Raw genomic sequence first — 72,089 nt, forward strand, 5'->3', positions numbered from 1 at the left:
AGGCTGAGCGCTGCACGCTGCGCCTCCCCAATCAGGAGCGGCAAGAGCCGCACCCCCCACTCTTCCTCCGGCCACGCACATGCTCTTGCCGTGGCCGCAAAAATGTCCATAAAGGCATGGGGTTCCTCTTCCTCCCCCATGCGGTGTATGGTGACAGCTGTCGGTATTGGCCGTGCTCCGCCCATCTGGTCCGCCAACGCCCGCAGGACCTCGCACTGTTGGCGGGCTACCTCGAGCTGTTGGCAGCTGCTTGCTGCCACCTTAGCGAGCCCGCGAGAGCCGTCAGGGGGTCGTCCTCCCCCCACCTCCGGTGGTCCAGCCAGGTTGGGCGCCAAATTGTGGAAGTCTTGCTCCCCAGGGTTCCTTGGATCACCACAGACAGCTTCGGTCATATTGGCAAACAATGATTTATTTTGCAATAAATAGTTCTTTATGCTTTTCAGCAAGTGTCCGTCACTCTCAGTGAGCACACAAATGGTTTTTCTGCAGCCTTTCGCTCGTGCTCCGCTGCCAACTCGCCACCTTCAACGACCATTCCCCCCTTCTCCTTCCCGACTGCTCCCTTTAACAGAGCGACAGGTGATCAGACAAACACTCTCAGCTGTGTCATCTACGCACCTGTCGCTAATCTCGAAGCCGGTCCTGGCACATCCCGCCTCGCTGCAGTCCCGCAGGCCACGCCCCTCACAGATACGAATTGCTCTTTTCTGTGAAAGAAATAAAGGCATTATGTTGCTGTGATATGTATTTCCCCATATTTCTGCACAATAATTGAAATAAGGTAGAATATTTGAGCAATATAACATTCTCATTGTATTATACGGGAAACTGTATTTAACCTTGTTCAAAATAAATAAGCTTTTAGATACCTTATTTTTCACATGCAATATATGAGCTTTCCATGTCAACTTTTCATCTAAGATGACCCCAAAAAATCTGATTTCAGACACCTTCTCAATTTTCACATTGTTTTTGGATAAACTAACTTCTATCTTTCTTTTATTACTGAATACCATAAATTTAGTCCTTTCCAAGTTTAAAGATCATTTATTTACATCAAACCACAATTTTAGTTGAACCATTTCCTCTTCAATATTATCGGCTAAGATTTTCAAGTCATCTCCTGAACAGTATAAATTTGTATTGTCTGCGAATAATACGTACTGTAAAATTTTCGAAACCTCACAAATATAATTTATGTATAAAATAAAAACGTTGGGTCCTAAAATCAAACCTTGTGGAATTCCACATTCAATATTCCTACATTCTGACCTATGATCATCGATCTCAACATATTGCTGTCGTAACCAGTTCAGTGCAACTCCTCTAACTCCATAAGTATATCATTTAGAAATGAAAATTTGATGATCTATAGTGTCAAATGCCTTCTTTAAATCAATGAACACTCCTATTGTGTATTTATTTTGATCAATTGCAGTTGTAATATCTTCAATAAAGTTCATGATGGCCGAGCTTGTAGACCTATTTGATCCAAATCCATACTGACTTTCATTTAATAATTTATGTTTTTCAATAAAGCAGTCTAATTTATTATCAAACAGTTTTTCAAGCACTTTTGAAAATTGAGATAGGAGAGATACTGGTCTATAATTACCAAATGTATGTTTATCTCCGGTTTTAAATAAAGGTATGACCTTAGCTGTTTTCATACTGTCTGGGAAAACTCCTACTTTAAAAGAAAAATTAATTATATAATGTAATGGTTTAATGATGCAATCAATTTTGTTTTTTTATTATTTTCATGTCAATACCCTCATTGTCTGTTGAGGTCTTGTTTTTTAGTTAATATGTCATTGTCAGTCACTTCACTAAGAAACATTGACTGCGTAACCCTACTTTCCCTTTTCCAGACACCCCCTAATTGATCATTAGCTCTTGGTATCTTGTTTGCTAAGCTAGGTCCTACATTTACAAAGAATTGATTTAATTCATTGACAATTTCATCTTTGTTTTCAATTAACATATTATCTTTTTTTAAATATCTAGGTAGTGCTGTTCGCCTTGTCCTGGCTTGTCCTGTATATTCCATTATACATGGAATATTTATTCAAAATATTCCATGTAGCCTTTATGTTATTTTTATTTTCATGCAACATTCTTTTGTAATATTCCCTTTTTGCTTGTATCAATATATTGGTCAACTTGTTTTTGTAGTTCTTAAAGCGTTTTTCACCATTCTCTGTTCTTGATTTGATAAACTCCTTATAAAGTCTATTTTTCTTTTTGCATGCATTTTTCAAACTGTTTATCATCCAAGGTGCATTATTTTGCCTTTGTTTAGATGTGCATGGAACCTCAGGACAATGCTTGTTATACAGAGTAATATAATGTTTAAGAAAATAATCATAGGCAGTGTTTATATCGTCTGTGTACACCTCTTTCCACTCTTGTTTTAATAGCTCATTCCTGAAGTTGTTAATATGATTGACACTTATTTTCCTCTTAAGTATTTGATGATACGTTCTTTTAGGGAATTGATAGTCAAATATTGCAAATGTAGGCAGATGATCACTTATGTCATTTATCACTAACCCAGTAGTGATGTTAATCCCTAAAACATTTGTAAAGATATTGTCTATTAAGGTTGCACTAGTTGTGGTTATTCTGCTAGGCTTTGTAATTAATGGGTACAGCCCTTTTTCATATAATATCTCTAAAAAATCTGATGTTTGTTTATGTGAATCTACCTTTAGAAGATCAATATTATAATCTCCACAAATTACTATAGTCCTATTTTTATTTAGACCATTAATCATTTCCTCTAATGTATCCATGAAGGTTTCCACTTTTGATCCTGGTTTTCTATATACACATGCAACAACAATGTTTCTGTTTTGTTCTAATTCTATCTCAACAGCTACACACTCCATTAAATCATTTATGGCCATTGTCATACATTTAACCGGTCTGCATTTTAGTTCATTATAAATATAGAGGGCCACCCCTCCTCCAGTCCTATTGTCTCTGCTAGTGACATACAGATCATAGTCTTTTAATTTCAGATCAACCTCCTTGCCTTTCTTTATCCATGTTTCAGATAAAGCAATTACCTTAAATCTACCTTTAAGTGACTCCAAAACATTTTTGATTTTAGAAAAGTGTTTTGGTAGACTTCTACAATTAAAATGAATCAAAGAAAATGTATTTTCTATGCCTACGTCATCAAGTTTGTTCCTCAGTATAATATTGGCAAGAATCTTTAAAATGCTTAAATATGAGTCTCTGGATCCACTTCATTATCAAAATCAAATGTGCCTCTGGAGTCTCTGGATGAGTCTAGATGAGTCTCTGGATCCACTTCATTCTCAAAATTAAATGTGCCACTTTCTGTATAATCAACACTTGAAAGGGCTTCAGTCTACAGGAGATCCAATAATCAAGCAAAAAAGTAGAAAAATAAAAAAGAAAAATGCACTCACTATTTTCATTTGTACTGATCCAGGTCTTTCAATGTTCTCATCACAATCACTTTGGCTTGTTCTGGTGGTCCGTTTGTCCGGATGAAAACTTTTCCATTCCTGGTCCAGGTCGATTGGATTTGATTTTGCTTTTTGAGTATCCGGCCTGTCCAAGCAATTTCCGCATTCACTATTTTATTTGAGGACTAAATTGCAATAATAAACATATTTTTAATGTACCCTAAGATTTTTTGTTAAAATAAAGCCAATAATGCAATTTTTTTGTGGTCCCCCTTATTTAGAAAAGTACCAAAATACATATACATATACATTCACTGTACAAACACACACATACACATACTACACATACATTCACTGTACAAACACACACATACATATACTGTACATATACATTCACTGTACAAACACACATTTACACATACTGTACATATACATTCACTGTTCAAACACATACTGTATACACATACTGTACATATACATTCGCTGTACACACATATACACATACTGTACATATACATTCACTGTACAAGCACACATACACATACTGTACACATACAAGTACATATGCACACATACACTCATGCACATAATCACGTTTCATCAAACATATATTAACGTTGTTGCCCTAGGGTAAACTGGGTATAACACATGGCACACTGACAAAGCTTAACCTATTGTTACTATAACAATCTACAAGGTTAAGGTTGCTTCTCTTTCTTCCCCTCCATTTTTCTGCATTCTTTCGTATCTCAAGTTATCATTACGTATATGTATTGTTGCATTTGAACAATTGTATTGTTGATAATAAAGGTAAAGTACTGGTATTGTTTATTATCAATAGCACTATTTCTATTGGTATTCATATTGCGCCATTTTTAGTGTAATAATGCTCATTGTCATTTCTGTATTTTTTTTTTTTTAATTTTCGCTAACTGCTTATTTGCTATTACTTTTACCATCATATTTGTACATGTCGTATTTGCTGATGTTGCTCTGTTGTTGTTGTTGTTGTGTTTGCTGTTGTTGTTTTTGTCTCTCTGTCTAATCCCCCTCTTGTCCCCACAATTCCCCCCTCTGTCTTCCTTTTTCTCTCTTTCTATCCCCTCCTGCTCCGGCCCGGCTGCACCAAATGATAATATAAATACATTTAATAAAGTCAAAATACAAGTAAGGCAACAAGAGAAGTATCCTACACTTCTCTTTTGTAAAGTAAATCTGAACAGCCGATATGGGCATCTACATCTGCTATATGATTTGCCCGAGAAGCTGGGCAGGACATTATAAAAAAAATAAAAATAAAAAATAAAAAAAATAAAAAAATAAAAAAAATAAAAAGAAAAGTACCAAAATACATTTTGGTACCGGTACTAAAATATTGGTATTGGGACAACCCCAGTGTGCATCATTATTTGAGCTATATTTCCGTTTAGTTCCACCCTGTCAATGTGCTTGCTTTTTCTCTGTATCTTGTCCTGATCAGAGCTTTTGTTTTGTTTTTAACTCCATTTGTCATGGTTTGTATTTTATAACTATTTCATTTATTAGAATTACATTCAAGATAATTATCTGCTGACAATCTAATGTAATTTTTAAAAATGCAAAACTAAAAGAAAGCTTTTAGACTTCCTTTCCCTACTTGCTTGCTTTAGAATTTGTCCAATAGGTGAGAAAAAAAACCCACAGATAAAAGAGTGACTTTATGTAACACTTCATGGTTCATACACTCCTTTATGTAAGGAATAAAAAGATTTAATTACACGTCTGAAAAATAGACAGGCAGTCTGTCTGTTAGCTGACTGAGGAGTGATCTTTTCTATTAGGTTGTTAATTAACCTGATTTTTGAAAAATTCATTACATGCGTCATCATTAAAACAAAATGATTTTTGTAATCTGTGAGGATGGTGATGGTTCTGTTCCGTTAATTTTACATTTGATGTTACACTGAAGGCTGTAAGATGAATAGAAAAAAGTCATTTATTAAAAAGGCGCTATTATATATCTATATATATATATATATATATATATATATATATATATATATATATATATATATATATATATATATATATATATATATATATATATATATATATATATATAAATATATATATATATATATAGATATATATATATATATATATATATATATATATATATATATATATATATATATATATATATATATATATATATATATATATATATATATGTATATATAAATATAAATATAAATATATACATATTTATATTTAGACATACATATACAGGTATACAGTGGGGCAAAAAAGTATTTAGTCAGCCACCCATTGATTGTCAATGGGTGGCTGACTAAATACTTTTTTGCCCCACTGTATATATATATATATATATATATATATATATATATATATATATATATATATATATATATATATATATATATATATATATATATATATATATATATATATATATATATATATATATGTATATATATATATTTAGACATACATAAACAGGTATATATATATATATATATATATATATATATATATATATATATATATATATATATATATATATATATATATATATATATATATATATATATATATATATATTTATATTTAGACAGACATATACAGGTATATATATATATATATATATATATATATATATATATATATATATATATATATATATATATTATATGTGTGTATGTATGTTTAAAGCAAGTTGACAATCAGGAGCCTGGACCATGCTGTTTTTTTAAAGTAGCGTATATGTTTGTACGTTGTGCTGCTTCGTCTTGTCTTGCCTGCTGCAATAAACCAATATTTCATATACATTAGCAACCCTACATAAACATATTGTGAATTCCGGACTATAAGCCGCTATTTTTTTTTTACACTTTGAGCCCTTTGGCTTACAAAACGGTGCTGCTAATTTATGGATTTTTCTTCGCCGACAGTCATAATGCAAATAATTAAAAAAAACAACCGAAGCAAAGACCCTGAATAGGTGTAACTGTTTGTGCTATGGCGCCATCTATTGGATGAGTTTGCTCACTGCAGGTGCTAGTGCCCTTCTGTTTAGACTGAGCTTTCAAACGGAAGTTGAAGTGCCTTTCCACCTTTTACTCGTCCATAGTGTTTCGACTCGTATGGATTCTTCATCCATCGGCCCAAGCAATGTTTGTAAGTTTTACAATATAACTAAAACAATTCCTAATTACTAAACCATCCCATGTGTGATGTCTGTAGGAATGTTTTCATGCATATTTGTCCGCGCTATCGTAATGTAATGAAGCTAGCGCCGTTAGCATTAGCTAATATGCTAACACGTTTACGAGTGTCTGTGTTAGTATTATTAACTTACAACGGCATCATTTTTGTATTGTTTCATTTTCACAAATTCCTCAGTAAATTCACCAAAACGTCACCGTAGAGTTATTGAGTCTGTTTAGCTGATTGGAGAGCTAGTTTCCGCAGCTAGTGGGTCCATGACGATTAATTCTGTTTTGTTTGATCAGCAATTTTACTGCCGCGTTACAGACACTGTTTGGAAAAAGTTAAGGTATTTGCTTTAAACATTTACAAAATATTTCTGCGTAAATAACTCATTTCACAAAGTATATATATGCGGCTTATAGTCCGGTGCGGCTAATATATGGAACCCCTTTTTTTTTGTCTTCTCAAATTTAGTGGGTGCGGCCGACCTACCTGTGCGGTATATAATCCGGAAAAAAAACAGTATGCACGAGATAGATATTAACAAGCTATTTAAAAACCAAAACATAATGTGATGCTTTCTACTGCCAGACAACTACTTTGGATTTCAGGAGGGTGCAACACAATTTAAACAGGACTTAATACAGTCAAGGGTGAAGTGGAGGTTCAAGAAAAACTTCACTTTATTAACTGGGTGGAACATTTGTGTCTTGTGTCAGAAGATTTAAAATGTGGCTTGAGCAGTAGCAATACATATTTAACTGTTCTCATCACACAATTATATCTTGTGTTCCTCCTTGCTGAGCACATTATATATCAGTCCTGACGAGCCAGGGGGGGAATCTGCCACTTTTTTACATTTATTATGTCGGCCCTGTCGGCGGTGTTGTCCAGCGAGCGCTACGTGCCGCTCGGTGGGTTTGACTCATTCGGACGCGTGTGCAGCTCAGGTGGTTGTTGCTGCAAATAAAGTGCCTCCTGCTGACGCTGGTCAAACCTAATCAGAGGTTGTGGTGTCCTGTGTGACATGCCCTGGCTGATGACCCCCTTCTAGAGCATTTATTGGCGCCTATAAGGGCTAATGCTTAGTCTTTAATTCAAAATGACAGAGTATGTTGTAGCATGAACTAAAATCAAATCAAATCAACTTTATTTATAAAGCACATTTAAAATTTACCACAGGGTAGCCAAAGTGCTGTACAATGGGCAGGTTAAAGGCCTACTGAAATGAGATTTTCTTATTTAAACGGGGATAGCAGGTCCATTCTATGTGTCATACCTGATCATTTTGCGATATTGCCATATTTTTGATGAAAGGATTTAGTAGAGAACATTGACGATAAAGTTCGCAACTTTTGGTCGCTGATAAAAAAGCCTTGCCCGTACCGGAAGTAGCGTGACGTCACAGGTTGTGGAGCTCCTCACACCTGCACATTATTTACAATCATGGCCACCAGCAGCGAGAGCGATTCGGACCGAGAAAGCGACGATTTCCCCATTTATTTGAGAGAGGATGAAAGATTCGTGGAAGAGGAAAGTGAAAGTGAAGGACTAGAGGGCATTGGAAGCGATTCAGATAGGGAAGATGCTGTGAGAGGCGGGTGGGACCTGATATTCAGCTGGGAATTACTAAAACAGTAAATAAACACAAGACATATACTGTATATACTCTATTAGCCACAACACAACCAGGTTTATATTTAATATGCCACAAATTAATCCCGCATAACAAACACCTCCCCCCTCCCGTCCATATAACCCACCAATACAAATCAAACACCCGCACAACACACTCAATCCCACAGCCCAAAGTAGCGTTCACCTCCGCACAGTTCATACAGCACATATATTTCCCCAAAGTCCCCAAAGTTATGTACGTGACATGCACATAGCGGCACACACGTACGGGCAAGCGATCAAATGTTTGGAAGCCGCAGCTGCGTACTCACGGTACCGCGTCTGCTATCCAACTCAAAGTCCTCCTGGTAAGAGTCTCTGTTGTCCCAGTTCTCCACAGCTTTCTAATTTGCTGTCTCCATTGTTCATTAAACAAATTGCAAAAGATTCACCAACACAGATGTCCAGAATACTGTGGAATTTTGCGATGAAAACAGACGACTTAATAGCTGGCCACAATGGTGTCCCAAAATGTCCGCTACAATCCGTGACGTCACACGCAGACGTCATCATACCGAGACGTTTTCAGCAGGATATTTGGCGGGAAATTTAAAATTGCACTTTACTAATCTAACCCGGCCGTATTGGCATGTGTTGCAATGTTAAGATTTCATCATTGATGTATAAACTATCAGACTGCGTGGTCGGTAGTAGTGGGTTTCAGTAGGCCTTTAAAAGATAACACAAGAGAAACGAGCAAGCACAACACAACACAAACAGAGCACGATTAAAAAAATAAAACATAAAAAACAGGTTCGCAGCAGGTGCATTGTGGGACGCCATAGCAGGATGGAGATCACTCTGTGTTAAAAGCCATGGAATAAAAGTATGTTTTTAAGACTGATTTAAAAACAGGAAGAGAGGAGGCCTGTCTAACACTCAGAGGTAAGTCGTTCCAGAAAATCATGATTAAGTAAAGTTGAGTGCAGTCTAACCTCCCCCAAAATGCTGTGCCCTGCTTTTTGTCTGCAGGGGGGATCAAGATGAATGAATGAATGGATGAAGTGAACGTACACAGACATGGTTTGCACACGGAGGCATATTTGACTCAATGTAAATGTTTGTGAATCGAAAAGTTTGCAAATAAAGGGATTCGTAAATCAAGGTTGCACTGTATTTTATTTGATATGTGCTTTTATTCTTTTGCTACTTAAAAAAGTAGTTTGGACTATCTAGCCAGACTTCGAACTGACCGCAACAGTCTAAATCTCACATCAAATACCTATCATTCTTTGTTTGACTAATTTGACTTGGTCAAACCTTTTTACAACATTTCACACTGCAAAATAATGAAAGTGTCAAGTGTTTTGCTTTTATGCTGTGCTTATCCCACACTTGAAAGGATGTACCAATGCTGAATGTGGCTTCTGGATTTCACTCAAAAGACCAGACCGTTGTTATTTCTTTCCTTTTATTTTTCCTTTAGTTTGCAACAGTCTCCCCAAACGGAGAAACTGCTTATTTTTTCTTTTTAGTCTTTTTAGCAATCTTTTTAGTAGTCTTTTTAGCAGTTTTTTTAGTTGAAAAACCGGCTGTCCGTTCAGCTTTTGGTTTTGGTACACTTTTGGCACAACTCTGGGTTCTCTGTAAGGAACTAAACTTTTTTCCACTTTGCGCTGCGGTGGTGTCTTTTGTACTCCTTAATTTGACACAACTGACTAATTACCGGGCTCGCGCACCAGCAGATGAGACGGGAGTGCGCCGCGCTATACCTGCGCGTGAACGTAAATACAAACCCCATTTCCATATGAGTTGGGAAATTGTGTTAGATGTAAATATAAACGGAATACAATGATTTGCAAATCATTTTCAACCCATATTCAGTTGAATATGCTACAAAGACAACATATTTGATGTTCAAACTGATAAACTTTTTTTTTTTTGCAAATAATCATTAACTTTAGAATTTGATGCCAGCAACACGAGACAAAGAAGTTGAGAAAAGTGGCAATAAATACTGATAAAGTTGAGGAATGCTCATCAAACACTTATTTGGAACATCCCACAGGTGTGCAGGCTAATTGGGAACAGGTGGGTGCCATGATTGGGTATAAAACAGCTTCCCAAAAAATGCTCAGTCTTTCACAAGAAAGGATGGGGCGAGGTACACCACTTTGTCCACAACTGCGTGAGCAAATAGTCAAACTTTTTAAGAACGTTTCTCAAAGTGCAATTGCAGGAAATTTAGGGATTTCAACATCTACGGTCCATAATATCATCAAAAGGTTCAGAGAATCTGGAGAAATCACTCCACGTAAGCGGTATGGCCGGAAACCAACATTGAATGACCGTGACCTTTGATCGCTCAGACGGCACTGCATCAAAAACCGACATCAATCTCTAAAGGATATCACCAAATGGGCTCAGGAACACTTCAGAAAACCACTGTCACTAAATACAGTTTGTCGCTACATCTGTAAGTGCAAGTTAAAGCTCTACTATGCAAAGCAAAAGCTATTTATCAACAACATTCAGAAACGCCGCTGGCTTCTCTGGGCCCGAGATCATCTAAGATGGACTCATGCAAAGTGGAAAAGTGTTCTGTGGTCTGTCGAGTCCACATTTCAAATTGTTTTTGGAAATATTCAACATCGTGTCATCCGGACCAAAGGGGAAGCGAACCATCCAGACTGTTATCGACGCAAAGTTCAAAAGCCAGCATCTGTGATGGTATGGGGGTGCATTAGTGCCCAAGGCATGGGTAACTTACACATCTGTGAAGGCACCATTAATGCTGAAAGGTACATACAGGTTTTGGAACAACATATGCTGCCATCTAAGCGCCGTCTTTTTCATGGACGCCCCTGCTTATTTCAGCAAGACAATGCCAAGCCACATTCAGCACGTGTTACAACAGCGTGGCTTCGTAAAAAAAGAGTGTGGGTACTTTCCTGGCCCGCCTGCAGTCCAGACCTGTCTCCCATCGAAAATGTGTGGCGCATTATGAAGCGTAAAATACGACAGCGGAGACTCCGAACTGTTGAACGACTGAAGCATAGGTGGATTAATGACCGGGCCTACCGGGCCCAGGCCCAGGGGGCCAGAGGCCCCAAGGGGCCAGGCCAACTTGGCCCCGCGGCCGCGACCCAAGCAAAACTACTTTTGCAAAAATAATAATCTTAAGCCCCAAGGGGCCAGGCCAACTTGGCCCCAAGGGGCCAGGCCAACTTGGCCCCGCGGCCATGATCCATAGAGGGTAAGAGGCCCCAAGGGGCCAGGTCAACTTGGCCCCGCGGCCGCGACCCACAGAGGGCCAGAGGCCCCAAGGGGCCAGGCCAACATGGCCCCGCGGCCATGATCCATAGACGGTCAGAGGCCCCAAGGGGCCAGGCCAACTTGGCCCCGCGGCCACGATCCATAGAGGGTCAGAGGCCCCAGGGGGCCAGGTCAACTTGGCCCCGCGGCCACGATCCATAGACGGTCAGAGGCCCCAAGGGGCCAGGCCAACTTGGCCCCGCGGCCACGACCCACAGAAGGCCAGAGGCCCCAAAGGGCCAGGCCAACTTGGCCCCGCGGCCGCGAGCCACAGAAGGCCAGAGGCCCCAAGGGGCCAGGTCAACTTGGCCCCGCGGCCACGATCCATAGAGGGTAAGAGGCCCCAAGGGGCCAGGTCAACTTGGCCCCGCGGCCGCGACCCACAGAGGGCCTGAGGTCCTAAGGGGTCAGGCCAACTTGGCCCCGCGGCCATGATCCATAGAGGGCCAGAGGCCCCGAGGGGTCAGGCCAACTTGGCCCCGATCCATAGAGGGTCAGAGGCCCCAAGGGGCCAGGCCAACTTGGCCCCGCGGCCACGACCCACAGAGGCCCCAAGGGGCCAGGCAAAATTGGCCCCGCGGCCATGATCCACAGAGGGCCAGAGGCTCTCAATCATTATTATCAAAGCTAATTCTCAAATTGGATGGATCACACAACCTCACTCACATATTCTTTATCAATTATTAAAGGTTGTTTCTGAATTTTGATCACAGAACTTAATGCAAATATTCTTGATTGATTGACAAAGCTCATTCTCAAATTTTGATTACACAACCTTACTCTGACAAATTATCATTATCAAAAAGCTCTATCTCGAATTTGGATCACAGAATCTCACTCAAGTATTCTTAGCTGTGCCCCTCCCCCATCAAGTCTTTCATAAACCGGTCTGTTCTTTTAGAATCTCCTCATTTGGTATTTTGAACTCGTGAGAGACTGCTCAAAATTTGGTTTCCTTTCCCTCAGTTCAGACTCAGAGATAATTTGAAATCATTCAACAAGAAGTTTAACGCGCGCACACACACACACACACACACTTGAGTTGAGCATTACTTGGAAATTCTTATATTTTCCATTTTGCTGTTATTATCAGCATCTTCCCATTTTGTCCTTTTCTTTCGAGAAAGTTTACAGTCTGACATTTGTCACTGCTGTCAGTTAATAACTTTTTGGTCTTTGACCCATTTTGTCATTTTCTCGATTCGATCGTCACTGACCACTCTCTCCTGTCTGGCAGACATCGTTGCTGCCATCATAGCTAGCAAGCTGCCTGCAGCGGGTCATCCCTATGTTCCCCGTCCCTATGTTACCCGGGTCCTATGTTCCCCTCTACCGGGGAACTAAGGACCCTTTTTAAAAAAAAGGGTTCTATGTTCCCCGCTGCGGGGAACGTACAACACTTTTTCCAGAAAAGGGTTCTATGTTCCCCGCTGCTTCCAATGCGCGACTAAGTAAGACGCACGCAGACACGCATGACAGAGACGCGTTTAAGTTGTCGAAGGAAGGAAGTTCGCGTTTGAGTTGCTCTATCTGCTGCCGCACGCCCTGTGACAGGTTAGGTTTAGGGATGGTTTTGGTCAGGGCACAATTTCGCCAAAAAAGTGCTCCACAACGCCCTGTGACAGGTTAGGTTTAGGGATAGTTTTGGTCAGGGCACAATTTCGCCAAAAAAAAGTGCTCCACAACGCCCTGTGACAGGTTAGGTTTAGGGATGGTTTTGGTCAGGGCACAATTTCGCAATTTCGCCAGATACAATGCAGGGAACATAGGACCCTTTTTTAGAAAAAGGGTCCTAAGTTCCCCGGTCGCATACAAAGACCCAGGAACAACCGGGGAACATAGGACCCGGGGAACATAGGACCCGGGGAACATAGGCACGCTCCCGCCTGCAGATAGCAACATTTTGGTGTCCTTTGGGAAAATATTTAGAAAGAAGACAAAAGTACACACAGTTGTACAACTATTATCTTTATGATCTTTTTTTTGTTAGTTTCTCTGTTACTGTGTGTGGCCAATTAAGCGACTTTTGGCCATACCTGGCTGGTGACATTTAGCGACTTTCTGGTTGATGTTAAGATTAATAATAGCAACAGTTCTCTTCATCTTAATGCAATTTATTGTGTCTGTCTCTCCACATTTTGCCATTAGGTACTTTGAGCTCTTGTTGGTCAGTCACTCTAAGGTACATTGTTGCTGCCATCATAGCTAGCAAGCTGCCTGCAGATAGCGACATTTTGGTGTCCTTTGAGAAATATTAAGAAAGAAGACAAAAGTACAAGACATTGTACGATTACTATCTTTTTAAAATTATTTGTTTCACTGTGTGATTGACCGACTTTGCCGCTAGATTTCGCGTCTTTTGGCCATACCTGGCTAGCGACTAAAAACATCATTTAGCGACTTTTTGGTTGTGAAGATAAGTGGTAAAAGCAGATCTTCCTGTTGGTCTTCCCACATTTTGCCATTTGGTACTTTGCACTCTTCTTGGTCACTCCAAGGCATTTGTCCCTGCCTTCAGCTAGTCACTTGGCTCTTTTGGAATATATTTCACTGTAATTGGCTCTCTCTCTCTCTTTCTCCTCAGTACAAATCAGCCTGTTCCCTTGCCATTCATCACTGACCACTCTGCTCTCCTGTCTGTCAGACATTATTGCTGCTTGCAGATAGCTTGGGGTCCTTAGAGAAAATATCAGAAGAGAAAAGTACACAATTATCTTAATTATCTTTTTTATTCAGTCAGTCCTTCAGTGAGTCCCAGTGTGTTGGCGATTAAGCAACGTTGGCATTCAATTAGCGACTTTTGGCCATACATGGCTGGCGACTCAAAAAACTAGAAAAAAAGTACAAAAAGTTGTACAATTAATATCTTTATTATCCTTAATTCCCCTGAATCCTAGAGTGTGTTGCAATTAAGCAACTTTGCTGCTAGGTTTAGCGACTCTTGTTTTGGGCATACCTGGCTAGCGACTACAAACATTATTCAGCAACTTTTTGGCTGTTAAGATTAACGTTAATAAATTAAATCCTAATACAATTTATTGTGTTGGTCTCGCCATCTTGCTATTAGGTACTTTGAATTCTTGTTGGTCTCTGCTAAGGTATCTGGCTGTTGTCTTTGCCTTCAGTTAGTCACTTGGCTCTGGAATATATTTAACTGTACTTGGCTCTCTCTTTCTCCTCAGTACAAATCAGTCTGTTCCCTTGCCATTTAGACATTTTCTTGATTGGATCATCACTGACCACTCTGCTCTCCTGCTGTCTATCAGACATTGTTGCTCCCATCATAGCTAGCAAGCTGCCTTGGTGTCCTTTGTGAAAATATTTAGATAGAAGACTAAAGTGCACAAAGGTGTACAATTATTATCTTTTCAAAATATTTGTTTCACTGTCAGTGTGATTGACCGACTTTGCCGCTAGATTTCGCGTCTTTTGGCCATACCTGGCTAGCGACTGAAAACATCATTTAGCAACTTTTTGGTTGTGAAGATAAGAGGTAAAAGCAGATCTGCCTGTTGGTCTTTCCACATTTTGCCATTTGGTACTTTGCACTCTTCTTGGTCACTCCAAGGCATTTGTCCCTGCCTTCAGCTAGTCACTTGGCTCTTTTGGAATATATTTCACTGTAATTGGCTCTCTCTCTCTTTCTCCTCAGTACAAATCAGTCTGTTCCCTTGCCATTTAGACATTTTCTTGATTCGATCATCACTGACCACTCTGCTCTCCTGCTGTCTATCAGACGAATCAGTTGATTCTCTGCTCTCAATTGTCTATGCTAGTAAGCTGTTATTCTCTGCTTTGGAGTGTTGATGCTGGGTTGCTAGTTTTCTAAATCACCTCACACACTTGAAGGAAGCAGCACCGATCATAAACACACAAACAAACTCACACACACACACACACACACACACACACACACACACACACACACACACACACACACACACACACACACACACACACACACACATAGTTGGTTTATCTGTTGTGATAGGCAAAGAGCCAATGTGCAAAGAAAGAAGGGAAATATGGATCATAAACGTTTAAGTGGAGGAGCTAGAAAAAAAATTCAGCAAGAAAAGAAAAAAAAGGAATCAGTTTTACTTGAGAGTGTTCCAAATATCTCCAGCTTCTTCAGTACAAAGACATCTGCTGAAAGCAATTCTATAAATGCTACTGCAAATTCAGCTAAGGTTAGCAATGCACCTGAGCTAGCATGTAGCTCCCAAGATCCTGAGACCACTACAAGTGTAGACACTGAACCAAATGCTTCTGATGCTTATGATTCAACCAATTCAGCAGTAGCCAGTTGCTCGGATGAATGTGAGGTCACTGCACCTCTGGACAGCATAGAAAATGAGCTGAATCTTTCTTCAACACCATCTACAGTGACAACTCTACCTAGTGATCCCGCTAAATGGGCTGAGACCCTCACTGAGTCAATGAAGGAAGTTCTTATTCAAAGAGGTGCAAAATCATTTCACAACCGTCACAGCCATTATCCAGCTTCTGTGAGGAACAGTGGGCTAGGAGGCAAAACCCGATGCCTAAACAATGAACATTTTACTTCACACTTGCCCAATGGACAACGAGTACAAAGAGAGTGGCTGATGTACTCTCCCTCTACTGGTAATGTTTACTGCTTTGCATGCAAACTGTTTTCCCCAAAAACGCATTCTTTTGTGACAGGCTATTGTGATTGGAAACACTCAGAAAGATTTGGTGAACATGAGCGAAGTGCTGAGCACATAACCTGCATGCAAGCAGTCTTGAACCGCGCCAAAGGTGCCACAGTTGATGCAGACCTGTTCAAACAGTTTCAGGCAGAGAGCAGCTATTGGAGGCAGGTGTTACAAAGAGTTGTTGCAGTCATTAAATTCCTTGCAGAAAGGGGCCTTGCATTTAGGGGTAAAAATGAATCGTTAGGGTCTCCTCTCAATGGGAACTACCTTGGTATTCTGGAGGTCCTGGCTGAATTTGATCCCTTTCTAAAGGATCACATCAGAAAGTTTGGGCAGATGGGTCGAGGTAATACCTCATATCTGTCCTCCACCATTTGTGAGGAATTCATTGAATTGATGGGTGCAAAAACCAAACAGGCTATAGCAGATGAACTGCAAGCAAGCAAATACTACTCTATCATTGTGGATTCAACCCCAGATTTATCTCATGTGGACCAATTGACATTCATATTCCGTTTTGTTAGCAAAGAGGGCAGTGTTGTTGAACGCTTTGTGGGTTTTGAGCCCATTACTAGCCATACAGGTGAAAGTTTGGCTAACTGTGTCATGTCTGTGTTGGAAAATCTAGGGTTAGAGCTGTCAAATTGCAGGGGGCAGGCTTATGATAATGCCAGCAACATGTCAGGGAGGTATAATGGGTTGCAGGCTCACTTAAAGAAAAGCAACCCATTAATACACTATATTCCATGTGCAGCTCACTCTTTGAATTTGGTGGGACTCAACAGCATTGACAGATGTGGAAATGAAGTCTCTAAGTATTTTGACTTGATTCAGTCTATTTACAACTTCACAACTGCATCCACACACCGATGGGACAGGGTATTTGGCAATTCCAACATAGATCTCACACTTAAAGCTTTATCCAACACGCGTTGGAGTTGCCGTGCAGAATCTACCAAAGCACTGTGGCAGAACTACAGTAAAATAAAAGCAGCACTACAGGTTATTTCCACTGATGACACAGAGAAACGAGACACACGAACTGAAGCTGACAGTCTAGTGCGGAAGCTGGATTCACTTGAGATGGCCTTCATGGCAGGCTTTTGGGACACTGTTCTGTCCAGATTTCAGGCCACAAGTCTGCAACTTCAAAAAGCAGACATGGACCTTGGTACAGCAGTTAGATTGCTGGAATCTCTGCGCACCTTTGTTCTCTCCCAAAGAGATCTATTTGATCATTTTGAGCAGAAAGCCTTAAACATGTTGGGTGGCACCCCATCTTACAGGGCTGAACGGACGAGGAAACGTAAAAAGTTTGCTGATGAATCAGCATCCCCAGATGTTGTGCTTGAGGGAAGGCAACTGTTTCAAATAGAGACATTTATTGCCTCTATTGATCAACTGAGTTCAAGCCTTAATCACCGTCTGGAGGCCTACAAACATCTGAACAATTTGTTCAGTGTCCTTTTCTCTTTGGATACAGAGTCCAATGCTTCAGTCCTTCACAAGGCCAAGATTCTCACTGAATCATACCCATCTGACCTCAATGAAAGTCTTGGACAGGAGCTTATACAGTTCAAATCTTTTATACAGCTCAACAACACTGATGAGGAGAGGACCCCTTCAGGACTGCTCAAAACAATAATACATTTTGGACTACAGCCTACGTTTCCTAATACATACATTGCGCTACAGATTTTTCTCACTCTACCGGTCAGTAACTGTGAGGGAGAACGCTCATTCTCTCTTTTGTCAAGAGTAAAAAATGAGCTGCGCACAAGAATGACTCAGAAAAGATTAAATGCGTTATCTCTAATGGCAATTGAGAGTGAGCTGACAAGAGAGTTGGACTTCAATGATGTGGTGGATGATTTTGCAAAATTGAAAGCACGAAAGAAACCCCTTGCTTAAAGGTGCACTGTGTAAGATTTTTAGGTTATTTCCAGAATTCACCCATTCACTAATGTTAGGCTACCTGTTTTCATGAATACTTACCACCACCATAAAATTCTAAGTATCCATTATGACTTGGAGAATTGCACTTTTGCCATTTCTGGGAAGTGTCACCTGGATTGTGAAGATAGGATTGACTTTAGGCAGAAGCTTGGTGCTTTCTCTGGCAAACTGAACCTCAAGCTTCATTCTCTGCAGCTTTGCATTCTTGTGCAGACTTTCATCCACAAGGAACTTTTCAACTTCCCCACTATCGTGAAGGGGCCATCAAAAGATTTCAGTGTGTCCAGCATGTCTAGTCTCTTACTCTCCTTTCTTTGAGCCATCTCTTGTTTCTCATCTGCCCTACTCTCGAATTTTGCCTTCATGAATTTACTCCCGTTGAGTTCAACCTCCCTTTTTGCTTGTGCTGCTGCCTTGAAACCTCTGAAGCTCCTGGCTCTTCTGTAAAATTATTGACCTATTGACTGCGTTCAGTGTGCCCAACTTCTTCAGTTTGTAGTCCACCTTGCCACATTGTCTCTCCATCCCAATGTTGTGCACAGGGGTGCCATCAATGTTACTAGCCTGTTCACTGACAGGGTCCATTGGGAAGGTCTCCTCATCCATCCTCTGCCTGGCCAGGACAGTCTTCAGATGGGGCAGCATGAGATCTGTCAGCTGCTTCACTTCATCCAAGTATTCGGCAGCCACGTCTGACACTGAGTTCAGGACATGTCCAGTGCCTGTCCAGCCACTATAGCATTCTTGGAAATGGGCTATCTTGACCTGCATGCAGCCCTTGTACCATGAACTGGCCTACACCTTTCTTTGTGGTGCTCTCCGATGCATGTTATCATTTTACCTTTCTCCTTCTCCTCAAGCTTAACCACAAATAGATACAGACTTTGAGCCTCAATTTGCTGCACAGCTGCCGTTATGCCAATGTGTTTTCCTAAGATATTATTTTATTTTTAATGATAGAAGGGAGGAAAAGGGGGCAAAAATCATGTCCGATTTAGTTTTTTGGGTGGGTTGGGGGGTTTATTTCATGATAGCTACCAACTTCCAATACATAATATCTCTCAAATGACCCAATGCACCATCACTGAAGTGGGCGTAATCATTTTCAAAAATGTTTATTTTTAGGCCATTTATCCCCTCCCCCTGTGTCTGTGTGAAACCTGTGCTTGTCAGTGTCTGTGTGGTATACCTAATAGTGTGTGTGCAGTATGTGCACTCTTCTGTACAGTACAGTGTGCATGTCTGTTCACAGTATACAGTATTTCTTGCATAGTGCGTGCGTGTGTGTGCGCCCACACGCGCGGGGGGTTGAGGGACCAAGACCATGTCAGGCCCAGGGGGCCAAAATTTCTTAATCCGCCCCTGGACTGAAGCTGTACATAAAACAAGAATGGGAAATAATTCCACTTTCAAAGCTTCAACAATTAGTTGCCTCAGTTCCCAATCATTTATTGAGTGTTGTTAAAAGAAAAGGTGATGTAAAACAGTGGTGAACATGCCCTTTCCCAACTACTTTGGCACGTGTTGCAGCCATGACATTCTAAGTTAATTATTATTTGCAAAAAAAAAAAAAAGTTTATGAGTTTGAACATCAAATATCTTGTCTTTGTAGTGCATTCAATTGAATATGGGTTGAAAAGGATTTGCAAATCATTGTATTCCGTTTATATTTACATCTAACACAATTTCCCAACTCATATGGAAACGGGGTTTGTAGATCGGCTCTGATCATATAAGCCGACTGACAGAAACTAATGCCGAATTATATACACCTTACCTGGGGTTGCCTAGGTCGCGGCTCTAGAGCCGCATCTTTAGCGCCGCCCTAGTGGCTCTCTGGAGCTTTTTCAAAAATGTATGAAAAATGGAAAAAGATGAGAGGAAAAAAATACATTTCATGTTTTAATATGGTTTCTGTAGGAGGATAAACATGACACAAACCTCCCTAATTGTTATAAAGCACACTATTTATATTAAATATGCTTCACTGATTCGAGTATTTGGCGAGCGCCGTTTTGTCCTACTAATTTTGGCGGTCCTTGAACTCACCGTAGTTTGTTTACGTGTATAACTTTCTCTGACTTTCTAGGACGTGTTTTATGCCGCTTCTTTTTCTGTCTCATTTTGTCCACCAAACTTTTAACGTTGTGCATGAATGCACAAAGGTGAGTTTTGTTGATGTTATTGACTTGTGTGGAGTGCTAATCAGACATATTTGGTCACTGCATGACTGCAAGCTAATCGATGCTAACATGCTATGTAGGCTAGCTATATGTACATATTGCATCATTATGCCTCATTTGTTGGTATATTTGAGGTCATTTAGTTTCCTTTAAGTCCTCTTAATTTAATGTATATCTCATGACACACTATCTGTATGTAATGTGGCTTTTAATTTTTTGCGGCTCCAGACAGACTTGTTTTTGTATTTTTGGTCCAAATGGCCCCTTCAACATTTTGGGTTGCTGACCCCTGGCCTAGGTGAATAGGGGTGCGGATGTGCTCGATGATAAAAATACAATTTTATTAAGTGGGGTTTGGCTGGTTGCCAAGCCGCCGCGGTTGCGAGCTTGCGCATCAGCTGACGAGACAGCTGTTTGACGCTACACCTCCTACTCAAGCTTTCTGAACTTATTCCAAAGGGTTGCAAATTAAACAGGGAAACAACTTCACAAACAATTTTACCACTAGGGGCACTGCTCCTCTACCAGGTAGAAGAACTACAAGCCACCTGACATCTCTGCACAATACCACACCATTAGACCTCTCTTTCCGGTCACCAGAAACTGTGGGGTCGATCACTGGCTGCTGATGGTGGACAGAGGCACAGTTGCCTGGAGTAACAAGAACCTCAACATCTCTGACAATGCCCTTTGAATCGGGAACTACTTTGACAATTCGGCCAAGTCTAAAGTGCCCACGCAAAGCGTTCTGATCACAAAGCCAAACAACATCACCAAGAGAGACATTTCTTTCTGTAGCATGCCATTTTGATCTAACAAAAAGGTTTGGGCCAGCAAGCTGGCAACATGCCTTCCAGAACTCGTTGACTTGGACTTGGATTGGATTGGACTGAGCCGCTTGTAGGGGTAGTTCTGGAACTCGAAGGATTTGAAGTCACCACTGTGAGATGCTCGACCCAGGAGGAGCGAGTTTGGCGTCACATACTCCACATGGTCCTCCCGACTCTGGATTCATGCATCAATAGGATGCTCGTTTGCCAGGTTAGCTGCCATGTGAGGAACTCGCTGAAGGTAAGATTCGTCGACCTATTCAAACTTTGAAGGGCCCTCTTGGCGCCCTTCACGGCAGCTTCAGCATCTCCATTCCGATGTGGTGAGTCGCAGGGAGCACTTTCCATGTCCAGGTTGTCCCATTCGCCCGCTGCATACCCCTCCAGGCCTGCTCTGTCTAGGCTCTCCAGGAAGGCATACAAATCCTCCAACAAGGACTTTTCCCTAATGAAGCTGGTCCCAGGATCTGACCAAAACTTGAGGGGGTGGCCTCTGATGGCAGTGAATCTCTGGTAGAACATTAAGAAGCCCTCTGTGGACATGCTGTTGACCATGTCTATGTGCAGGGCCTGGCTCGCCATGCAGCAGAAGATGACTCCCCAGACCTTCATGGATACTCTCCTTTTGACATTGTCCTTCACCAGGTAAGGTCCAAACAGGTCAACTGACATGAACTGGAATGGTGCAGCAGGTCTTGATCTCTCCACTGGCAGGTCACCCATCACCTGTTGACAGACTCGAGCTCTGGCCTTCCTGCAGTGGACACACTGGTTGACAACTTTCTGGGCCAGCCGTCTGCCTTGCACAACCCAAGCCCTTTTCGCATTTTGAGTAGAGTACCGGCAACGCCTTCATGCCTTTCTTGGTGACTCCGGCATGCAAGCAGAGTCCCCAGCCATGTGTCAAAGGGGATCAGTGGAACAGCCAAGCCATCTTCTTTGAAGTGCTGGATTCTGCCTCCGCATACCTATAGGCCACTTTCCTCATCCCTGTATACGACCAACCAGTCTGTTGTGGTGCTGGGAAAGGTAGCTGCTGCTTGTCCCGCCAGAGGGAGGTCTCGGAAGGCGTCCTCTCTCTCTGCCACGGTGACTGTGCCATCGACCGGGACTGCCTCCCACTTTGGTCTTCCCCTGGCTGTGCAATGAAGAAACTAATTTGCTGCCCTCAAGAGCAGTGCGAGTGACTTCTCCAGTCTGGTCAGGCTGCTGAATCGCTGGATAGCCATCAGGCTTGTGACTGCAGCCCCGCCAGGAGGTCTGTGCAGATCGGCAGGGCTTGAGATTAGTTCCGGTTTAGACTGCGTCTTTCCTCCAGCTCTGGTCAGGGCAGCAACGAAGGCCTTTTTCTGGATGCGAACGAGGTTCTCTCTGGCGTCAACAGTAACATCTTTAGCGGACTTCACCGGCCACTCACTCTCTGGGAGACTTAGGAACTCAGGACCCAACTGACACTTTGTGCCTTCGTTCAGGTCCTTGGGGCTCGCCCCTTTTGAGATAATGTCTGCGATATTGAGTGGCCCGGGGATCCACCACCAGTCTTGGACAATTGTACTGCCTTGGATCTCCCCAATTCTGTTGGCAAAAAATGTCTGGTAGCCATAGCTTTCCCGTTGGATGGCTCCCAAGACTGGCTGTCGTTCAGGTGGTACCATTTTTCCACACAGATGCTGCAGTGCTTCTGGAAGTGCTTTTTCAGACAGGCTGCAAAGACTGCTCCGCAGACCTCAGCCTTGATAGTGTCCCCCTTGTTGTCTAATGGTGTCAGCCTGGCTTAGGCTTCGACCAGTCGTATAGTCACGTCCTCTGGTAACTCCCACCGAAGGTACAATACAGCACCGTAAGAGCGTTCGCTACCATCAGAGAAGGTAATACCACAGGGCTTGACACACTGGCGTCAGGGCTCTGATGATTTTCAACTGGCTGAGCTCAGCGTAGTCTTCAAAGAGACAGATGGCATCTTCACAGAGGCTCTCAGTCAAAGGTGCATCCCATGTATCTGACGGACCGTAGTTGACCTTCGCTTCCTGAAAAGCTCTCCTCACCAATATGGCTCCCTTCTGTTTGACAGGAGTTGCAAGACCGAGGAGATTGTATATCCCAGAAACTTGACTGAGGAGCTCTCTTTGGGTGAGGGGATCTGGCACCTGCGCTCTGACTTCTTTTCTTGACAGGTTTTCTCCAAGTCTCATTTTATTTCTCTTTTTGGGGAAGTTCACAGCTACCATCAAGTGAACCTTGTCACTCTCAGGATTATAACCGAGGCCCAGGGCTTTATTATTCCCCTCAAAGAGTTGGTTTGGGAGGACCATCACTGGGGGTTCTTCCTTCTTTAAGTGGCTTGATTCTGACCTCCCACTTTGGCCGGAGTAGACCCATGCCTTCATGTAGAATCCTCCGGCTTCCAGAATGTGCTCAACATTTGAGGTTATTTGCTTGAGCTGGCTCAGATCATCATGCAAGGTCAAGATGTCATCTACATAGGCGTCTTGCTCCAGCACTCGACGCTCTTCTGCAAGATGGTGGAACATTGGCAGGTTGGCCGTCTCCCGCATGGCGACTTGAGCGATACAGCCGGCCGGTTTATCGCCTATGTTAACCCTGGTGATGGCATATTCCTGGACGTCCTCTTCCTCAGAGTCTCTCCACAGGAAGCGATGTAGGTGTACTTCCTGGTCCTCAAGCCATAAAGAATTATACATTTTTTTGATGTCCCCAAGTGCAGCAAAGACACCTTGGCGAAACCGGATGAGGACAGCACAGATGTCATTGAGGACGTCTGGACCCTTGATGAGCAGGTCGTTCAGGCTCTGGCCTCTGAATTTCTGACTACTGTTCCAGACGAGGCGTACTGGCGTTGTCACTGAGTGGGGATTTGGTGCAAACAAGTGGCTGATGTACCATACGGGTCCAGACCAGCTTGCCAACTCTTCTACGGACAGCTTGACTGCAGCGTTCCGCTCAACCATCTCGTGGACTTGACTTTGTAGGCCGCCTTCCATTTTGGCTCCTTTGCCAACTGCTTCTCAGTCCTCAGGAATGTTACTTCAACTGCTCTCCTGTTGTTTGGCAATATTGCTGGATCCTCCACCCAAGGGTACTTTTCATGCCAGTGTGGTTTCTCGCTGTGGTGATCTTCATTGATGTATGTCAGTCTACTCTTTATTTGCTCCAGTTCCCGCTCCTCAGAGATTGTCATCTCCTTTTCTCTAGGTTGGCAATTCCCACATCTGCAGCCGCCACAATGCTGTCCCACCTCCACCAGTCCATGAAGTCTCGGCTGGCAGAAGACGTGACTGCTTGGGACAGTTGAGGTGGATGAACTGGGTTCTTGCTAGTATGTTCCTTGTACGCAACAGCTGCTGCGCGCATGGAGCGGGCGAAGTGGGTTCTGGATCCATGGGCTGTGACTTTGATATTTTCCATGAGATCTAGATGAGCATCCCACAAGACAAGGTCACCAATGGAGCACACTTTTTGAGGGACGAATTGGCCTTCCTTGTGGCTGAGGAAGAGCTTTATTTTAGTGGGACGGACCAGTTCATGAAGAGGGACATCAGGAAATATCTTGTGCAGTGTTTTGGGTGGTATGTGGCGATTGACCTCGGCGATGCTGTCCAGCCCATAACAAACAAGCTGGCGGGACCTTTTGCAGTTGCGACCTGGATCTTTAGGAGGTAACGCTTGGTCTCCACCGTCACTTGCATCCCCCCGACTCCATGGACTATGAGCGCCACATCCTCACTCCTCAGGTTCAGCTCACCAGCAGCCTCATGAGTGATGTAGTTCGTATCGGAGGCCAAGTCTATCAGTGTTCCGATCCTCTGTCCAACATTTGCAGTAACTTCCAGGATCACCATTATGACAGGGAACTCTTCAAGGCCATTCTCTGCCAGCAAGCTCCTCTCAGGTACAACTGAACTGAATGTCTTTGAGACAGAGTTGCAGAATGCATCCCGGCACTGCTGGGCTAGGTCTGGGGGCAGGCGTGTCAGGAACTCTTCCGTGTTCCGGGTTTCCGTCTACTTTTTTCATCCCCCTCTTGCTGGACTAGGTCTTGGCCTCCTTGGCCTATCTCCTTTACTTGCAGCTTTGGGACACAGGTAGTAGTGATGACTCGGACCTTGAGCATCCTTACACCCCTCGCTTTTGCACAGAAAGTTGGTCTTGCACTCTGCATCACCATTGTGGACCTCCAAGAACCTGCCACAAGCACACATATTTTGAACTGTTTCCTCCTTCTCTTCTGTTTTGAGAGCTTAGAACTTCTTGCATTAGTAGAGTCTCTTTCTGTGGCCCCTTTCTCCACAGACGACACAGGGTGCTTGGGCGCTTGAGGAGTAGGTGCTTTTTGTTCGGGCAGGTTTTTTTGGGACTCTTGTCTCCCTCCTGCTGGGGTCATTGTCCCTGAGCTGGTCCAGCTGCTTATAAATCTTTTCCTGACTTCTCAGAAACTTGAAGAGTATGTCAAACCTGTCTTTAGGTGATGAGGCCTGTGGATACATGGACCAGCCACTCCTTCTTTAAGCCCTCCGGCAGCTTACTCTCCAGGGACTTGGTAACGAGTTTTTCAGGGCGCCAGTGTTTCCCAGTTCACTGAGGTCATACAGGGCCTTTTCCACGATTTGTTTCAAGTCAACAATCTTCCTGGGTTGATGACTTTTTATTGGTGGCAGTGCCAGCAGCTCCTCAATGATTTCCAGAGCAATTACGGTTTTATTTCCGAACCGATTTCCCAGCACACGAAAGATTTCATCTGCCTTCCCATATAATGACAAGCGAAGGTCCCTCACGACAGTCTTCCAGGCTGCCCAACAGCTGGATTTTCTTGACCTCCTTGGAGCTATTTGGTTCACCTCGCTTTTGTAGTGCCTCCCAATCTTTCATCCAGAGGTAGAAGTTCCGCTTGTTGCCGTCAAACCGTGGGAGTGCTGTTGGTTTCAGTTTGATAGCGGGTGAGTAGTGTGGCATTTCCTCAGAGGACTCCTTCTTTTGCAGCTTTGCCTGCAGTAGGGTAGCCTCGTCAGAAATGAACTCTTGCAGTGTACTCTCCCATTCCTGACGCGCTCCCGGAAGTCAGGCTGCTCTCCTTCAGGGACCCACCGAGTCCATTGGCGCATGGTTCCTTTTGCCATTTTCACCAGCCTCTCAAGGTTGCTGAGCATCAGTTTGTATACCTTGAGCTTCAGGCTAGGTTTGCTCGCTGCCAACCGCTTGCACTCTTTTTCAGCTGCCACCAATACAAGAGAGAGTTCGGAGCAGCCAAAGTTTTGCCATAGAACCTCCTGGACAGTATTCTGTACTTCCTCAAGCTTCTGTTCGCAGTCCTCTGCTGTTTTACTCACATCTGCATGGATGTCCTCTTTAGCAGTAGGTTCAAGCTCCGCCTCCTCAGTCAAGGTTTCTACCTCCTCATTTGCCTCCATTACCTTCTCAGCCTGAAGTGTGACTGTTGCGGCGATCTGCCTGGAGGTGCGGCTGAAGGTGTGTGTGTGACAGCGGCTGTGCTGCTGCATGCGCGTCACAGCAGAAGCGCTGCATGCGTGTCACAGCAGAAGCGCTGCATGCGCGTCACAGCAGAAGCGCTGCTCCGCGGCGCGCCTCACCAGGTGCGCTCTCCAGCAGGTGGGCGCAATCAGACTGATGAGCAGCGCAGACAGGACAAAGCAAACAAATGCACCCGTTTCATTCAGTGTGCAGGACGGAGCTGAGAGCAGCAGAGACAGAGACGATCACTAAAACCACGAAAGCACTTCACAAACGCATGGGAAAAAGGACTCAAACCAAACGGACTACCGGTGAGCTCACCTCTTTCCACTGGACTGTTTAATCATGATCCGACTGTTGAAGTTTATGCGCTGTGATTGATGGCAGAGCTCAACTTCAGAAGAATGTTTATTTAGATAATTGAACTGTTAAATAAGGTACAATTGGTGCTTATTTTGTTTCTTTTCTTTATCTTATTCACCACAAATATTTGTTTTACTTGTAGAGACAAGAAATGGGCAATTAGGGCGCTTAAAGCCTTGTAAATGTAATTTGAAGTATATTAATATAGAGAGTGGATTTTGCTTTATTAAAAGGCAAAGTAAAACATTTAATTCATGTATAAAAATAGTATTTCTGTTAAAAGTGTTTATGTTAAAAACTACAGTAATATTGGTTTAAAATGCTTGATTTCATATGAATTAATAGAGAAGTGTCAAGTTAAACTTGTTGTAGAAATTCATGTCTAAAGTCTGTATAAAATAATTTAGGCTAAAACTTAAGGTAAAACACGTTGCTTTAAAAGTAGATGGTTCTAACATGTGAACTATATTTCTGTTTATTTAATGCCTAATTTACCTTATTAATCTAAGTTAATTAAGTTAAGTGAAATGCTGGTTAATGTGTATTAATTAATGTTAAAAATGTACTTACCTTTATAAAATACCTGAGTTAATGTACTTACTTTGTTTGTTGCAAAATGCTGTATTTTATTTAAAAGCTTTTATTCTTGTGTGTTTAAAGGTTTTTCACCTTCCAAGATTCCAGTTAATAAACTGAAATACGAGTGAAATCCTGAGCCTCATCGAGTCCTTCCTTTTCAAGTGTGGGAAGCCATGTCGTTATAAATACACCTGACAGTGAAAAACCGTCTGTGACCAGCAAAAGACTCCACTTGCGGCCACCACCGAGAGGGAGGACACTCCACCTGGGGCCTGGAGGACAAAGACTGCTGTCTGTCAGCCAAAGAGAGCAAGATGGCTGATCCAAAGCCAACAGATGAACTGAAAGTGGAGAGGACCACAGCTAAGAGACAGTTCTCCCGCCTTGCCAACAACATTACGAGAACCTACATAGAGATGTCTAAGGAGGAGTTACAGGAGAACTTCAAGAAGCTGATGCTAGAGAGCTCTCGTGTCTTCGAGGCAAACGAAGAAGTGGAAGCCGCTTACATGGCAGACGCTGAGGAGCTGAGCGACCCCCAGAAAGCCGACATAGCAAAGACGGAGAAAGAATGTGAGCAGAAGACGAAAGAAGTCAAACTCCTAATCCGAGAGACGCTCTGGACCACATATGGAGAAAAGGAACTTTCCCTGGCTCTACAAGTTGCAGAGGCCGAATTCAGGAACGTCTCCTTCCAGCCAGACACAACTCTGGAGGCTTGTGAGTTCATGCTGACCCACCTACAGAAGTTGGTGGACAAGGCAAAGGAAGCGCACCAGAACTGGAACCACTGGGCTCCGCTTGCCGAGAAAAAGGACTTTGATTACCGTTTAAGAGAGCTCGAGGTGGTCCTTCCCAAGCTGGTGTCACAGAAGGCCCCCCTCATCCAAGCAGCAAGTATAAAGAAAGACGCTGGACCCCAGCCCATCTCAGCCCGCAGCTCAGCTCCAGTGGCAGCGATAAAGCTAAAGGCCACAGCCTTACCAAAGTTTGCCGGCAACCAGCGAAACTACTACAGATGGAGGAAGGAATGGGAGGCTCTGCAGAAGCAAGGTGAACCAACCGGATCTTCAGAGGTTAAGAAATTCCAACTACTGGATAGCCTTGATGAAAAGGTGGCCAGGGAACTACGTCTGTCAACGTACAGCTCAGCAGATGAGATCTTCAGAGTCCTGGAAAACCGGTTTGGGAACCAAGCCAGCATTGCTCTTGAGATCATAGAAGAGCTACAAGCAAAACCATCAGCCAGGAGCGGCCATCCAAGGAAAATCGTAGAGCTCATCCAAACTGTGGAAAAGGCCCTTTATGATCTAAACGAACTGGATAATGCAGACGCCTTAAAGAACCCACTGGTGATTAGATCCATCGAGAGCAAACTCCCAGAAACTCTGAAGAAAGACTGGCTCACCTATGCTGCTGACAGAGGAAACACTGTTAACCCCCAGAACCGCTTCGACAAGCTCATCACATTCCTAAAGTCCCAATGTCAAGTTCCACTTATTGACTCCGTAAAGGACACCAGGACAACTCGGATTTCCAATTGATCAACTTTATTTATCCAACTTTTTGGCTTTGTTGGTTTCTTTTCTGTTGATCTTCATTCAATCAGGTTGTTAACCTTCGAACACAAAGAACAATGGAAAAACAATATATGTACAGGTATTTACAAAAAGGTTCAAATTCAACTGACTCAAACAGGTATTATTTTTAAAGTTAAATTTGCAAACTTTTAAATACCATTGTTTAAACTTTTAAATTATCTAACATTACTTTTCAAAAGGACTCTAGACACTTAGATTAAATGCATGTGAATGCACTGTCAAATTAACCAGTTTCAGTAAAATGAAACAAGTAAATCAGAAAAGTAGTTTTAGTCACTTTAAAGAAGTCAAAATTAATTGATCATTTAATTTAATCAATCAATCGTTTAATTACTTAATCGTTCACTCAATTAATCATTTAACTAATCATGCAATTAAGTAATCAATCATGTAAATTCATTACCATGATGGAACTGAGTAAATCCACCAAACGGAGTAAAGGTAAGTAAAAGGTAAGTATAATTAGCTTAATTAATAAGGTAGCTTAATTAGTAAGGTAAGTATAAAGGTAAGTATAATTAGCTTAACTTTAAGCAAAAGTTTTAACATTTTTATCCTTCAACTTTGCTTTTATCTTTATTACTTTTAACTTTGAACCATAATCTTTGACTTTTTATCCCTTTAAATTGAGCTTATTTAACAATTCAATTAACTCAAGCTTTTTAATTATCAAACAGTAAGAAAATACCCAGATGCAATCAATGCTCAAGGTTGGAGTAAATTTGCTGTGGTTCAAACTAAAAACAATTTAAGACAGGTAAGTAAACCAACATGTCAAGGTGAGTTTTAACAAATAAGCATTTCAGCATATTGCAAAGTGGGTATATTCACCGACCATTGGTGTGTTGGAAGTCTTTTAAAGATGGATCTTGTAGATTTTTGCGTCTTGCCGCTCTGCTTGCTTGCATGAAATGAGACAGCACCACCATTCTTTAACAGCTGCCTTGAATCAGCCAATTGGTGGCCATCTTGACCTTGGTGTTCTGGGAAATGTAGTTCTTTCTGGTACTTCACCAAGGAGTAAGATTAAGGAGGAGACAGCTCCTTACTTCCAGGGCAGGGACACTTCATTCACACTGAGTTTCAACTCCACACCTCCCACTTGGCCCTCATGGTTTTCAAAACCCAATGGGGTCACACAGGTCCTTCTTTCCTTTGTTCTTCAATGGGAATTAGAATGATGAGGTGTCTGACATCCCTATGCAGGATTGTTGCTGGGATTTGATGTCTGAGCCTCTTGGTTTTCGTGGTCGGTTTTTCTTTGTCGCTTGTCTTCTTGATGGGGACAGGATAGCTGGGAAAGGTCCTCACAAGCACGTCTCTTACGATGCCTTTGCTGTCCGTATTGGCTCTGACTACTCTGGCCAGCTTGTACTGTCCTCTCAGGGCATTTTGGTCAGCCAACCAGACCACATCTCCGACAGAAACATTTCGCTCTTTGGTGTGCCATTTGTTTCTTATGAAGAGGTTGGGTCCAGCTAGTTGGCTCCATTTCTTCCAGAATTTGGTGACTTCAGCTTGAATTACTTGCAGTCTTTTATAAGGATAGCGATCAAACTGGAAGTCTCCAGGATCTCCCTTAGGGTTGGCACGCCCTAGGAGCAGAGAGTTCGGGGTGATGTATTCCACACAGTCTTCCCTGCTTTGAGTTCTTGCATCGATTGGTCGCTCATTTGCAAGGTTGGCAGCCATGTAGAGGAAGGTTTGAAATTCACCCCAGGTGAAGACACCATCTCCGCCGACATTGGTCAGGGCCCGTTTGACCACTCTGACAGCCGCTTCTGCAGCACCATTTCTGTGGGGAGAATCCGCAGGGTGGATCTTCCAGGACCATTCTGTTCCATGGTTGGCAGCCATGTCTTCGACTTGAGACTTGTCCAGTCGGTCAAGGAATGTGTACAGCTGTTCCAGAGCAGGTTTGGCGCCCACAAAATTTGTGCCGGGGTCTGACCAGAGCTTCCTGGGATGTCCTCTGAGTGACGTGAACCTCTGATAGGCGAGGAGGAAGCCTTGGGATGACCGGTCACTCACTAGTTCAGTGTGTATGGCACGGGAGGCCATGCAACTGAAGACGATTCCCCACACTTTCAGTCTGGTTCTTTTCTTGACTTCATCCTTCACTTCATAAGGGCCGAATAGGTCCATGGTTGTGAATTCAAAAGGAGCAGCTGGGGTGGTTCGCTCTGGAGGTAAGTCTGCCATGATTTGTTGACACTTCTTTGCTCTGTTCTTTCTGCAAACTATGCAGCTGTCAACTACTTTCTTGGCAATTCTCCGGCCCTTTATTATCCACGCTGTCTTCCTCATCCGTAGAAGGGTTCCTGCTACCCCCTCGTGGTTAGCGTCATGGGATTCTTGTGCCAGCAATGTTGACACCCATGCTTCAAATGGCAAGACTGGCACGGCTGTCTCATCTTCGTTAAATATCTGGATCCTCCCTGCACAAACGAGGAGTCCAGTTTTCACATCTTTGAATACTGCCAATCTGCTCAGAGTAGTGACTGGGAATGTTACACCTTCTTGAGCTGCGAGGAAGACGTCTTCACGTGCACCTTCTAGTTCAGTGCCAGCCAATCCAGCCTGCTTGGGTGTTGCCTCCCACTTTGGTTGTCCTGGGTTCGACCTCCTCTTCAGCCACTGCTCGGCAGCTCGTCGTGTCCAGGCAACAACTCTGATCAGTTTTGTCAGGCTACTGAACCTTTTTACATCCACAAGATGTTTCACCCAGCTAGTGGGTTTTCTTCTTGGCATAATAGGTTTCGATTCTTCACAGGGACTTTCCTTTTCCGGAGTGGCCAGTGGGTCTTCTTTTTGCCGACTCATCTTAGCTTGAGCTCTGGTCAGTGCAGCAGAGAATGCCTTTCTTTGAAGCTTGTTTACACTCTCCCTGGCCTGGGCTGCAACTTCTCCAGCTGACTGAATAGGCCACTCCTCCACTGGCCACTTCAGGAACTCTGGTCCGTTTTGCCATGTGGATTCCTCATTTAAGTCTTTGGGATTGCCTCCTCTTGTTATTAAGTCAGCAATGTTCAGATCTCCTCTGATCCACCACCAGTCTTGCACTGGCCCGGACATCTGGATTTCGCCCACTCTGTTGGCGAAGAAGGTTTGGTATCCGTATGATTCTCGTTGGATGGCCCCGAGGACTGTTTGACTGTCCAGTAGGTGGAACCATTTCTCAATCTTCATACGGGCATGTTTCTCCACGTACTTCCGAATTCTGACAGCAAAGACTGCGCCACAGATTTCTGCTTTTACAGCATCTCCCTTTTGGTCCAGGGGTGTCAGTTTGGCCTTTGCTTCCACAAATCGAACTTCAGTTCCGTGACTTGTCTCCCATCTGACGTACATCACAGCACCATAGGTTTTGTCACTTCCGTCAGAAAATGTGATGCCGTAGGGTTTCCCTTTCCAGTCGGGCGGTGTGAGGCTCCTGTGGAATTTCACCTGTCCAAGCTGGGCATATTCCTCGAAGAGCTGTATGGCTTCTTCCCTGAGTCTTTCTGAAAGAGGTTGATCCCAGGTTTCTTGGGTCAGCTTGCCACCCCCTCCTTCTTGGAATGCTTTACGGACGAGAATTGCTCCCTTCTGCTTGACCGGTGCAACTAGGCCAATTGGGTCGTACAGTGCAGCAACTTGGCTTAGGAGAGCTCTGCTCGTCAGTGGGTTAGGCGTTTCAGCTCTCACCTCCTCTTCAAGAAGATCTTTGCCAACTCTCATCTTTTTCTTCCTATTGGAAAAGTTAACCGCCGTCAGCATGTACAGTTTGTCTTTGTCCACCTGGTAGCCGATGCCCAGGGCTTTGTTCTCTCCTTCTCTTATTTGGTTTGGAAGAATCAAGGTGTTTCCTTGCTCTGGCTTTAGGACATCCGCTTCAGTTTCTTTCCTCCCACTTTGCCCTGACCTGACCCATGGTTTGAGGAAGAAGCCTCCAGCCTTTAGGACCTCTTCAACTCCAGCTGTGATTTGGTCAAGTCTGTTCAGGTCATTGTGGGAGGTCAACAGGTCATCCACGTAGCTGTCTTCTTCAATGAACCTGCGTTCATCCTGCAGGTGAGTGAAGTTGGGCAGACTTGCAGTTTCCCTCATGGCCAATTGAGCAATGCAGCCAGCAGGTTTGTCGCCCATATTGACTCTGGTGACGGCATACTCACTGATTTCCTCTTCTGGGCTGTCTCTCCACAGGAACCTGTGCAGATGCATCTCTCGCTCTTCCAACCAGATAGAGTTATACATCTTTCTGATGTCGCCCAGAGCTGCGTTCACTCCTTCTCTGAATCGGAGCAGGACAGCTCTGATGGGGTTGAGAACATCTGGTCCTTTTAGGAGAAGATCATTCATGCTCACTCCGTTGTATTTTTGGCTGCTGTTCCAGACAATACGAACTGGTGTAGTCACTGAATGGGGATTTGGCGCCACCAAGTGGCTGACATACCAAACTGGTCCTTTCCACTTCTCCATGACTTCATTGGTGAGTTTTATGGCTGCGCCTCTTTGGACCATTTCATGGATCTGGGTGGAATATGCAACTTTCCAGTCTGGGTCTTTGCTCAGTTGCTTTTCCATTCTCAAGAAGCAAGCTTGGACTGCTCTTTTGTTGTTGGGGAGAGAGGCTGGATTTTCAGTCCAGGGATATTTGGCATCCCAGTGTGGAGTTGAGGAGTGAGAGTCCTCCATCTTGTAGGTGAGTCCTCCTTTAATGATCTCAAACTCCCTCTCCTCCGCCAGGGTCATGTCCTTTCCTCCTGGAGGACAGTTTCCACACCGGCAGCTTCCACATTTCGGCTCACATGCAGCTCCGATGCTGTCCCAGTGCCACCAATCAAGAAATTCACGGTTACTGGCAGATGTAGTTGCGTGGGCCACATCGTCCTGCTGTAGCCGGCCTGGCTCAGACGCTGGGACTGTGATCTCTTGGTATCGGACAGCAGCGGTTCTCATGGAGCGGGCAAAGTGGGTTCTTGACTCATATGCTGCCACCTCCACTTCTTCGAGCAAGTCAGGGTGTGCTCCACCGACTGTTTTGCCCAGGGGGCTCTCCCATAGGACAAGGTCACCGATGACTTTTAGTCTTTGGGGTGCGAGTCGTCCCTCGCGATGGCTTATGAGGAGCTCGACTTCCTCTGGTCTTTCTAACTCCTCAAGCTGGACATCTGGGAAGAAGCTTTTCAACTTTTCGGGTTCAGTTGCTTGATGGACCTTTGCAATTTGCTCCAGGCCATAGCAGACCAGTTGATGTGCTCGCTCAGTCCCCTTGGGAGTCTTGACTCGGACCTTCAGGAGGTACCTTTTCGTCCTGACTTTCATTGTCATGCCTCCAACTCCATGTACGACCAGCGCTATGTCTTCACTTCTCAGGCCAAGTCTTTCGGCAGCTTTGTGAGTGATGTAATTTGTGTCGGATGCCAGGTCTATAAGTGTGCCAATCTTCTGACCTGCGTTAGCTGTGACCATCATCAACATCATCATCACTGGTAACTCAGCCAGCCCAGTTTCCTTCAGCAGTTCAGACTGGCCCGCTGATTTGAGAGTCATTGAGGCTCGGTTCGAGAATGCCTTTCTGCCCTTCTCTGCCAGTTCTGGGGCAAGTTGTGACAAGAAGGCCTCCTGTTCCTCAGTGAATTTACCTTTTCCTTCTTTTCCCCCTTTTGCACCTTTGCTTCCTTCTCTTCTGGCCTCTGCTGTTGGGCATAGGAAGTAGTGGTGGTCAGGTGTGCCGCTTGCCCTTTTGCAGTCTTGGTTTCCGCATAGGAAGGTGTCTCTGCAGTAGCCACCTGCGTCGTGATACCCAAGACACTTCCTGCACGCTCCCAGCTTCTTCAGGGCCATTTTCTTCTCATGTAGCTTCAAGCCTTTAAACTTCTTGCAAAAGTAGATCTTGTTGGTGTGCCCACCACCACCACAAATGCCACAGACCTCGTCACCATCTTTACTCGTAGCCCTGGTAGATGCAAACTTTCTTTCTGGCTTCTTCCTGTCTGCTTCTTCCGCTTTGTCCACCAGCTTTAGTTGCTCGAGTCGTTCCAGTATTTCCTCCTGGCTCTTTAGGAACTTTAGGAGCATATCAAAATGGTTGTCTGGGGTTACACGGTTGGTGGGCTCAACCATATACATCAGCCAGTCTCTTTTTATGAAATCTGGTAACTTGCTTTCAATCGACCTGATGACGAGGGGGTTTCTGATGGCTCCAGAGTTTCCTAGCTCCGTCAGGTCAGCCAGGGCCTTCTCCACAGCTTGTATTAGGTCAATGACCTTCCTGGGCTGGTTCCCCTTGACTTGTGCCATCTTGTCCAGCGCTTCCAAGATTTCGACTGTGATCGTTGATTTGTTGCCGTACCTGTTTTCGAGGACCCTGAAGATATCTGTTGCTGTGGTGTAGGTGGACAGTCTTAGTTCCTTGGCAATGGAATCACTGACGCTCTCCAACAGCTGGATCTTCTTTACCTCTGGTGATCCAGTCGGCTCCCCTTGTTTCTGGAGGCTCTCCCAATCCTTCTTCCACCTGTGAAAGTCTATTTTGCTCCCATGGAAGACTGGTAGGGATGTAGGCTTTATCCTCACAATGGGATGTGTTGGTTGGCCAGGTCGTCCTCCTGCACCTTGATCAGCCAGCCTCCTGGATGTGGCGAATTCAGCTTTCCTCAACTTGAGCCTGTAGTGAGCTGCTTTCACTTGTGTTAGTTTGTCATCCATCTCGTCCTTTAAGTGCTGAGGGATCCATTTCTCCCAATGGGCCATGGTATGGATGGTAACACTCACCGTCTCATTCAGCAGGGTGAGGTAAACGTCATAGCCTTCCACGTTGTTGCTTTCAACTGCTACATTTCCAGCCCTTTGAATGGCGTCCTCTGCCTCGGAAATCGCTGCCTTCAGCTCAGTCTTCCCGTATCTTCCCCACAGGTTGGTCTGGACAATGTCCTTGATTTCTGCCATCTTATCTTCGGCATCTTTTATAGTTGCTCGGATGTCATCCTCCTGCTGTTTCTCGAGCTCCCCATCTGGGTCATCCTTCTTGACGTCAGCCTCCAGGCCAATCTTGAAGTCCTCGTTGGCATCCAGCAGTGATGTGAAACGGTCGGCAAACTTGGCAAACTCCTCTTTTAGTTCGGATTGCAGCATGGTGCCTGCTCCTCTGGAGATCAGGTTGGCCACTCTGGTCAGGTTCCTCTTGGCTGTCGTCCTCTCCTGCTTGAGGATCACGGCAGTCTTCCCCAATACCTCTTCGGCCATCTTTATCCCGTTTTCTCCGGCGTCCACAGCTCCCCTGGGTCTTGAGGCCTTTGATCTTCACTGTCCAGGGCTGGTCCGTGGTTAACAACTGTCAAGTTCCACTTATTGACTCCGTAAAGGACACCAGGACAACTCGGATTTCCAATTGATCAACTTTATTTATCCAACTTTTTGGCTTTGTTGGTTTCTTTTCTGTTGATCTTCATTCAATCAGGTTGTTAACCTTCGAACACAAAGAACAATGGAAAAACAATATATGTACAGGTATTTACAAAAAGGTTCAAATTCAACTGACTCAAACAGGTATTATTTTTAAAGTTAAATTTGCAAACTTTTAAATACCATTGTTTAAACTTTTAAATTATCTAACATTACTTTTCAAAAGGACTCTAGACACTTAGATTAAATGCATGTGAATGCACTGTCAAATTAACCAGTTTCAGTAAAATGAAACAAGTAAATCAGAAAAGTAGTTTTAGTCACTTTAAAGAAGTCAAAATTAATTGATCATTTAATTTAATCAATCAATCGTTTAATTACTTAATCGTTCACTCAATTAATCATTTAACTAATCATGCAATTAAGTAATCAATCATGTAAATTCATTACCATGATGGAACTGAGTAAATCCACCAAACGGAGTAAAGGTAAGTAAAAGGTAAGTATAATTAGCTTAATTAATAAGGTAGCTTAATTAGTAAGGTAAGTATAAAGGTAAGTATAATTAGCTTAACTTTAAGCAAAAGTTTTAACATTTTTATCCTTCAACTTTGCTTTTATCTTTATTACTTTTAACTTTGAACCATAATCTTTGACTTTTTATCCCTTTAAATTGAGCTTATTTAACAATTCAATTAACTCAAGCTTTTTAATTATCAAACAGTAAGAAAATACCCAGATGCAATCAATGCTCAAGGTTGGAGTAAATTTGCTGTGGTTCAAACTAAAAACAATTTAAGACAGGTAAGTAAACCAACATGTCAAGGTGAGTTTTAACAAATAAGCATTTCAGCATATTGCAAAGTGGGTATATTCACCGACCATTGGTGTGTTGGAAGTCTTTTAAAGATGGATCTTGTAGATTTTTGCGTCTTGCCGCTCTGCTTGCTTGCATGAAATGAGACAGCACCACCATTCTTTAACAGCTGCCTTGAATCAGCCAATTGGTGGCCATCTTGACCTTGGTGTTCTGGGAAATGTAGTTCTTTCTGGTACTTCACCAAGGAGTAAGATTAAGGAGGAGACAGCTCCTTACTTCCAGGGCAGGGACACTTCATTCACACTGAGTTTCAACTCCACACCCAAGAATCTATATATGAGCAACTAGATCAACTGAGCAACGTCTTTGAACCCGCCAAGGAGCAGACTAAGCTCATCAAGTATGCCAGAACAAAGTCAGCCAAGTCCAGCAGTGAAACAGCAGGCTGCATCATTTGTGGTGACCCAAAGCACAGAAGAAGACTCTATTTCTGCAGAAGGTTTAGGATCAACCTAAAGCCATCGGAGAAGAGGGATGCAGCACAACAGCTCGGTGCCTGCAAGAGATGTCTCGAGGTCCACAGCAGCGACCCCTGCAGAAACACCACGTATCTGTGCGGGAACCCAGAGTGCAAAGACCAACACCATTACCTTCTCTGTCCAGTTGCCAGACCCCAGTCCCAAAGAACACCTAAATCCAGTCCAGTGAGAGCTGAGGGGAAAAGATACACCGAAGCTCAAAAAGACTTCCTATCCAGGCTTACCCCTGAGCTGGCGCAGCAGTGTCGAGACACCTTCTGCAACGTCACATCCAGAGCATACAACACCACAGCAGTTGAAAGAGGTCTTCTAGAGGAAAATGGCTTGCATGAGTATCCAGTGATCCTGATGCTCTTTGATGTCACTGCCAACGATGGACAGAGAATTGGGACCCTCATCGACCTGGCATCAGACACGAACTATATAACACATAGAGCTGCCAGCAAGTTGAACCTGAGAGGTGAAGATGTGACACTGGTGGTTTACGGCGTTGGAGGGATGAAGGTGTCTGTTGCAACTAAGCGCTACCTCCTCAAGATTCGGGTCAACACTCCGAGAGGGACCCTCAGGTCACATCAACTAATCTGCTATGGCCTTGATAAGATTGCAGAGTTTCACAGACATGTTCCAGCTATTAAGCTACAGAAAATCTTCCCAGATGTTCCCCTAAGAGACCTTGCTAGACCCAAAGAGGTGCAACTCCTGATCAGCCACAAGGAAGGCCAGCTAGTACCCCAGAAGGTTCGTTCTGTTGGCAACCTTGTGCTCTGGGACGGCCCCCTCGGCAAGACGATCGGAGGCACACACCCGGACCTCTTTGAAGAAGTCACCTTAATGGCCCACACATCAAAGACACACTTCGCAAGATCCATGAGAACTGCAGCAGTCAAATACAGTGAACTCATCTGTAGAGATCCAATCTCCTGCCAGTCTCCCGACAAGCCCCACACCCAGTCCAATACAGCCACTAGCAGCAGAGACTTTCTGAAGTGGTGGAAGTGGGAAAGTATTGGAGCTGCTTGTGAGCCAAGATGTGGAGGATGTCGCTGTGGGAATTGCCAACCCGGGGGAAAAGAAATGACACTGGCTGAAGAAAGAGAGATGGAGATAGTGAAGAACGGGTTGATGTATGTGAATGGAGACCATCACAGCCCTGATCCCCACTGGCATGCCAAGTATCCCTGGACAGAAGATCCAGCATCTCTACCCAACAACAGGAGAGCGGTTGAAGCCACATTCCTCAGGACAGAGAAGCAGCTGGCAAAGGAACCGGAGTTGAAGACAGCCTACATGTCACAAGTCCATGAAATGCTTCATCGCAAAGCTGCAGTGAAGCTATCCAAAGAGGTTCTGCAGAGTTGGACTGGGCCAGTGTGGTACATAAGTCACCTGATTGCACCAAATCCACATTCAGTCTCCACCCCAGGGAGGCTAGTATGGAACAGCAGCCAGAAGTACAGAGGCCTGAGTTTGAACGACATACTAATCAAAGGTCCTGACGTCCTGAACCCAATCAGAGCTGTCCTACTGAGGTTCCGAGCTGGTGTCTTTGCTGCCCTCGGTGACATCCGCAAGATGTACAACTCTGTCTGGTTGGAAGAGAGAGAGGTCCACCTGCACAGGTTCCTGTGGCGTGACACTGAAAAGGCTGAAATAGAAGACTTCGCCATAACAAGGGTCAACATGGGAGACAAACCTGCTGGTTGCATAGCCCAAGTCGCCATGAGAGAGACCGCCAACTTGCCTTCATTCAAACACTTCAAAGAAGAGAAACGTGTGATAGAGGAAGATGCATATGTGGATGATATCCTGACCTCTCACAACAACCTCCAGCACCTCAAACTCCTCACATCCAACATCGAACAGATCCTTAAAGCTGGAGGATTCATCATGAAGCCCTGGGTCTACTCCGATCAAAGTGGGAGGAAAGGGCCGAGAGGTGAGAAGATGGAGTCAAAGACCATGATCCTGCCAAACCAGCTCACTGAAGAGGATAACAAAGCCCTCGGCCTTGGTTACACCATTGAGGATGACACACTACATGTCATGGTTGCAGTGAACTTCTCCAAGAAGAAGAGGAAAATGCGCCTTGGTCAGGACTTACTGAGAGATGAAGTAAGAAGACAAACCCCAGATCCATTCACCAGAAGAGAACTGTTGAGCCAAGTCTCTGGTCTCTATGATCCACTCGGCCTCGTGGCTCCTGCAAAGCAGAAGGGAGCCATCCTCATCCGAAGAGCTTTTCAAGAAGCAAAAGTCATGTACTGCATAGAAGACACCTGGGATGCCGCCTTGTCCAAAGGACTCAGAGAAGATGCCATAAAGCTCCTAGAAGACTATGCAGAGCTGAGCCAACTCAGATTCACCAGACCCCTGACACCACCAAATCCACGTGCAAAACCAAGTGGCATCACCTTCTCTGATGGCAGTGAGCACGCATATGGCGCTGTGCTGTACCTACGCTGGAGCTGCAGCCATGGTGTTGTTGTGAGGCTAGTTGAATCTAAGGCCAAGCTGACCCCTCTCGACCACAAGGGTGACCCTGTGAAGGCGGAGATGTGTGGAGCAGTCTTTGCCGCCCGGTTGAAGAACTACTTCCAGAGACACTGCCGAATCGATGTTGAGAAGTGGTACCATCTTGTCGACAGTCAGACCGTCCTAGGCGCAATCCAGCGGGAGAGTTATGGTTACCAGACCTTCTTTGCCAACCGAGTCGGCGAGATCCAAAGCAGCACAAATGTCCAAGACTGGTGGTGGATTCCAGGGCCCGAGAACATTGCAGATATCATAACCAGAGGGGCCAGTCCAAATGACTTAACTGAGGAATCCGAGTGGCAGTCAGGTCCAAAGTTCCTTCGACTTCCTGAAAGTGAGTGGCCGAAGAAATCAGCCAAAGACGTCGCCGCACAAGCAAGAGACAATATCACAAAAATACAGAAGAAAACATTTGTCGCCGTACTCACCCGAAGTCAACAGAAAGCACAGGACCCAAAAAGAGTCCAAGAAACAGAGTCCAGATTCAGAAGACCACCTGCAGCAGCAGCAGTCCAAAAGCTACTGGACGAAAGGCGCTTCAGCAATCTAAGACGGCTGGTCGGGACAATAGTATGGACTTGGAGAGCAGTAAAGAAATTCCTGTGCCCCGGCGATAAAGAAAAGTGGGAGGCAGTACCTTCATCTGGTGTCATCACTGTGAACGAAAGAGAAGATGTGTTCAGAGACCTATGCTTGGCAGCACAGGAGGGCGTACACTTTCCAAACACAACAACAGACAGACTGGTTGTTTACAAGGACCAAACAAGCGGACTCCTGATGTGTGATGGCAGGATCCAGACCTTCAGAGAAGACCACAGAGCTGTTCCCCTGCTACCGTTCCAGGCCTGGATCTCCACCCTCCTAGCCCGGGAAGCACACAGTGAGGGACATGAAGGAGTGGCAGGAACTACACTGCGGATGCGAAAGAAGGCATGGGTCATCAAAGGAAGAATTATTGCCCAAAAAGTTGTTGACAAGTGTGTCGTGTGCAAGAAAGCAAAAGCAAAGACCTGCCAGCAAATAATGGGAAACTTGCCTGAGGAGAGATCGAATCCGGCTGCACCATTTCAATTCACATCTGTCGACCTGTTCGGACCGTACCAAGTGAAGGATGATGTCAAGAGGAGGGTGAGCATGAAAGTATGGGGCGTGCTCTTCTGCTGCATGTCCAGCCGAGCCATCCATGTCGAACTGGCAAACACGCTAACAACGGAGAGCTTTCTACTTGCTTACCAGAGGTTCACTTCTGTCCGAGGCCATCCTCAGAAGATCTGGTCCGATCCAGGTACGAACTTTATTGGAGCAAAACCTGTCCTTGAAGAGATGTACAGTTACCTGAGACGACAAAACAAAGGATCACTAGAAGAATATGCTGCCAGGAATGGGACCGACTGGATGTGGAGAATCCTTCCAGCCGATTCACCTCACCGAAACGGTGCCGCCGAAGCTGCTGTCAAGATCACCAAAAGAGCTCTACAAAGCCTTGGTAGAGGAGAAGGCCTTGCCTTCAGTGAATTCCTGACTGTACTCAAGCTGGCCGCCAACCTTGCCAACGAAAGGCCTATCGACGCTAGAGTCCAGTGCCGTGAGGACGGCATCCAATACATCACTCCAAACACCCTGTTGCTTGGTCGAGCCACACAAAGTGGAGATTTCAAAACATTCGACTACACAACTTACCCCTTCAAAAGGCTGCAAGAGATTCAAATGCAAGTCAGCTACTTTTGGAAGTCCTGGAGCCAACTCGCAGGTCCAAACCTGTTCATCCGCAGTAAATGGCATACTGCTGAAAGAAATGCTGCCATTGGAGACATAGTGTGGCTCTGCGACCAAAATGCACTGAGGGGTCAGTTCAAGCTAGCAAGAGTTGTCAGTGTGAACGCAGATCCCAAAGGCATTGTCCGAGATGTCCACGTGAAAGTCTCTCCAAGTGGGTGCGTTCAGGTGAAGACTCCAAACCCTGTCGTTAAAGAGTCCAGGTCTAAGGAGAAGGACTTCCAGGGCACCATACTGCATCGAGACGTCCGACGCCTTGTCGTCCTCATCCCGGCGGAGGATCAGGTCAGGGGAGACCAGCTCGCCTGAGAGGTGCGATCTTTCCAGGTTACACTGCAAAGATCGAGTGGGAGGTGTTGCGGCGATCTGCCTGGAGGTGCGGCTGAAGGTGTGTGTGTGACAGCGGCTGTCCTGCTGCATGCGCGTCACAGCAGAAGCGCTGCATGCGTGTCACAGCAGAAGCGCTGCATGCGCGTCACAGCAGAAGCGCTGCTCCGCGGCGCGCCTCACCAGGTGCGCTCTCCAGCAGGTGGGCGCAATCAGACTGATGAGCAGCGCAGACAGGACAAAGCAAACAAATGCACCCGTTTCATTCAGTGTGCAGGACGGAGCTGAGAGCAGCAGAGACAGAGACGATCACTAAAACCACGAAAGCACTTCACAAACGCATGGGAAAAAGGACTCAAACCAAACGGACTACCGGTGAGCTCACCTCTTTCCACTGGACTGTTTAATCATGATCCGACTGTTGAAGTTTATGCGCTGTGATTGATGGCAGAGCTCAACTTCAGAAGAATGTTTATTTAGATAATTGAACTGTTAAATAAGGTACAATTGGTGCTTATTTTGTTTCTTTTCTTTATCTTATTCACCACAAATATTTGTTTTACTTGTAGAGACAAGAAATGGGCAATTAGGGCGCTTAAAGCCTTGTAAATGTAATTTGAAGTATATTAATATAGAGAGTGGATTTTGCTTTATTAAAAGGCAAAGTAAAACATTTAATTCATGTATAAAAATAGTATTTCTGTTAAAAGTGTTTATGTTAAAAACTACAGTAATATTGGTTTAAAATGCTTGATTTCATATGAATTAATAGAGAAGTGTCAAGTTAAACTTGTTGTAGAAATTCATGTCTAAAGTCTGTATAAAATAATTTAGGCTAAAACTTAAGGTAAAACACGTTGCTTTAAAAGTAGATGGTTCTAACATGTGAACTATATTTCTGTTTATTTAATGCCTAATTTACCTTATTAATCTAAGTTAATTAAGTTAAGTGAAATGCTGGTTAATGTGTATTAATTAATGTTAAAAATGTACTTACCTTTATAAAATACCTGAGTTAATGTACTTACTTTGTTTGTTGCAAAATGCTGTATTTTATTTAAAAGCTTTTATTCTTGTGTGTTTAAAGGTTTTTCACCTTCCAAGATTCCAGTTAATAAACTGAAATACGAGTGAAATCCTGAGCCTCATCGAGTCCTTCCTTTTCAAGTGTGGGAAGCCATGTCGTTATAAATACACCTGACAGTGACCTTGCTGAAGGCTTCCACCAGTTCTTCTGCCGACATTTTCTTGCAAGACTTCCACAGTAAGTTTGCCTGTCGGGTAAACCGCTGTTTGGCAGTCGTTCTTCCCCTCTTTAGCTGCTGCAGGGATTTTGACTCGGCCATTTTGGGCTTTGCTAAGAGCTTTGGAGCACTGGGCCTGGACACAGCAGTGGCTTGGCAGGGACGTTGGGTGGACTTGGACGCGAGAGACTGTCTGGTGTGCTTAGGGGCTTTTTTAACCAGCTGGAACTGCGTTTTTTCACTATCAAGTGTTTTGCGTTTATGCTGTGCTTATACCACACTTGAAAGGATGTACCAATGTTGAATGTGGCTTCTGGATTTCACTCAAAAGACCAGACCGTTGTTATTTCTTTCCTTTTATTTTTCCTTTAGTTTGCAACAGTTTCTCCAAACGAAGAAACTGCTGCAGTCTTTTTAGTAGTCTTTTTAGCAGTCTTTTTAGTTGAAAAACCGGCTGTCCGTTCAGTTTTTGGTTTTGGTACACTTTTGGCACAACTCTGGGTTCTCTGTAAGGAACTAAACTTTTTTCCACTCTGAGCAGCGGTGGCGTCTTTCGTGCTCCTTAATTTGACACAGCTAACTAATTACCGGGCTCGCGCACCAGCAGATGAGACGGGAATATTATTTTGCCATAAAATCTCTAAAATAATCAAAATTGTGACCAGAGTCTTGACCTTTGGTGTTAAACCCTTAAAACGGACAGTGTGGCCCCGACCACCCTTGTTTCCCATTGTTAGTCCGAATAATACATAATGTTGGATATAGAGAACATTCAAACCCTTTATTTATTAAAATAGAATGATTGATTGCTGAAATTATCTACAAAGCAAACTACAACCAATGTACAAAAATTATTCTTAACAAACGAGAAAAAATATGAACTGCAGGAATAATTTAACTTAACACATTTGTATGCACGTACAACACTTAAAGCCTTTAGCATATCAGTATGTGGAACTAAATTATGGAATGGATTAAGTAAAAAAGTCAAACAAAGTACCAATATCCATCCATCTATTTTCTACCGCATATCCCTTTTTTGATCCAGTTTAAGAAACTGTCCAACCTCGAAGTGTTGACAAAGTACAATGGAGAAGAATCTTGATAAAAATCTTGAGCCTTAAAAAATAATGATTCTATTCTTCTCATTATATGAATTACAACTTATTCAACTATTTATTGAAAACGCTATTTTTTGTGGAGTTAAATTGTGTATAAATTGAGAATAGGAAGTGAACAAATGTGTTAGTAATTGCAAGGACATAGAAAAGGGGTGACATTAAATACATTCTGCTTCTTCCTACTCCTTTTCGGACATGTTGCAATGAGCAAATGGAAAAAATATGATGTATTGTAACTGTATGCATGTTTAAAATAAACTTAAACCGTAATGTTCCGAGAAGAAAGCTAAGCAGAAAGCACATAAATGTAATAATTATTTATTGTCATAGTAATAATACTCGTGTTTTATCAAGTATTCCATCTTTTGCTACTCCATGTAAACCAGACCTGGGCATTGTACGGCCCGCGGGCCGCATCCGGCCCTTTGCGCATCCCTGTCCAGCCCGCGTGAGGCCAATCATAAATTACAAAATAAATTTCAAAAAGTATCTATGTCGAGTGTGCAATACAACGGTGCTACTTTTGTTTTGAAAAGCGTTATTTGTATTACTTCCGTGTGGACGTATGCGCGTGGGCAATTGTGAGTGAATTGAACGGCGCAATTTTACAAATTACAAAATAAAGTTGAAAAAACATCTATGTCGTGCGCGCAATACAACTGTGCTGCTTTTATTTTGAAATGTGTTATCTATGTCATATGTCCGGGGGGAACCTGTTAGTGAAGGTGCATAGAGACAAGTGATGAGACGCTAAAAAAAGAAAAGTTGATGACGAATGGCGTGTTTTCAAGAAGACATGGACTGGCAAGTATTTCTTTACATAAATTAATGGTAAAGCCGTGTGCTTAATTTGTGGTACACAGCTTGCTGTGTTTAAAGAATATCATTTTAATCGCCACTACACGAAGAAACACAAGGGAAAATACCGGAATGTGTCTGATGAAGCGCGCGCAAGGGAGGCCGATGCGTTGATGGTAAAACTGCAAACCCAACAAGGACTTTTTGCCATATTTCACACCCCCAGAGATGCAGCCGTCAGGACAAGTTTCGTCATTTCTCACAAAAGCGCCAGAAAAAGTAAGGCGTTTTCTGACGGAGAGTTTATTAAGGAGTGCTTATTGGACTCTGTTGCGCTGATATGCCCGGAGACATGGACTGTTTTTCGCTAACTTTGGATGAGAGCTGTGATGTACGTGACACCGCCCAGCTGCTCTTCTTCTTACGTGGGATAACTGCAGACTTTCAAATCACGGAGGAGCTGGCAGCCATACAGTCAATTAAAGAGACAACCACAGGTAATGACTTGTTCACATAGGTAAATGCGTGTTGGGACAAGCTGGCAGGTGTGACAATCCAATCCACTTTATTTATATAGCACATTTAAACAACAAAATGTTTCCAAAGTGCTGCACAACAATATTAAAAACAATATTCAAATATTATCCTTAGCTCCACCAATGACTGAATAAAAAGAAAAAACAATTACATATAAAACCAATATAAAATAAATATCATTAAAAACTATTTTTAACAACAGATGGTTGTCCAAATCTGATGGGGAAAAATGTTGGATAATGCAGGATAAAGTGACCATCAAAAGCAATCTACTTTTGTATAAAGTTAAGATTAAAGATTAAAGTACCAATGATTGTCACACACACACTAGATGTGGTGAAATTTGTCCTCTGCATTTGACCCATCCCCTTGGGGAGCAGTGGGCAGCAAGTTAGGTTAAATTAAATTATCATTATTAGTAGTAATTATTATTATTATTATCATCATTATTATTTATCTTACGGTATATCAAAAATAATATTGAGCAAAATTTAATTGAAATATTGTCGTGTGGCCCTCCAGCAGTGCTCGGGTTGCTTATGCGGCCCCCGGTGAAAATTAATTGCCCACCCCTGATGTAAACATTGCCAAGTTTTGAATGTTTTATTTTTTTATTGCTCGTCATGAGCAGCTAGCTAACGTAGCTATAGTACATATTAGCTTCTGAGTACTGTGGCTTTTGCTTTTTATAGCTTATTATAATACATATCTTCATTTCTTAGGGCATGTTTTCACCATTATGACTTGTCTTCCAAGTGTGTGAGGGCTATGAGTAAGTGGAACGGGAGATATTTAGGGGGGCGGGGGTAACCAATTGGGATTCAGCCTAACGTTAGGTTATGGGACAGTATTTTGTGTTTGTAAATATCTGTTGTATCATCCATTCTGCCTCATATGGTTATCATTGTGCTGCCTTTGAATCGTTTGCTGGCTGAAGTTTGTTCCCTGCAGGCAATACGTATTGTACTTTGCCATGTTGGTAACAGGATTCTCCTTAGCTCACTGGGGGATTCTCAAAGGGAGCCAAAGGTCTTGTGACTGTGCAGAATACTTTCATTTTTCTTCACCGGGCATGACTTAGTGGAATTACGCGGGAGCAAGCTCCGCAAACGCCTGTCATCCATCTATCTGGGTCACGCTGATAAGCTCAATATGCTTTTTAGTCGATGCAGAGAGTGGGAAATTTGGCAGGAGGACTCTGTGAATTCCACCGACTACAAATACTACTAAAGTAAGCATTACTGAATATGGAAAATAACCACAGCAGACTCAATTATCTTTATTACATTTTAAAAGCTAATTTAGCGGACAATATTTTGTGGAATGTGTAACTCTGACAAGAGAAAAAGACCAAAAACAAATGTTCACTGCTGAGAACACTGGTTTTCAGGAGGATATATTTCTTTGAAATGGAATTACAGTAGTAATGCAACTAAAGAGCTCAATCAACGTCGCCCATTGAAACAAATTCAAATCAACCTAATTGGTGCTTGGCCCCCTAAAACCCTAGCATTTTAACATGAAACATGCCTTTTAAAAATTACACAAGTTTACATGAAAAGCATTGTATGAAAAACAATATCATATAATGGACTACAAAACATTACAGTAGTTTTATCGAGTAATGCACTGTAATTGTAAAGACAACATTTTTGGTCAGATGTTTATTTTATTTGGTGCACTGGTGAATAAAAATTATACTTAAATACTGGCAGCTATGTCGCCGGAATTTTCCCATAAAAATAACAGTGGTGCTGTTTTTGCATTTTACTGTAAAAGAAAAATGGCAACTCTCTTGGTAGAATTTTATAGTAAACATGTGTTTTCCATGTATAATAGTGCACTGTAAAAACAACCATAGATATTACTGTAAAGTTACTGGCAGCTCAGTTCCCATAATTGTACTGTGAAAAAAAACAGTGGTACTATTTATCCCATTTTACCGCAATGCATTATAAAAACCAATATATTGACAGTACACTTGGTTGCCAGAATTTTAATGTAAAAATAATAACCATAGTACCGTATTTCCATTTATAATAATGAACTCTAAAATGAAATGGCAGCTCACGAGACATAATTTAACAGTAAACACAGTTTATAGTAATGCACTGTAAAAACAATGTAGCACCCCTACTGTAGGATAGCAGGTTAGTACAACAATTAAGATTACTAGGTTATTGGCTGTATAATTGAGAGACTCGCAATGAGACGTTACATACTTAGTGGACCACAGAACAACTGCTGGCAAATTTATTGCACATTAATAAACAATAACACATGAACAGTGTGCTTTTTAAATTGTAAATACCCCCCAAAAATAAATAAAAATAGAGCTCTGTTGCAAAAATTCAAAAGTAGCAAAATAGAAGAAATGTCCTTTTTAAATTATCCTTTCAAAAAATGAATTCTACCCGGGTAGAAATGAATTGAACACTGTCTATATTCCTTGGTTGGGAATCCTTAGTTCTATTGTAATCCGTTATTCCATACTGATTCAGTTCGATACTTGCGACTCTGATAGTGGATCAGTTCAGTTATAGGTCACTGCAGAGTGTGGAGACCGATGCAGCTGGCCACACCACATCCAAACGCTCCCTCTCCGCAGACTCTCACTCACTGGGACTGGCTCGCCATCATAACTCAAGTCCAGTTTGGAACCAAACTTCAGGATCATACAAACAACCAATCTGCATATAGCAGTACAGAATGTAATCAGTTAGAATACTCTTTTTACTCTTAGTTCTCTTCAATATGGTACCATATTAACTTCAATTTTAAATCAATAAACACAGTTACTCATTTTAACCATTTAGTCATGTACATATGAATACTGGTCGGTTCACACTGTACTCCATATAAGTCTGTAAGACTTTAACGCAGCATCAAATCATGAAAACTATAGTAGCTTCACCTCTTATTTAAGACTTCAATGAATGAAATGAGTTACATCCATTTAAGGATTTTACCTTTTTATCTTTAAATTATGAACTGTGAATTATCACTTTTTAAACCATCACAAAATAAAATGAATGATTATTTAACTGAAATCACATTTTGGTCATCATGTATTATAATGGTTATCATTTTAACTGTATCAATTTAATAAATGAAATGTATCAACAGTTCCCCTTTAAGCAGCATGACGAGGGTGCTTTTAGCAGCATTGGAATGAATGCAGCTCCTCTGCTCACTGCTAAGGCTGAACACAGTAACATTAAATAAACCTCTCTTTTACACAAAACGAAAATACAATAAAGTTATCCAACTGCAACATGCTAACATGTCACAAGGCATTCTCTCAAGACATCATATTACTCCAATTGGTTTTGTGCATTTTAACTCTGTGTCTTGTTATCAAACTCCTCTCTTTAGCACTAACATGATGGCTAGGCTAACAGGCTTGCTAGTAGGCCTCACTCACAAAGTAACACTTACTAGAGTTCTCAGCAGCACAAAACACAGCAACCCGGCTCCCACTGGAACCAGGCTATCTTATGCTGCTTTTCCAACACTCGGTTTGAGAAATGACAAGTATTTTAGCGTATAAACCTTGTCTTTGCAACACAACGATATGACTCGTGCCTTCACTCTTTGACGTCCATGAAGGAATGTCTGGAATGACTAGGTGCATGCGACCTCTACTGGCCAACGTGTGAATAACGTGCTGCGTGCATGTGTCATTAATTTAACCTGTAGTGACCACATGATTTTGACACATCAAATTTAACATTTTTTAAGTGACCAAAGTGACTTTGGCACACCATAGATTAGAAATGAATAATAGGAGAATATATTAGTGACACTATATTTCCATATGGGTTACAAACAACCTTAGATTTTACGGTAAAGTTACTGGCAGCTCAGTTCCCATATTTTTACCGTATAAAAAATAGTAATTCTGTTTTTCCAGTTTTACCGTAATGCACTGTAAAAAACAACGACAATAGATTTTACGGTAAAAAACTGCCAATCAATTGCCAGAATGTTATTGTAAAAATAACAGTGCTACTGTTTTTACGTTTCCAGTAATACACTGTTACAGTAAGAAACTGGTAGATCATCACACAGAATCTTACCATAAAAAAAACAACAATCGTACTGTTCTCCGTTTTACCCTAACGCGCTGTAAAAAACAACAACCATAGATTTTACGGTACAAAACTGCAAACTTGGTTGCCAGAAATTTACTGTAAAAAAAACAGCAGTACAATCCTTCCATTTAAAAAATGCACTGTAAAAACAATGACTGTAGATTTTACTTTACATTGTCAGAATTTTAATATAAAAATAATGGCGGTACGTTTTTTTTTTACCCATTTACAGTAATGCATTGTAAAAACTGGCAGCTCATTCGCCATAATTTTACCTTAAAACAACAATGGTATTGTTTTTATTTTTTCATTTTAAGGAATGCAGTCTCAGAACAATGACCATAGATTTTATGGTAAAAAAAAATGGAAGATTACTTGCCAGAATTATATAGTAAACATGTTTTTACCATGTAAAAAATAACCATCAATTTTACGTAAAATTACTAGCAGCTCAGTCACCAGAATGTTACTGTAAAAATAACAGTGGTACTGTTTTTTCATGTACAGTAATACACTGTAAAAACATTGACCGTAGCTGTTACAGTAAGAGACTAGTAGATCATCAGCCAGAATCTTACCGTAAAAAATTTTTAAAAAATACTGGTATTGTTTTTCTGTTTTACCTTAATGCACTGTAAAAAACAACAACCATAGATTTTATGGTTAAAAAAAATGGCAGCTTACTCGCCAGAATTATATAGTAAACATGGTTTTTCCATGTACAAATAACCATAGATTTTACGTAAAATTACGGGCAGCTCAGTCACCAGAATGTTACTGTAAAAATTACAGTGGTATTTTTTTCATTTACAGTAATACACTGTAAAAACATCAACAGTAACTGTTACAGTAAGAAACTGGTAGATCATCAGCCAGTATCTTACCGTGAAAAAAACAAAACAAAACAAAAAACAGTCGTACCGTCCCATAGATTTCACGGTACAAAACTGCCAACTTGGTTGCCAAAATTTAACTGTAAAAATAATAGCGGTACCATTTTTTGATTTGAAGTAATGCACTGTAAAACAACAACCGAAGGGGGCAGCTCAGTTGCCAGAATTGTACCATAATATTAATAGCACTACTGTTTTTTCCGTTTACAGTAATACACCGTAAAAATGAGCAGCTCATTTGCCATAATTTAACCGTAAAAACAACAGCGGTATATTGTTTTTTTTTCTTTCATTCCCACCAACAAACTATAAAAACAACGACCGTAGGTTTTACGGTTAGTCAGAATTTTTCCAGTCAACACCATATTCAAAATTGACAGTAATGCACTGTAAAAACAACCGTATATTTTACTTTAAAATTACTGCAGGCTCAGTCACCATAATTGTACTGTAAAAATCACAGTTGTATCCAATCTACAATAATTTGATATAAAAAAAACGGTATAGTTTATGGTAATTTATGGTTATTTTCACCGTAAAACTGAAATTATTATTTTTTTTACAGCATGCGTGTCGCAATTTCTCTGTTCTGGTGGTTGGAGGGCAGTGTTGTGTCGATCTCCGGCCGTGGGCTGTCGCCGGATGTTTTGAGATTGATAGATCTGTTTGGGTCCACAGAATTCAATCTGACAACCAAGCGGTCGGAAGGCTCATAATTGAAAATATTTATCTTCATTAATCAATTAAACTTAACTGTGGTACAATCAAACATGGACTTTAACCACTGGATGGAAAGGCTAAACAAAACTTCACAGTTTATGCAATGGCAAAAGACAAACTTCTACCAACAGCATTTTACTTTGGCAATTAGAATATAGATGACCAATATAAGTTCTATAATCAGTACTTTAAATAGCCTCTTACTTGAAATCTAATTAACGTTAGATTTTTGTGATTAATTGAACACGTGCCTGAAATGATGACTCCCACTCACTCACTCGCTCACTGAACAGTGGGGAATCGTGACAGACGATACAGGAAGCTGCACGCCATTAAGAACACTTGCACTATAAAGGGAATTGCATGCATCACATGTATCCAGCGGTTTCATCACTATATAATGAACACACATCAGAATGAAGGTAAAGAAAGAGCCGGAGGGGATAAAAGGAGGGAAGAGAACAAAGCAAACACCAGGACGGCGACTGCAGGAGTAAGGTTCTCCTCGGGGAGCCTCAGAGATGGAATAGAAGACAAATTAGAGGCCGCTGAGGTGATCGTGCAGCCTAACTCCACCAACCATACTCCCCCCGGCCTATCATGATGTTTTATTTACAGGCTAACTTTCTTTAAAACTACAAACCTCTGCCTTGCTGCAACGCTATTCCTGCATATGTCGATGAAGGCCAGAAGCAGTCGAGAGCCGACTGAACAATGGCATCAAACTGAAATCCTATGGCGGACGCACGTTAGCGAATATAGGCAGAAATGGCAGAAACAATTACGCTGCGCCTACCAATCTTAGAAGAACCACCAGTTTATTGTTTGCAGATACTGTATGTACACCGGTTGGTTAAGATTTTGGAAATATTTATTTACAAAAGTCCATACCTTAATTTTTTTCAAAACGGTGCCTGTCACATGAATCAAACAAAACAGAAGTCATGGTCATGGACCCACTAGTTGCGGAAGCTGGCTCTCCAATCAGTTAAACAGACTCAATAACTCCACGGTGACGTTTTGGGGGAATCTACGAAACTGAAACAATACCAAAAGAATGCCATTGGACAAACCCCGTTTCCATATGAGTTGGGAAATTGTGTTAGACGTAAATATAAACGGAATACAATGATTTGCAAATCATGTTCAACCCATATGCAGTTGAATATGCTACAAAGACAACATATTTGATGTTCAAACTGATAAACATTTTTTTTTTTTGCAAATAATAATAATAATAATAATACCTGGGATTTATATAGCGCTTTTCTAAGTACCCAAAGTAATCATTAACTTTAGAATTTGATGCCAGCAACACGTGACAAAGAAGTTGGGAAAGGTATCAATAAATACTGATAAAATTGAGGAATGCTCATCAAACACTTATTTGGAACATCCCACAGGTGAACAGGCAAATTGGGAACAGGTGGGTGCCGTGATTGGGTATAACAGTAGATTCCATGAAATGCTCAGTCATTCACAAACAAAGATGGGGCGAGGGTCACCACTTTGTCAACAAATGCGTAAGCAAGTTGTTGAACAGTTTAAGAAAAACCTTTCTCAACCAGCTATTGCAATGAATTTAGGGATTTCACCATCTACGGTCCGTAATATCATCAAAGGGTTCAGAGAATCTGGAGAAATCACTGCACGTAAGCAGCTAAGCCTGTGACCTTCGATCCCTCAGGTGGTACTGCATCAACAAGCGACATCAGTGTGTAAAGGACATCACCACATGGGCTCAGGAACACTTCAGAAACTCACTGTCAGTAACTACAGTTTGTCGCTACATCTGTAAGTGCAAGTTAAAACTCTCCTATGCAAGGCGAAAACCGTTTATCAACAACACCCAGAAACGCAGTCGGCTTCGCTGAGCCTGAGCTCATCTAAGATGGACTGATACAAAGTGGAAAAGTGTTCTATGGTCTGATGAGTCCACATTTCAAATTGTTTTTGGAAACTGTGGACGTCGTGTCCTCCGGACCAAAGAGGAAAAGAACCATCCGGATTGTTATAGGCGCAAAGTGTAAAAGCCAGCATCTGTGATGGTATGGGGGCGTATTAGTGCCCAAGACATGGGTAACTTACACATATGTGAAGGCGCCATTAATGCTGAAAGGTACATACAGGTTGCCATCCAAGCAACGTTACCATGGACACCCCTGCTTATTTCAGCAAGACAATGCCAAGCCACGTGTTACATCAACATGGCTTCATAGTAAAAGAGTGCGGGTACTAGACTGGCCTGCCTGTAGTCCAGACCTGTCTCCCATTGAAAATGTGTGGCGCATTCTGAAGCCTAAAATACCACAACGGAGACCCCAGGACTGTTGGACAACTTAAGCTGTACATCAAGCAAGAATGGGAAATAATTCCACCTGAGTGTTATGTTTTACTAAGAGGAGGTGACGGCTCAGACACCAGGGGGCAGTATATACAAATATTTATTATATAAATAGACAATATAGATATATATATATATATATAATAATAATAAACAATACAACTAAACTAAGGAAATGGAGTGTGAACTAGAATACAAGAGTGTGTGGTGTAAGACTATGTGTGTAGTTAGCTGAAGTGTGTGTGTTACCAAGTGTTGAACGAGAGATGAGGAAGTCCAGGGGTAGAGGGGAGCCAAGCGAGGGAAGTCAAGGATCGAGGGAGGCAGTCAGTGTCCAGAGGGAGATCCGGGGAAATGTGAGACGCACAGCTCACTGTCCAGGCGACGGAGGGTACTGCGGGGACACGGGAGAAGACAGGGGGTCAAGGCACGGAGAGGAAACAAGGAGAGAGAGAGCTAAAGCTTCACTTACGGGTCACCATGAGAAAACTAAGTTCCCGCCCCGATCCTTGGATCCACCCTGCCTTTATCCGGCACGCCCTCATCAGTCTCAGGTGTGCAGCTCTCCGGTGAGTGATTGCAGCTGGTGGCTGCTGCAGGGCGGAGACGCGCGCAGCGCGTACCTGAATGTGCGCACCCGTGGGCGTGTCCTGAGGTGCGCACAGACGGCAGGGGTCTGAGCCGTAACAGTATCCCCCCCTATGGACAGATTTCAGATGTCCTGGAAGTAGAACCCCCCAAACAGGAACAACAGTCAAGGGAGGGCGGAGGGGCGAACTGGTGGTGGGTCGCCGGCCCAAGTGTCCCTGAATTCACCGGGGACGAGTCTGGTGGCAGCAGCGAGTAGAACGCCGCTGAGGCCGGCGGGGCGGGCTACCCAGGAATGGCCACCATCTTGGCCGTAGGGAAGGCAGACACGAGTGGCGCCATGGTGCGTCTCGCCGGAAATGAGGAGGTGACGTCTGAGGCGAAGAGGATGAAGTCGGCGGCGTGGAAACGGCAGACGTCTTCGGCGGCGTGGAAGCGGCAGACGTCTTCGGCGGCGTGGAAGCGGCAGACGTCTTCGGCGGCGTGGAAGCGGCAGCGGAAGCGGCAGCGGAAGTCAAAGCCGGAGACGGGGAGGGCAGTTGAGCTGGCCGAGGGGCGGAGGTTGGCGCTGCCGGCCGAGGGGCGGAGGTCGGCGTTACTGGCCGAGGGGCGGAGGTCAGGGCCAGCCTGGGAGCTGGTGGAGACACGGGGGCTATCCTGGGGACTGGTGCTAGCTCGGGGACTAGTGCTATCTCGGAGGCTAGCCGAGGGGCTGGTGCTAGCTCGGAGGCTAGCCGAGGGGCTGGTGCTAGCTCGGAGGTTAGCCGTGGTGCTGGTGCTAGTTCGGGGGCTAGCCAGGAGGCTGGTGGCTGTGGCTGGGAAAAGCGAAAGACCGGTGGAATCTGTCTGGCAGGGGGTAGCCTGTCTGGGTGCGGCTGCGCCACCCCATCAGCACAGCCACCAGTACTATCCCCCCCCTCCGAAAGCGGATGCCAGACGCTTCTAGCTGGCTGAGGAACAGTCACTAAGGGTGGGAGAAGGGTGTCCAGGCGGCGGGTAAATTCTTCCTTGCTGATATCGCTGCTAAACATGACTTTCCATGACATTCCAGCAGGACACGACAACTCCTCAGGTGTGAAGCGAAAAAAAGAAAAAGCCATAGTGAATGGGGAAAAACGGAGGGGGGAAAAAAAAAGTCACTGGGGGCAGGGCTAAAGTCACTGGGGGCGGGGCTAAGGAACTGTGCCGTCAGGTCCTTATATTTAATTTGGCGGGAACTTACTGTTATGTTTTACTAAGAGGAGGTGATGGCTCAGACACCAGGGTGCAGTATATGCAAATATTTATTATATAAATAGACAATATACCGTAATTTCCGGACTATAAGCCGCTACTTTTTCCCCTCGTTCTGGTCCCTGCGGCTTATACAAGGGTGCGGCTTATTTACGGCCTGTTCTTCTCCAACACCGACGAAGAGGATTTCGGTGGTTTTAGTACGCAGGAGGAAGACGATGACACAATGATTAAAGACTGACTTTTCATATACCGGTTGGCTGGTTATTTTGATAACGTACAGGCGAGCACTTTGTATTACTTTGCACCGTTGTATTATTTGTACTCTGCACGAATGCTGTTCGCCATGTCAAAGATGTGAAAGTTTGATTAAATGATTGAAAGATTTATTGTTAATAAATGGGACGCTTTGTGTTCCCAAACAGTCATCTCTGTCCCGACAATCCCCTACGTGGTAGCAGGAACCCCTATATACTACGGTAATTACACATCAAAACCCTGCGGCTTATAGTCGGGTGCGGCTTATATATGGAGCAATCTGTATTTTCCCCTAAATTTAGCTGGTGCGGCTTATAGTCCGGAATTTACGGTAGATATATATATATATATATATATATATATATATATATATATATATATATATATATATATATATATATATATATATATATATATATATAATAATAATAAACAATACAACTAAACTAAGGAAATGGAGTGTGAACTAGAATACAAGAGTGTGTGGTGTAAGACTATGTGTGTAGTTAGCTGAAGTGTGTGTGTTACCAAGTGTTGAACGAGAGATGAGGAAGTCCAGGGGTAGAGGGGAGCCAAGCGAGGTAAGTCAAGGATCGAGGGAGGCAGTCAGTGTCCAGAGGGAGATCCGGGGAATTGTGAGACGCACAGCTCACTGTCCAGGCGACGGAGGGTACTGCGGGGACACGGGAGAAGACAGGGGGTCAAGGCACGGAGAGGAAACAAGGTGAGAGAAAGCTAAAGCTTCACTTACGGGTCACCATGAGAAAACTAAGTTCCCACCCCGATCCTTGGATCCACCCTGCCTTTATCCGGCACGCCCTCATCAGTCTCAGGTGTGCAGCTCTCCGGTGAGTGATTGCAGCTGGTGGCTGCTGCAGGGCGGAGACGCGCGTGGCGCGTCCCTGGATGTGCGCAACCGTGGGCGTGTCCCGAGGTGCGCACAGACGGCAGGGGTCTGAGCCGTAACACTGAGAAGCTTAAAAAATGTGTCTTCTCAGTTCCCAAACGTTTACTGAGTGTTGTTAAAAGGAAAGGCCATGTAACACAGTGGTGAACATGCCCTTTCCCAACTACTTTGGCACGTGTTGCAGCCATGAAATTCTAAGTTAATTATTATTTGCAAAAAAAAAATAAAGTTTATCAGTTTGAAACCAAATATCTTGTCTTTGTCGTGCATTCAATTGAATATGGGTTGAAAAGGATTTGTAAATCATTGTATTCCGTTTATATTTACATCTAACACAATTTTCCAACTCATATGGAAACGGGGTTTGTAAATATAAACGGAATACAATGATTTGCAAATCCTTTTCAACCCATATTCAGTTCAATGCACTACAAAGCCAAAATATTTGATGTTCAGACTCATAAACTTTTTTTTTTTTTTGCAAATAATAATTAACTTAGAATGTCATGGCTGCAACACGTGCCAAAGTAGTTGGGAAAGGGCATGTTCACCACTGTGTTACTTGGCCTTTCCTTTTAACAACACTCAGTAAACGTTTGGGAACTGAGGAGACACATTTTTTAAGCTTCTCAGGTGGAATTCTTTCCCATTCTTGCTTGATGTACAGCTTAAGTTGTTCAACAGTCTGGGGGTCTCCGTTGTGGTATTTTAGGCTTCATAATGCGCCACACATTTTCAATGGGAGACAGGTCTGGACTACAGGCAGGCCAGTCTAGTACCCGCACTCTTTTACTATGAAGCCACGTTGATGTAACACGTGGCTTGGCATTGTCTTGCTGAAATAAGCAGGGGCGTCCATGGTAGCGTTGCTTGGATGGCAACATATGTTTCTCCAAAACCTGTATGTACCTTTCAGCATTAATGGCGCCTTCACAGATGTGTAAGTTACCCATGTCTTGAGCACTAATACACCCCCATACTATCACAGATGCTGGCTTTTCAACTATGCGCCTATAACAATCCGGATGGTTCTTTTCCTCTTTGGTCCGGAGGACACAACGTCCACAGTTTCCAAAAACAATTTGAAATGTGGACTCGTCAGACCACAGAACACTTTTCCACTTTGTATCAGTCCATCTTAGATGAGCTCAGGCCCAGCGAAGCCGACTGCGTTTATGGGTGTTGTTGATAAACGGTTTTCGCCTTGCATAGAAGAGTTTTAACTTGCACTTACAGATGTAGCGACCAACTGTAGTTACTGACAGTGGGTTTCTGAAGTGTTCCTGAGGCCATGTGGTGATATCCTTTACACACTGATGTCGCTTGTTGATGCAGTAGTGAATTGTGAAGTGAATTATATTTAAATAGCGCTTTTCTCTAGTGACTCAAAGCGCTTTACATAGTGAAACCCAACATCCAAGTTACATTTAAACCAATGTGGGTGGCACTGGGAGCAGGTGGGTAAAGTGTCTTGCCCAAGGACACAACGGCAGTAACTAGGATGGCAGAATCTGGGATCGAACCTGCAACCCTCAAGTTGCTTGCACGGACACTCTACCAACCGAGCTATACCGCCAGTACAGCCTGAGGGATCGAAGGTCACAGGCTTAGCTGCTTACGTGCAGTGATTTCTCCAGATTCTCTGAACCCTTTGATGATATTACGGACCGTAGATGGTAAAATCCCTAGGCAAGGCAAGGCAAGGCAACTTTATTTGTATAGCACTTTTCATACACAAGGCAGACTCAAAGTACTTCACAGACAACAAAGTGAAATGAAAGAAAATAAAAGCAAAATTAAAATGCAGACAATAAAAATAAAAACAGTGCGGACGTTAAAAGTTAAAAGATTAAAAGATTTAGCTGAAAGCTAAGGTGAACATAAAAGTCTTCAGTCTAGTTTTAAAAGTAGTCAGAGTTGGGGAAAGTCTGACATCTTCAGGAAGTTTATTCCAGCTATTTGTTGCATAGTGACTGAATGATGCTCTCCCTTGATTTGTGTTTACTCTGGGAACCGCTAACAGATTGGTCTCAGAAGATCTTAGTGATCTAGAGGGCTTATATAGTGGGAGCATATCAGTGATATACTTCGGCCCTAGACCATGTAGTGATTTATATGTGAGCAGGAGGATTTTGAAATCAATTATCTGATGTACAGGGAGCCAATGTAAGGATTTAAGAATTGGTGTAATGTGCTCACATCTTTTGGTCTTTGTTAGAACTCTAGCAGCAGCGTTCTGAACAAGCTGTAGCTGCCTGACAGTTTTTTTGGGAAGACCTGCAAGGAGACCGTTACAATAGTCTAGCCTACTGGTAATAAAGGCATGCACAAGTTTTTCTAAGTCTTGATCTGACATGAGCCCTCTAAGTCTTTTTACATTTTTGAGGTAATAGTAGGCCGATTTTGTTACTGATTTGATGTGACTGTCGAAATGTAAATCAGAATCTAAAATAACCCCAAGATTTCTGGCTTTATTTGAGGTTTTCAGGGACAGTGATTGAAGGTGTTGGACGACTTTAAACCTTTCTTTTTTAGCACCAAAAACAATGATCTCAGTTTTATCTTCATTTAGTTGTAGGAAATTTTGGCACATCCAGTGTTTGACTTGCTCAATGCACTGGCACAGAAGATCTATGGGGCGATAGTCATTTGGTGATAGCGCTACATAGATTTGGGTGTCATCGGCATAGCAATGATGGTCAATGTTATTATTTTGCATGATTTGTCCTAGTGGGAGCATATAGATGTTAAATAAAGTCGGCCCCAAGATTGAACCTTGGGGGACTCCACACGTTACGTTGGTTGGTTCTGATACAAAGTCACCAATGGAAACAAAATAGTTCCTATCTTGTATATATGACTTGAACCAGCTTAAAACTGTGCCTGAGATCCCCACCCAGTTTTCCAACCTGTCCAAAAGTATTGAGTGGTCGACAGTGTCAAATGCAGCACTGATGTCCAAATAGCATTAATACTGAAGTTTTGCCAGAGTCTGTGTTTAGACGGATGTCATTTATAACTTTAAGAAGGGCCGTCTCTGTGCTATGAAGAGGTCGAAATCCTGACTGGAAGTTGTTGTGGCAGCCAGTTGAAGCCAAGAAGTGATTTAGTTGTTGGAGGACAACTTTCTCAATTATTTTACTTATGAATGGTAGATTTGAAATTGGTCTGTAGTTGTTGATAACAGAGGCATCTAGGCTCTGCTTTTTTAGAAGAGGTTTAATGACTGCAGTTTTGAAAGCCTTCGGGAAATTGCCCGATTGAATAGAATTATTAACTATTTGCAATACGTCTGTTGATGGGCAGTCAAAAACATTCTTAAAGAAGTTGGTAGGTAAAACATTCCTTGCAATAGCTGGTTGAGAAAGGTTTTTCTTAAACTGTTCAACAATTTTCTAACGCATTTGTTGACAAAGTGGTGACCCTCGCCCCATCCTTGTTTGTGAATGACTGATTCATGGAATCTACTTTTATACCCAATCATGGCACCCACCTGTTCCCAATTTGCCTGTTCACCTGTGGGATGTTCCAAATAAGTGTTTGATGAGCATTTCTCAACTTTATCAGTATTTATTGCCACCTTTTATTGCCACGTCAAATTCTAAAGTTAATGATTATTTGCAACAAAAAAAAATGTTTATCAGTTTGAACATCAAATATGTTGTCTTTGTAGCATATTCAACTGAATATGGGTTGAAAATGATTTGCAAATCATTGTATTCCGTTTATATTTACATGCAACACAATTTCCCAACTCATATGGAAACGGGGTTTGTAAGTTAATAATACTAACACAAACACTTGTAAATGTGTTAGCATGTTCGCTAATGTTAACGACAGCACGTGCAAATATGCATGACAACACTCCTACATACATCACACATGGGACTGTTTAGGAAGTAAGTATTGTTTTAGTTGTATTGTAAAACCTACAAATGTTACGATCTATTAGGTCAGGCCATTCTTTGTTTAGTTTGTGGTTCACCTCCTTTCTTGTGCTCTTATTTTGCTCCACTTCCTGTTCTGGTTGTATTTTCCCTGCACATGTTTGTCTCCTGCTGCTAATCATCACCTGGGCAGTGTTTATGCCAGTCTCATTTCTTTGTGGGTGTGGGATCATTGTACAAAAGTATCTTGTTTGTCGGAGGAATTTATACAGTTAGTAGCATTTTAGACTTCTTGTTTTCGCATTTCTTTGTAGTTAGCACTTTTTACCAATTTTTCATGCTCAGTTTCCCTGTGCTTGTTTGGTGTACTCTACCTTGGACTTTGGTACTTTTGGTCATTAAACACTCCTAAATCTGCAAGCTGCCTGCTCTTCTGCCTTTTTGAGGTCCCAACCTCTACAAAAGAGATCTTTCCTGACAGAATGATCACACCGACTAAAGAAGTGTTTCTTGCAAAAATCAAGAAGCGAAAGATTTTTGCGGAGATGAAAGCTCTGTGTGCTGTGGTTTTTTCAGGAGGATGAGGAAGTTGAGAACGAGGAGGTCATCTTTCCTGAGGGTGTTGAGGCTTGGAACCGTCTCTTGTCCAAAATAATGGATGCCCAGAGCAGGCACCCGTCCCCGGAGATTGAGGGAAAGACCCGGACTCGACGTACGAATAAGTCGTCCTCTGCACTCTTCTCATGTGATTTTCTTCCCGAGACTTTAGACGGCTGCTTCTCTGTCACCACTTAAGCCCAAATCCGGTGAGTTGGACCCAGACCTGGCATCTGAGTCACGTGCAGGGGCGCACCTTTTAAGGCGCTGTGTGCTTGACGTGTTGATTTCTGACTTTTTTGGACTTTCAAACATTTTCTGCCAATCACCCCCCATTTAGTGAAAGTAAATCAAAGGCTGGGGATGATATGGAAAATGTTTTTTGTTAAGGAATAAAGTCAAGCTCCACTCCCAAAGGCTCAAGCTCCGCCTCTCTTGAGAGTAAAGCTTCAGCTCCACTTCCTGCTCCAGCAATGCATTTTACCAGGGACGAGTGGTATCGGAAGGTGTTGGCTGAGCTGGAAATGGAGCATCAGCTTCTTGTGACGACACCGCCAGCAGCCATGCTTGCTCCAGCTTTGAATCCTGCCCTAGCCAAGCTCGCTCCAGGTTTGACGCCCGCTCTGCTAACATCCTCTCAAGCTGGTCAGAGACCACCATCCTTTCCAGTGGGTCCTCTGACGCCACCACGCTCTCCTCAAGTAATTTGCTGTAAAAATGTTGGTCTCCCTAGTTTTGAACTAAACTCAGGGGGGCTGAGCTGGTGTCATTCCCGGGCCACCAGTTGAACAGCCCTGCTTTACATTCTGCCTTCATTGGATCTTAGTCACCATTGGCTCCCCTGTAACGCTGTCCCTGATGACCAAAACATAGATGTCTGTTAAATGATGCTGCACACTAGGGTTGTCCTGATACCAATATTTTGGTAGCGGTACCAAAATGTACTTCGATACTTTTCGATACTTTTCTAAATAAAGGGGACCACAAACAATTTCATTATTGGCTTTATTTTAACAAAAACTCTTAGGGTACATTAAACATATGTTTCTTATTGCAATCGAAGAACAATTTAGTCCTTAAATAAAATAGTGAACATACTAGACGACTTGTCTTGTAGTAGTAAGTAACCAAACAAAGACTCATTCTATTATTGTGTCTACATTATGAGGGACAAACTGTAAAAATGTTTTATTAATCTACTTGTTCATTTACTGTTAATATCTGCTTATTTTCTGTTTTAACTTGTTCTATCTACACTTCTGTTAAAATGTAATAATCACTTATTCTTCTGTAGTTTGGAAACTTTACATTAGTTTTGGATGATTCCACACATTTAGGTATCGATCCGATACCAAGTAGTTACAGGATCATGCATTGGTCAAAGTCAAAGTCCTCATGTGTCCAGGGACATATTTCCTGAGTTTATAAACATATTATGAATTTTCAAAAAAGGAAATAAGATTTTGTGGTGATAAAAAAATCGATCTAATCATAGTAGTATCTACTAGATACGCTCTTGTACTTGATATCATTACAGTGGATGTCAGGTGTAAATCCACCCATTGCATTTGTTTACATTAAGACGTGCTAGTTTTTGATAGCGGTGACGCCGGTGAGCCATTGTATCCTCCTAGGGTGTGTAGTGAAGCATGTTTAGCTATTCCTCGTCCTCCAGTGATAATGCTACTTATAAGAAACGTACTTCGTCGCCATGGAGGCCAGGATTAGTGATTTAGAAGTAGTTAAAACACTGCCGACTGTGGATGGAAGTTAGCTGCTAGCCATGTCTTAAAGCACCTCTTCCTGAGGATGTTTCAGTGTTATAAGTTCACCTTTATCTTTGGTTTTTACACCAAAATGCGTCCATTCTCACTTTTCTGTCTGCATGTAAGTACTCCGTGATTGTGCGCTGCCGAACATGTTCCTCATCCTCCTCGGGAACCGGTGCTTTTCAAACGGAGTATAGTACCGTTTTTGATTCATTAGTACCGCGATACTATACTAGTAACGGTATACCGTACAACCCTACTGCATACACAACGCGAGCGACGTACGGAACATGTTTAACTCCCCGCAACCTCCCTTTCTGCAGAGTACACAAAGTCCCTAAGTTGCATCATTCAGAAGCAGAAGGCAAGAAGGCCTGACCATATGTGTGGAGCAATACTCCTTGGGAAATAAAAGGCCTTCAGCTGCAAGTTAAAAGAGAGGGAAGGCGAGCGTTCTCTCGCTGGTGCAGCATGGGTAAGGATACCAGCCCCGTGGGGAGATGTGGTGGTGCCGCCATGACATATTTAGGGCATCTGGGAGACTTCACAGAACAGCAAACGTTAACTATTATTCTCTCTAGAAAATGAGAAAAAGAAGAAAGTAGTGCAATAAAAGTAGTGGAATGTGTTGTTTCAGCCAGGATCACATTGCCAGATAGCAACTATTTTGTCAGTTGAAACAAATTCCCGCCATGAATGTGCTTGGAAGACGTTTCATTGTTTATGTTGTGCTACCAACAATTTTTAGGAGCCTCGTGTTTCTGCATGAGTAAACAAACGAGGTGAATGTGCAAACATTTTCTTTGCACCCCGCTGGTGGCAAATTTTGCAAATGATTTCTGAGCCAGGCGGCGGGCGGGCTTGTTTAGTTTCTGGTCGCATGCTCGCTCACCCTCGAAGATCTACAGCGCAGAGCCGCCTGCACTTATCGTGCCCTTTTGTAATATTTGTGTTATATTGTCACTTTTTGCCACAGTCTAACATGTAATATGATTTCACCCATCATGTACTTACATGACTCCTGGACTAGATATTAGGTTCCAGTGGTGGCTGCCTTAAAGGGGACCTCAGCTTCCCCTGAAATGTGAAAAACCCAAATAGTTAATTAATTACAGTAGTACTTATGAGCTCAATTGGTTCAATGACCAAGCTTGTAACTCAAAACACTCGTATCTCAAATCCAATTGAAATTATTACTTTAATCCGTTTGGGCCCCAAAATTGCACAGTTCAACAATTTAACATGCCTCAGTGTCTTTTTACGAATTGAAATCAGAAAGGACGCACATTTCCGGAAGTCTGTGCGTCTATGCTGATTTTTTTTTTTACCGACCCTGCCTTCTCCGGCTCAAAACTTTAGTTTTTTTTTTTTAATCAATTATCGTTTTGTTTTGTTTATATATGCCGGTGTTGTGCCAAAATGTGATTGCCTGCCAAAAATGTATTTCCTCCGCGGGAGCGCACACCACTCACTTATTAACCTGCACTGCTTGGCTTGGTCTGTCCACGGTGGATTACTAGGTGTGAGGCAAACACTTTATCTTCCTGGTTATTGTGTTTAAAATTAGTTAAGCCTTTATCATGTCTGGAAAATGACAGTTTTCTTTTTCTTTGGTATTAATGAGATTTAAAGGACTGTTGTTTGTCCCATGTTGATGTGATAAAACCTATTTCTTGTTTGGAAGATACATTCAATTGTAACTGTTGTTTTTTCGTGCACATTATACATATTTATAAAGTGTTTGGATGTATTCATTTATGTAACATTTTCATTAAATGTAATGTTGCCTGACAAAAAGTGATTCAACTTAATATTTTGATATTTACACATCTCATCTCTGCATATTTGACTAGAATACCCTTATGACCATTACATATATCAAAATATAACATCCTACAGTTAGGGGTGTTACGGTACGTGTATTTGTATTGAACCGTTTCGGTACGGAGGTTTTGGTTCGGTTCGGAGGTGTACCGAACGAGTTTCCACACGAACATATTAAGTAGCCGCCTCCGCTTCCTACTGCCTCTGTGTCTGTCAGTACTCTACACAGCACCCAGCATTGTCCCACCCACACAACCATCTGATTGTTTACAAACAGAACGGTAAGAGCCAATCAGCAGTGCGTATTCAGAGTGGTAACAGCCAATCAGCAGTGCGTATTCAGAGCGCATGTAGTCAGTGCTTAGCGTTTAGCAGGTAAGCATCAGGCCGCGGACTCTCCCCAAATTATAATAAACACCTCCCAGTCAACTACTAGTAACATCACTATGAGCCCGTTGACGTTCTAGAAACCTAAATGGCAACTCAGCTCGCTCGCAGTCCTGGCTTGAGGTGAAGGCTAATTCGCTTTTAGCGCAACGTTAGCTCATTTTGCGGTGTGTGTGTGTGTGTGTGTGTGTGTGTGTGTGCGTGCGTGCATGTGTGTGTGCGTGTGTGTGTGTTTTGTGTGTGCATGTGTGTTACGGACAGCAAAGCCCTGTCTGTTATTTCACTTTACCTTTTTCTGTGTTGATTGAGTTGTTTTGAAGCAGGACATTATGTTAAATGAAGAGTTTCTGTCTCTGATAGTTGATATAATAATGTAACTGCATCATTAAGCCTACATGAACTCCATGGTGTTCAGGGGTGAATAGTCCCCCCTATTGCTATTGTACCATTTTTTCAGCTATAGTTACATTAATCATTAGTAATGCAGCCGCCTAGTTTTGAATGGCAGGGTCCCTGCTATCACATGTTGATAAAAATATAACATTTACATAATAAAAATCAACTACAGGCTTCCCAAATGATGTAATAAATTAAGCGTGATGAGTTGACTTGAAACTGTTTAATGTTGCACTTTTTATATGTAGAAGAAAAGTTTTGTTATTTTATTGTATCTGAGCAACAACTTGAGGCAGTTTAATGTTGATTAACATGGGCAGAATTATTATAGCGTTCCCAATGTTAAGAGGATAAAGCCATTGTTTACAAATTTGGTAAATAAATAACCAAAAAATGTGTATTTTGTTGTTTTCTTACTGTACCGAAAATGAACCGAACCGTGACCTCTAAACCGAGGTACATACCGAACCAAAATTTTTGTGTACCGTTACACCCCTACCTACAGTACAGTTTACGTGTTAAAATCTACCCAAATGACCACTTTGCTGCTGTCAAAAATAGATTTCAAGTAACATTTTGATACTGACACATCTCATCTCTGCATATCTTACCCTTTACCATTTATGACAACCGTTTTCCAAAATACAATATAGAATGTGAGATATAACAGGATAATGCATACATGTATCATTTGTTTTCAAAACGGTTACAAAACAGTTACTGTGGGACCCCATTTTGATAATTCCTAGCGCCAACACTGATGCCTTTTAAAAAGAAAAACAAACTTTTAGATAAATGTAATGTATACAATACAGTCAATCAATCATAGTGTATTTTTATAGCTCTCAAAGGGCTTCAGAAACCACAATGACATCCCCTGATCTGAACCTACATTCGGACAAGGAAAAACTCCAAAAGCCCAATAATGTGCAGAGGTGGGTAAATCAGCCAAAGAATTTACTCAAGTAAGAGTACTGTTACTTTACTGCCTCCACCGAGGGGGAAGAAAAATGTGTGCACACCCCCTATCTTTCCAACGCAACTATAACTAGTATAATTTGTCTATAAAATTGTTATAAGTACACCTCTGCATAGCATTGAATCCATATTAACATTGAAGAAAAAAGAATAGAATACAATACAATATAATAGATTTATTGTCATTGTGTAGCCAAGGCGAATCTGCTCGTCCCGACTACACTGTGTCGTGTTTAGGTTCACCGTGACAAGGAGGGACACGGATAACCCAAGTTTAATTGTGCATTGTATTTAAATCACAAAAGGAGATGTGTGTGAGCTCCTTCACTGCCAAACATGCCTCAGTCAGGTGCAAAGCAGACTGACTTAATATGTTTAAATGTATCAAAAAAAATAAAACAATAGAACAAATGTCACTGACACTTTTCACGTGAAATGAAACACATATGGTACAAAATAATAATGCAATTCAACTGTATGAAATAACCAAAACAAATAAATAAAACATTTAAGTGAATAAAACAACCAGAAACATACCTGCACTGTGCTGAAATCACAAAAGGAGATATGTGTGAGCTCCTTCCCTGCCAAACATGCCTAGATGGAAACATGCACTTTCAGTACATATGGCAGAAGCTTGGATTGGCACACTCACAGGGAGACGAAAAACATATGGGCAAGCCTGATAGTTAGCTTACTTTTCTCTCGTCCAAAAATGTCCCCAAAACTACACCGAATGAAATAAGACAAATTTTCTTATGATAATTACACCATAATTATTTGTGTTGAATGGTTATTTCACCTCCCAAAAAGTAACTGTTCATCCTCCACTGCACCAACGTACGTACCGACCTCAGTCAGGTGGAAAGCAAACTGATTGAAGAGAGGCGGAAGTAACGTAACATCCTTTACCCTTCAAAATAAAGCTCCGTACTGTGACGATCATTTAGGATGTATCAAAATAAAACCGTAAATGTTCAATAAAATCTAAAAAATAATAAAAAGAGAAACGAAACCAAGTTACTGAAAACAGATTTTGGTGAAATCAATACATAAATAAAAACATTGTAATTGTATCCCTTCTCACATGTTGGAATTGCACTTAAATAATACAACGTAATTAGTTTACTGACATTGCTTTTAGTCAGAAAATGTTTAAAGTGCATCCATTTGCCTGAAAATATAAAAAAAAAAAATATTGTCATTATTTGAATCATATACATTCTATGACCGACTTGAACCATTTGACACTGAAAAATAAATAAACTCAACAAATAATAATACATTCAAATTGATTAGCACCATTAAGTCTGGAGCACAATACACAAAACACTTAAACCAACAAAACAAAAGTGAATAAAACAATGTGTGCTGATTTTATCTTATTTTTTTATCAAAATGAGGAAGTCAGGATTAATGACTACAATGAGCACATTTTGAAGTCCACAGCTTTTGGAAGCGGGGTTTAAAGTATGATACTGTATGATACTGATATAGCATATTCCCCGCAGTCACACGTACCCCCCATGGCATCACATCGCTCGGGAATAACTGCCTTAGAGTAATATCATCAAACTTGATCAAACTAAATTTTTTAATATGACTTAAGTAAAAGTAAACATATGCATCCAAATAATTGCTTGGTTAATAATATAAGTAATTATTCAGTGAAAAAAAAACTACTCAATTACTGAGTAACTGGTGATAAAATTCTGATTTAGTTGCTATTTTTAATGCATCTTGCACTGCAAACGTAGTTGACTGTTAAAGACTTAAAAAGCAGGTTTTGATCAAAGATTTCCCTGCTGTGAGATGTTACATGATGTTGCTGGTGTACAATCTATTGTGCTAATAACAATTCTAATAAAAATAAATGAGTTATTTACACATAAAGATTTTGTAAATGTTTATTTACATACCTTAATTGTTTCTAAACGGTGTCTGTAACACGGCAGTAAAAGGGCTGATCAAACAAAACAGAAGTCATCGTCATGGACCCACTAGCTGCGGAAGCTAGCTCTCCAATCAGCTAAACAGACTCAATAACTCCACGGCGACGTTTTGGTGAATTTATTGAGGAATTTGTGAAACTGAAACAATACAAAAAGAATGCCATTGTAAGTTAAGAATACTAACAGATACATTTGTAAATGTGTTAGCATTTTAACTAATGCTAATACTGCTAGCTTCATTGCATTATCAAAGCGTGTACAAATATGCATGAAAACACTCCTACAGACATCACACGTGGGACGGTTTGCTAAGTAAGAATTGTTTTAGTTATATTGTAAAACTTACAAAGGTTGCTTGGAGTGATGAAAGAAGAATCCATACCTGTAGAAGTGCTATGGATGATTAGAAGACGGAACAGCACTTATAGCTCCGGTTCAAAGCTTTAAACGGCAGGAAACACTGTTGACATTCACTCAGCGGCACCTGCAGTGAGCAAACTCGTCCAAAAGATGGCGCCACAGCACAAACAAAAACACACCATGTCAGTGTCTTTGCTTGTATTTTATGAAAAATATTTGCATTGTGGCCGTCAGCGAAGAAAAATCCATAAATTAGCCGCACCGTTTTATAAGCCGCAGGGTACAAAGTGTAGGAAAAACGTATTGGCCGATAACAATACCGATAAATACTGGTACCGATAAGGAATATCGATCGGATTGTATCAATACCTAATAATATACATCCCTAAATATTACACTTGCAGGTTTCCATTTGTTCCATGGATATTCGAGTGTAGGCGGTCCCTGTAGGCCACTTGTCAAAAACTGTGAGCGAGGTAGCCGGGTCCACCAAGCAGCCAACAGACTTTGCTGATGTTGTTGTTGCTGTGCAGCCAAGCAGTCTTGAAGCTGTAAGACAGCCTCAACACTCACTTGTGAAGTCCCCTGACTCTCGGGCCTCTCGTAGGTCCCGAAAGAAAAAAAAAAGGCAAGAGCGCCAAAGACGATGGACAGTTTTAATACAGCAGCTCTGCCCTCTGGGGAGTCGGCTAGCAGGGAAGCCCCTGCAGATGTTATGGGTGGCGGTGGCAAAATGAAGCACATCCATTTCGGGCAGCCTGCGGGATGACGTGACGACGCAGGCCTCTGAAGGGGTTTGTTGTCGTCTTGTCTCTCACACGAGTCTCTCAGAATTACACAACGCTGGAATCCCGCATAAGAGCGAGTCAGGAGCATTGATTCCATCCTTTCTGACTTTGACTATTTGGGCTTACAGCGCAGCACACAGTCCCTGGTCTGATGTGAAGGAAGGGGAGAAAGCTGCAGTTCAAGTGAAATAATGGTCGCTTTGGGGGACATTACCGTATTGTTTGGACTATAAGGCTCACTTAAAATCCTTTCATTTTCTCAAAACAGTGCGCCTTATAACCCGGTGCGCCTCAGATACAGAATAATTTTGGTTGTGCTTACCGACCTTAAAGCTATTTTATTTGGTACTAGGTGAAATGAAATGATAAGTGTGACCAGTAGATGGCAGTCACACATAAGAGATACGTCTAGACTGCCATATGACTCAAGTAAACAACAGCAACATTTTATATGTTCCATTGAAAATATAGAACATTACACACGGCGCTCCTTTAAAGGCCTACTGAAATGATTTTTTTTTATTTAAACGGGAATAGCAGATCCCTTCTATGTGTCATACTTGATCATTTTGCGATATTGCCATATTTTTGCTGAAAATATTTAGTATAGAACAACGTCGATTAAGTTCGCAACTTTTGGTCTCTGATAAAAAAAAACCTTGCCCCTACCGGAAGTAGCGTGACGTTGTCAGTTGTTCACTCCCTCATATTTTCCTATTGTTTTCAACGCAGCTAGAGCGATTCGGACCATTACCCCATTAATTTGAGCGAGGATGAAAGATTCGTGGACGAGGAACGTTAGAGTGACGGACTAGAATGCAGTGAAATACATATTTTTTTTCGCTCTGACCGTAACTTAGGTACAAGCTGGCTCATTGGATTCCACACTCTCTCCTTTTTCTATTGTGGATCACGGATTTGTATTTTAAACCACCTCGGATACTATATCCTCTTGAAAATGAGAGTCGAGAACGCGAAATGGACATTCAGTGCCTTTTATCTCCACGACAATACATCGGCGAAACGCTTTAGCTACGAGCTAACGTGATAGCATCGTGCTTTAACTGCATATAGAAACAAAAAAAATAAACCCCTGACTGGAAGGATAGATAGAAAATCAACAATACTATTAAACCGTGGACATGTAAATACACGGTTAATGCTTTCCAGGCTGGCGAAGGTTAACAATGCTGTGCTAACGACGCCATTGAAGCTAACTTAGCAACTTAGCAACCAGACCGCACAGAGCTATGCTAAAAACATTAGCTCTCCACCTACGCCAGCCAGCCCTCATCTGCTCATCAACACCCGTGCTCACCTGCGTTCCAGCGATCGGCGGAAGGACGAAGGACTTCACCCGATGCGTTTGGCGGCCCGGAGACGTAGGAAGTCAAGGTGAGGTCGCCGGCTAGCGCGTCTGCTCTCCAACAAAGTCCTCCTGGTTGTGTTGCTGTAGTCCGCTGCTAATACACCGATCCCACCTACAACTGTCTTCTTTGCAGCCTTCATTGTTCATTAAACAAATTGCAAAAGATGTCCAGAATACTGTGGAATTATGAAATGAAAACAGAGCTTTTTGTATAGTATTCTACGGGGTACCATAACTTCCGTTAAACTGACTTCGTCACGCGCATACGTCATCATACCGTGAAGTTTCAGCCGGATATTTCCCGGGAAATTTTAAATGTCACTTTATAAGTTAACCTGGCCGTATTGGCATGTGTTGCAATGTTAAGATTTCATCATTGATATATAAACTATCAGACTG

General features: G+C 42.6%; 2 protein-coding genes and 1 long non-coding RNA gene across 3 annotated transcripts; 1 reads left to right on the top strand and 2 right to left on the bottom strand.

The window, feature by feature from the left end:
* The first annotated feature begins 26,965 nt into the window (after positions 1-26,965).
* On the top strand, positions 26,966-29,097 carry LOC133652733 (uncharacterized). The gene is made up of 3 exons (XM_062051785.1): positions 26,966-27,028; positions 27,741-29,011; positions 29,083-29,097. The coding sequence occupies exons 2-3, from the start codon at positions 27,974-27,976 to the stop codon at positions 29,095-29,097; spliced, it is 1,053 nt and encodes a 350-aa protein (XP_061907769.1). The 5' UTR covers positions 26,966-27,028; positions 27,741-27,973.
* A 765-nt stretch (positions 29,098-29,862) lies between these two features.
* Positions 29,863-32,475, bottom strand: LOC133652220 (uncharacterized). Its single transcript, XM_062050724.1, has 2 exons — positions 31,777-32,475; positions 29,863-31,698 (listed from the first exon to the last, which is right to left on the bottom strand). The coding sequence occupies exons 1-2, from the start codon at positions 32,447-32,449 to the stop codon at positions 30,395-30,397; spliced, it is 1,977 nt and encodes a 658-aa protein (XP_061906708.1). The 5' UTR covers positions 32,450-32,475; the 3' UTR covers positions 29,863-30,394.
* Positions 32,476-62,861: 30,386 nt separating this feature from the next.
* On the bottom strand, positions 62,862-68,104 carry LOC133651544 (uncharacterized). Its single transcript, XR_009826432.1, has 5 exons — positions 68,024-68,104; positions 67,920-67,948; positions 67,759-67,818; positions 64,651-64,713; positions 62,862-64,213 (listed from the first exon to the last, which is right to left on the bottom strand). It is a non-coding gene; the product is annotated as an uncharacterized LOC133651544 (long non-coding RNA).
* Between the last annotated feature and the right edge of the window lie 3,985 nt (positions 68,105-72,089).

Source organism: Entelurus aequoreus, linkage group LG06, assembly GCF_033978785.1.
Source record: "Entelurus aequoreus isolate RoL-2023_Sb linkage group LG06, RoL_Eaeq_v1.1, whole genome shotgun sequence".
NCBI lineage: Eukaryota > Metazoa > Chordata > Actinopteri > Syngnathiformes > Syngnathidae > Entelurus > Entelurus aequoreus.

Coding starts and splice junctions, on each gene's coding strand:
- LOC133652733 (XM_062051785.1), top strand. CDS start 27,974: ATGGCTGATCCAAAGCCAACAGATGAACTGAAAGTGGAGAGGACCACA.
- LOC133652220 (XM_062050724.1), bottom strand. CDS start 32,449: ATGAAGATTGAGAAATGGTTCCACCTACTGGACAGTCAAACAGTCCTC. Junction 31,699..31,776: donor CTTCCTCGCAGCTCAAGAAG/GTGTAACATTCC, acceptor TCGTTTGTGCAG/GGAGGATCCAGATATTTAAC.